The sequence below is a fragment of the Salminus brasiliensis genome, chromosome 14, assembly GCF_030463535.1.
Source record: "Salminus brasiliensis chromosome 14, fSalBra1.hap2, whole genome shotgun sequence".
In the NCBI taxonomy this organism is placed as follows: Eukaryota; Metazoa; Chordata; class Actinopteri; order Characiformes; family Bryconidae; genus Salminus; species Salminus brasiliensis.
The window spans coordinates 27,815,492-27,870,075 of NC_132891.1; the positions used below are offsets into that span (position 1 = coordinate 27,815,492).

The 54,584-nt window shown below is 39.7% G+C and overlaps 1 protein-coding gene across 1 annotated transcript; it reads left to right on the forward strand.

The window, feature by feature from the left end:
- Positions 1-439: 439 nt before the first annotated feature.
- Positions 440-25,242, forward strand: cd34 (CD34 molecule). The gene is made up of 8 exons (XM_072696954.1): positions 440-635; positions 13,050-13,124; positions 13,383-13,639; positions 13,772-13,849; positions 18,698-18,821; positions 18,903-18,949; positions 20,841-20,993; positions 22,801-25,242. Exons 1-8 carry the CDS (start codon positions 560-562, stop codon positions 22,990-22,992), a joined length of 1,002 nt encoding a protein of 333 aa, XP_072553055.1. The 5' UTR covers positions 440-559; the 3' UTR covers positions 22,993-25,242.
- Positions 25,243-54,584: the final 29,342 nt, after the last annotated feature.

A 54,584-nucleotide genomic window follows, 5' to 3' on the forward strand; every position in this document is an offset into this window, starting at 1 on the left:
ACCCATATGACCGTACGCTTTGAAACACCTACATATTCAGCTACTTCCTTTAAAAAAAGTGGATTTCTATCTTTTATTTCTATGTGCATTTGGAACTAAGACCATGAATGGGTATGAATATTGCAACGATGATAAATGTGGACTCCAGCTGAAATTGCCACTACTAACTTTAAGATATGTATATATTTGAGGTCTACAAAGAATGAGGTATAATGAATTGCCTTCAAAATGTAGTACAATACACATCCAACCCTAATACACAACACAGTTTTCAAAAGTAAACACATGTGCCTCCCCTTCTCTCTCTCACTCTGTACTAAAGAGAGGGGAGAGGTTGGACAAGCCAATGAGAGGGGGTGTGGGTAGAGAGAGAGAGAAAGAGAGAGAGAGAGAGGGGTAGTGGTGGGGCCATATAAATCCACCAGAGCACAAACCATGCTTTATCCTGCCAGTGTGTCCCGCGCAGTACACATTCAGTCACAGGAAACCCCTAAACCCTCCCAGCCCTCGCCCAGCACTTTACACAGATACACAGACTGCAGCGCACTCATAAAGGAGGATGGCCACGAAGAGAATGAATGAGATGTGGAGAAGGATGGCTCTGGCTTTGGTGCTGTGTGTTCTGCTCTTCCACAGTAAGTACATACAGTACTTTTTTTTTTGACCAAAAAGACACTCTGCATCCCATGTACTCTGCTTTGGAGTTGCTTTTTGACTCTTTATTTTCTTTATGATTCAAGGAAATTTCTTCAAGCTTCTTATTTGAGCCTTGAGCTTAGTTTGATTAGTGTTGACTGCTGATTAAGGAAGATAAATACAAGAACTGTTTGTTTCAGTGAGATGAAAAAGCTAAATGAACAAGTTAAGATAAAACATGAAAAAGCTGAGTTTTTTCCAAAGATGATTAGATGGTCAGCAGTTTGCCATGTTTGCTCAGAGCAAGCTGGTAGAAACGTTAACGGGAATCTAAAACAAAGAGGCCTGGCATGGAGTGGAAACTTGCCGTTGATCGTAATTATGGAGTATATCCTCCTCTCTGACTGGGTGGAGCAGAGCAGGCATTTGAGTAAGAACGGGGGTGTGTGAGTAGGAGCAATAGAGGGATGGAAAACACTAAACAGTGAAACATATTTTTTTCTTCTTCATTTTTTCCATTTTTTAAAAAAATAATTCTTCAGTTCCATATGTTGTTTTTGGTATCTTTGATTTTAACCCTAACCCACAAAGGATGTGATTCATTGTGTGTTTGCTTCATGCTCATCTAAGGAGAAATGGGTGTTTATATTATGCATTTGATGGGCTAAAAGAGGGTTGTGTGTATGTTTTGTGGCAAAGGGGAGGGGAAATGGCTGCATGTGTGTTGATTCAGCAAGGAGTTTTTTTTTTTATGTTGATGCCCAGGTTTGCTGGTGCAAGTGGGTGATTGCTACCACATCTGTTCAGACTGTCTCTGTTCAGTCCCTTTAAAGGTGAGAGTAGGGCAGCTAGCAGTGCCACTGGTAATTACAGGGTGAGGTCTGCCTTGGACACTGCTCTACATGTGAGGGCCCGGGATAACAATTTCTGCCCAAATTGGTGGCTAGACTGGGTAGTCTTGAAAGTAGACCTGGCACTGTTATGTCCATGGAAACACACCGCCATCTATGCCACTAGTAAGGGGAAAAATCAGCTCCAGTTTATCCAGGGAAAATGGTTTTATTGCTAAGAGACGATCAACGAAAACACACATACACACATACACACACACACACACTTAAGGAGCACACATAGCATGCATTCTGACTACTAATTCAATTTTCAAGGTAAAAAGAAAATTTAATTATGCAGCCGCACACACACACACACCCTATCCCCCCAGCCTCCACCCTGCCCTGCCCCTTGGTAGCCCCTGAAAAACCTGTTCTCAGTATGGCTGAGCTTGTGCATGACATGTAATCTAATGATAATGTGCCCTAGATTCCTGTAGATGCCCTCCAAAACATTTAACAAACAACCACGGGAAAAAAGTGGAGTAATCATATAGTAGTGTACATGTTCTGAAATCTTTAGGCTGGAAAGTCTAACAGCTGATTAACCTTTGGAAATTGTATGGAGGTGCTGCTGAAGGTGCCCCATGCCCCGCCCTGGTTTAAAATGGCAGACATAGGACCATTCTCACTATTCTGTTACATTGTTGACACGCTTTCAATTTGCACCAAAGTGACAGATTTTGCTTGGCGGTGATCAGTATAGAATCACTTTCTAACAAAACAAGGAAAAATCACTTTGTTAAGGGCGACCTCACTTGTAAAAAAGTTCTGCTGCCTGGTTTTTAGCTAATCGAGTTTGGTAGGAAAAAAAACAAACTTGATTCAATGATCTGAATAATTCTTCTGAATAAATCAATGACTCAGTCACTTCAACAATCCGAGATTTGTCCAGAGTATAACAAGAACATATCTTCTTGTTGTATCTTCAGAACATCTGTATTGCATGCGTAAATTATGGCAGATTACATGGCCTCAGCCATGGACAAAAACTAAGCTTTAGGCAGCACAGATAGCAAAAACTGTTCTATATAATGCAGAAGGATTATAGAAGGAATCTTAAACTTGTAACAATAGGTTTTGATGCTAGCACTAGTAATTAGAAGGATCATATACAAGTTCTCCATCACACAGAAGAACCATGTAACCATTGACATAATGTTTTAACTTGCAGTGGATTTACTATATAACATTACCCATACTAAAGAAGCCTCAACCAACCTATTTTTAATTTTGTACATCTGCTAACAACTTTAGATTAATGCATCACATTTGAAGCTGTTTGTAGTTATTTGATTGATGTAATATTACTGTATATGATAAGTTTTTTTTTGTTTCTTAAATAAGTCATGTTCACAGACTTCCAGTCTTAGGGAAAATTTTTATTTTTTTACTCCTCATAGTGGAGTTATGAAATAATCTAACGCCCTATACATTTTATCTCTACCTTGTTCATGTGTCTACGACAAGTATGCACAATCCTCCACCACCCTGTCACCTTCCTTTTAACCCTGTCATCTATCTATCTATATATTTAAATAACCCCCCTCTCTTACAGTCTTCTCTTAAATTATCATAAACTGAAGACATGATCCAGCCTAGCAAACAAAGAAGTGCATTTTGGAACAGAAGGAACAGAAAAAGATGTGCTACTGTCTGGCTGGCTACATAGAATCCAGAAGTGACAGTGACCCACCAATGGAAACATTCCCATTTCAGAGACTATTAGCTTACAACTGTGAGTAAAGCAGGAAGGAGGAGAAATTGATTGAAATCAACATGACAAAGGCTGATGGAAATGTGTACAATTTCAGTTCTCATCAGGAATAGAACCCTTATCCACCTAGATGGCAATGTGGCACTGATGGACAAGATCTGAACAAAATTATGGTGCCACCTAGTACTCATAATTCAAGAAAAAGGCCAGACTGTTGGTTTTGTATCTCTAGAGAGTAGGAAACACTCACACTTTATTAACTCAGTGACACACCTAATGTGACCAGGAGCACAGTCGTTTCTATTGCTAATGCTACTATGCTAGCACTTGTCTCTTAAGGAGAATGTCAGTTAGATACAGAACACTTTACACAACAGTAAGAAGAACCTTGAGCAGCACATTCACCCAGCCTTGAGACAGAAATGTTCATCAAATAGTCAGCACCCAGCTTGGCTGAAAAGAATATTAGCATGCTCAGCATTGTCCCAAAATAGACCAGGAATGATTGACATTTTTATTGGTCTGATTAACACAGCAAAGTCATTCAGTACTGGGCAGATGGTAACTTTGAGAATCATCCTGCCACACAAAGGCACACAGTCTCAACAAAGGGGAGTGGAAGTTTGTCGCAGCAAGTATCCATCGTATATGTGCCATTATTGTGAAGGAGACACTGTGTGATAGAAGCAAGACAGATGGCAAGAGTCATTAGAAGAGACGTGCCATGGGGGAAAGGGGTGATCAGCTGCAGCTCTTCTATCTCTCTGCCTTGGATCTGGAACATTCTTCTTGACAAACAATTATGTCTCCAGCCAACATAAACATAGTCTGAAGATTGCCATTCATTTTCTCATGCCCTTCAGTTATGCATTCCAGCAGTCCAAGGCCATGCTAGCATACTCCTGTTAACGTCATGTCCCCAAGGGTGTGGGACTAAGATGAGGTAACTTTTATCACTCCACTTTGGGTGTACGTTGTCTCAAAGGGCCTGCTCAGGATACAGAGTAATTAGCCATGAGAATGAAGGTTTTTAGGAGGTGCTCATTACATCACATAATGACACACTTGATTGGTTAGATCGAAAGACCTTGATGATATGAGATAATATCTGTAGTGAAGAGTGAAGTTTGCAGCATCAGTTCAGCTTTTGAACGCTTCTCAAATAAGTAAAGGTAGGCAATGCTGATATATGTCTGCAAAACAACACAAATTAAATGCACATGTGAGAGAACTTGTAGTTCCAAAGACTCATAGATGTGATGGCAAGGCCACAAACAGAACAAAGAGTCCATGTCAGCTTTTAGTTTGCTAGAAACATTTAATGAACAACAGAAGGCCATTTGTATTCGCGTCTCCTCTTTCAGTTATTGCTGTTTTCATAAGTCTTTGGTTCCCTGCTTTGCTGGCATACTGATGCAATTTTACCATTGTTAGGCGTTTATCAGAAAGTGGGCTCTTCTCCCACCACTGCACATTTATCTTGAATGAGAAACTTTGACAATGAGCACATCCAACAAACTGAGTCAAAACATTAGAGTGTAATTAGACCATGGGCACACACAACTCTGCTACGAGTGGAAACTTAAGACATCAGATTAGATGAATCTGCTACTGGACCCATCATAACAGTATTATAGCTCCATTGCAATGGCATTTAAGAAGAGTACAAGGTTACATGTGCACCATAGTGCCACTGTGGTACAGTTTTGCAAACTTATGGATTGGGCAATAAGTGTAACACATTTGACAAAGGCACATGCCTTATTAAACAGCAGGAAATAGTAATAGATAGAAATAGTGTTTGCTGATAATTGGTTAAGCTAGTTAGTGAAGACAGCTGGCTGGACAGTTTGTGGCATCAAACATCATTTTTCCCCGGAGATAAACAGCCAAAGGCCTTTTAAGCGCTGTAGTAATTGCCCTGGATAATTAATGTTCAGCAAGTAATACAACACAGGGGTAATTCTGTCTAATTGAAAACATAAGGTTGCATCCTTTTCCTGCCTCTGCGAGCACCAGGACTTTCTCATGGTTGCCTTTCCCTCTAAACCACAGTGTTAAAGAACCCAGGGGATTTGTTACGGTTAGCCAAAAGGACGGAAGGCGCAAACCCCAATCTCAGCTTTCTTTTGTGCAAGTAAGGGGGGGGCTTTTCCCCAACACACACACTTTTCTCTCTTTCCCTGCTTCCTACTGTGGTTTCCCCTAAAAGAGTTTGTGTAGATTAAGCTTGCTTTAGATGAAACATTTAGATATCCAGTTACGCAATGCGTGGATGAATCCTCATGCTTATATCAAGGAACAAGATCTTGGGTCCGTTCCATGGACATCTGCAGTCATACAGTGTCGGGGAGCTGACAGCATGTTGTGGAGTATAGTACGGGGGAAGGGTGGCAGCTGGTATTTTAAGGAGAAGAAATCCCATCCCTGTATTGTGAGTGTGTTGGGGTTTGCTACTTAGGAAACAAGGGTTTGAGTTACAACTTAAAACTATTTCTACAAGGGTACAAGCACACACAGACAAAAATCCCACGTTCATAATCCCACCCATTCATCATAGCATAGCAGAGAACCAGACTCCATATTCTACCTGGGTGCTTGTAGCATGCCAGGCATTTTCTCTGACATGAATCAGAGCTAACGGGGTTTCTACATTTCCCGTGGTTCTCAGTACTGGTCCAGAAGTACCATTTCTCAGCACATTTTCATTTCCGTTGCTCCCAACATACCTGATGCAACAAATGAATATATAACAAGCCTTATCCGAGATAAACAATACACAGTAGAGGGCAGTGCTACTGCATAACTAGGACTGCCCTAAATGTTATATGTCTGATAGCGAAACTGTTCTGTTGGTTTTAGGACACTTTACTGGGTAGATAAATTGTTTTCTGTGCCCAGTGGACTTAGGTCCACTGTTGGGATATTGGGGTAGTGTCCCCATTTCCTGCCAGATGGTTCAGACACATCATGCCACAAGCTAATGGTGTCACGTCCTGTTTGAGGATTTGAGGACATGGATAACATTTCTTAACTGATGGTAACTTCTTCACCCTGTTATTATTTAGATAATTGGGCTGATTGGTGAAGCAATCTATAGCAATCATCTTGGTCTGTAACATAAGCCGTCCCCACACTGTTAAGTGCAAAAAGTGGTCATAGTAGTGTTTAATTTAGTGTTTTGTAGATTTTCACTTTTAATTTTTTGTCAGCTTTAGCAGAAACATCTCTTGTATTCATGCCACATGGGAGGAATATCTGAACACTGTGTGTGTTTGCATACTAGTATGTATGTGTTTATTCACTGCATTGATGGGTTAAAGGCAGAGGCCAAATACAAGGCCAACACAAATAGTGAATATGATTAGAAACTGTTTTTTTTTTTTTGGTAGGCAGTGGAACCATCCAAAAGTGGTCCAAGAAAGAACACCTGTCTCCATGTCTCGAATGGCCAGATATGTTGTGGTGGCACCTAGGGGGACCTACTCAACATTAGACAAGTGGTGCTAATGTGATGCCTGATCAGTGTATATTGCTCTGTGAAACATCCTGACAATACAGAGGACGCAAGATGTTCTTGCATCTAAGTGGTTTACAACATACAAGGCATTCTGTTCCTTAGTTAACTTTTATTTAGGGTTAAGAAGTGTTTAGTGTCTCCACCCTGGAGGCATTTGACCCATCAGGCCATCTAGAACATTCTTCAGCACCGCATACCCATGAGCATGGGTCTACTATGAGACTTAGCGTCCCTCTGCCGGTCCCTTACAGGACGATCCAGGGTAAGAGGAAGCCTCTGGCCTGCTGCAAGAACATCTGGAGCCGGGGTCAGGAGTGGGACTACAGCCAGAATGATGAAAGCTGAGGTACTCTCTTGGGCGGCTTGGGTGGAGCCGTGCAAACCCAGCATTCTGCAGACGTCAGGCTAAGGGGCCCAGCTTTTAACACTGAGCACACAGGCTCCCTGGAGACTTCCACATCTGTGGAACCCCTCCCTTGCCAGACGCCACATCTTTAGCCTTTCTCTGAGTAAAACACAGCTGATTACAAGGCTCAGCTTTCTAACGACTCCCTCAGTGTGAGCCTTTAATTCTTTTCGCTGTTTGGGTTGTTTGTTTGTTTTCGTTTTTGCCAGTGCATTCTACAAGTAAGACCCCCGAGAGCACAGCGGGGTTAAGGGATTTTGATTAGATGATTATCTCTGTGGTAAAGATAACCATCATATAGGACAGTGAGCGAGTTTGGGAAATACATTTTTTAGCAGGGCGGAAAACAAGAAGTGCAGAAGGTGTATCATGCCTGAATGGTTTTAAGAGTGAGGAATTACCATGTGCATGTGGCATGTAAGGATATATGAGATGAGTCAATGTTGTGTGAAGATGTTTATCTTCTGCTGTAAAGCATTCCAGTTTGGATTTAGCTAAGCACATTTCTTAGCTACTTCTCTACAGGATTCAGTATTAACCTATATGTACACATTTACATGAAATACGACATTGTTAACTTTTTATGAGCTTTTGGTTTATCAGTCCCACATGCTCTGGATACTTAAATCCCAGCAAATACCTGACCATTTGCTTAATGTTGAAATGATGTTCACATGATTTTATAGTCAATTTAATGGAGATTATTTACTAGGACATCCATAAACGTGTATGTATGGGGTTTAGTTGGTTTTGTGTATAGGTATAGTTTTAATGTTTGGGAAACCTCCTATGGCAAAACCACCAAGCTCAATATCCAACAGACATGGCTTCCTCTGTGTAGTTTCAAACTTAGAAGGTATTTCAACTTTTAGCGCAGGCTGTACATCTAGCTGGTAGAGCTAGCAGGCACATACAGACATGGTGCCGTGCCATAATGGAACTGCAAGTGCCCTCCAGATTGCAGCTGAATTATTACATTCTTAATATTAACAGATCTACAGATCTACTCAGTAATGAGTCATATTTATTGTATTAATTGTACTGTCTTTCTAGTTTAATGTTGTCATCCACATTCAGTTATTTGTTGCCATTGAACTTGCATCATCATTTTGGGCATTTGAGATTCTTCAGACTTCATCAGAAGGAGCTATAAAGCATTTATTTAGATCTTCTAGCAGAACCTAAGCACACTAAGACTCATCTTAAATGTCTGTCTGTGGACTATAGAAGATACTGTGGACTACCAACTATGTAAGATGCATGCAGGATGTTAAACATAAGAATATGTGGATAAGAAGTACAATATGTGTGTTTACATTTTCATGAAACTTTATGGCATATGGTAATGCTAAATTAAAATAAAATACATTGCGTATCTCATTATTTCTATAGAAGACATTAACAATGACATTCCTCTAGAACTACTGGACGGTCTTCAGAGACGTCGTTTTTGCTGTATACACATTCAAAACAGTCACTGCTCAGCCCACAGTCTATGGAGAGGGGCACTGGCTGAAAGGACACAAAATTTAGATCTGGCTTGCACTCAAGTCAACCCCACATTATAATATCATAACTGAGCCCTTGGCTCTGAGCCCTTATCCCGACCTGCTGCTCTCCTCCTCAGCTCCAGCTTTGGCTCCCTGCCTCAAAACTTTGATAGGTTTACTCCACACCCCTTTGCAAACCCCAGTCTTAGAAGAATCTGCTATGGAAACCTATGCTTGCAATGGAAATGAGAATGAAAATGAAAGGTCTTATTGTGATTTCCATCTTTTAAGTTTATTCAGCACTGTCAAAGAAACTTAACTGAGCAATTCCATATGAGTGAGTTAGCTGGATGCTGAGACCTTTCATAAAGCACATTTGGTGATCTTAACTGCACCTAGCAATTAGGGATTGTTTTAGGCTTTCCTGACACAAGCTGTTAAGGTAAATGTGCAGCAGTGGCTGCTTGCAAAAAACATCTTAAGTGATTACTTAAAAATATAATGGGTTGTTTTGTTTGTTTGTTTTTTTTTTGTTTTTGTCAGAAGTTATTTACATGTATCAGCCCTAATTAAAGTATTAACACAGTCTTATTAACTCTAAGAGATAAAGACAGCACACTAATCCACACAAACGTGGTAAAATCCTAACAAACAAAAAAATTGTACTTAAGTATTACTCTTAACCGTGCACTTAAACACACTTTTTATCTCAAGTAAGTGTATTCATTAAGTATTAAATATTTAAGACATAGCAGTAAAATCAGAATACAGCAACTCAGTAATAATGTTGTTCATTGTACATGAATGAGTGATACAGTTTTTCTGTCAGTCAGTGACTGAGTGAATCACCCACTGCTAGTTTGGTTCGAAGCTACTTGCTATTTGGATCATGTTTATGCTAGAGGTTTGAATAGAGACCAACCCTTGGTTGTGTACAATGATTCCATTTACTACAAAACATGACAATCCCAGATGTCTGGAGGTTTATCTGGCATCCTCAACATAGCTTCAGTAGCCTTTGTTGTTTTTTTTTCATATTGATAAGGACACAGGAAACAGAAGCCTAATATTGCTTTCTGTAAGCACGAGCGAGCATACAGCCTTGTACACGTGAGATAACGGAAGCAGTGGCTTGGTTGCGTGAGGCTCTCATTCTTCCCAAAAGTTATTGCATCAATAAACATGTCAGTTTTTGGCCTATGTGAGTCAGGGTGCTGTTTTATTAACACTGTTAGGAGCTGTAGGATTTATGCCCAGTCCTGACTATTAAAGTATACGGCCTGTTCTGCACATTGTCCAATACAATAGCTGCGCCTGCAAGACATAGAGGGTTTCTGACTTTCAACAGGACCTGAACCTTCAACAGGAGGCCAGACCAATTCTTTCATGATTACATGATTACTAATTAAGACTTTTAAAGGCTACCTACACCTTAAAACAGGTATCACAAAGACTTCTGTGTGCAATGCCATAGAAGAACCACGTCTGGTTCACAAAAACACAATGTTGAAAAAGAAGCCTGTGAGGGTGAAGTACCATTTTAAGATTTATATAACCATCACATAATGCAAATGCAAGAACCTTCAAACATTTTTTTTTTACAGTTTTCTAAACCTTTTGTATACATTCCCAAAAAATTGTTCTCTAAAGAACTATCCACTAAAACTGGTGGTCCTATGGTATGTATACTATGGTAATTTGAACCCTGTAATCCAAGCACCAAGCTTAAGAAAAGCCATGACAATGAAACTGCTTCATTGGAGTCTGAAAAAAAACTAGGACAAGGTCCTAGCTGAATTACATGATTGATTTAGGTAAGCTATTGTGGTGGGATATCATTTATTATTAACACCCCCCTTCAAGTTAGCACTCATAGAGGTATGAGTAGATATGATTTATTTACATATTAGAAGTAGAAGAACATAGAGTTTATATGTTACAGTTAGGAATATAGACTTCATGCTATTCCCAAGTCACACAAATTGTGGACTTACACCTGTTGAGCCAGAACATTCAGCTGAGGTCTTTTAAAATCAGAGTCTGGTGGTGCTCTCTCTGGTGTTAACAAGGGTGTGGCAGGTCACCCAGCATGCATCCCAACCAGCATTCTGAAGCTTGGGTGACAATGAGTTTGATGGCAAGGCACACTGGGCTCTGGAATGCCATTAGGAATGCCTTTGACGAGTTCATTTCTCAATGTGTTAAATTTTCCTGGCTCAGTTCAGATCTGAACACAAAAAATGTAATAAACATATATAGTTAGTTTCAGCATATGTTTTAGCATTAATTAAGCACTTTGCCTATAGACCAGTGCCAAATGTCGAGATACTACAAACTGATTTATACTACAAAGGCTCATATGTGGGACCCTGCTTCACTGACCCATACATGATCCACCCACACATTCATTTTGTAGCTACAATTGCAAGGAGGACAAAATTTGTCTAAGGGGACTTGTATAATTCAGTTTATGCCAAAGTACATTAGGATAGCATTATTTGTCTGAATTTTGCATGCAAGGTCAAATTTTTGGGATAGATTGATGTATATTATGTTGTATCGTATCATCAAGCAAAGGCAATATTGTCTTAACTATGTTGTTGAAAAAGTATAGAAGTGGACCAATTTGACAAAAAACAAACATCTCTCAAGTTTTTTAATAATTAAAAGCACAATACAATGTTTATTTATAGAGGGTAACAAATTTAGTTTTTTTCCAGTGTCACCTAAACCACCTGTACAATAACACATAATCTGATGTTTTTTGGGGGTTTTTTTCTTTATCTAAACCCCTAAATGCCCAGGATCTGTCAGGGGGTCCATGGGAATGTTCCAGTACACTACACTCATGGGACACTGATGTTGCTCATTCTGCAAAGCAATCACATGCAAATCATTAGCAAACAAACTGAACAACCCATTAGCAACACAGAAGAATCATGAGCACCTCCGTTTTACTACTTTCACACTGTGTGATTACTTGAGAGGTTGTGCAGTCAGGGCTGAAAATCACCTTAGTTTAGCAGGAAAATCTCACCCAAGAGAGCACGGAAAGGCGTGGCAAAGCTAAGGGTCAGGACCTTTTCAGAGTGATGTTTATTTGTACAGGCCATGGAGGGAGGTGTTACCCCATACTTAGGCTATTAATTACTCTGCGTGCCTGTGCAAACATGCCACATTGTTTTGGGGGTGGGAGTTAATGGATTGGGTTGGGTGATGGGTCAGACAGGGCTGGCTTTTTTAACCTTGGCCACCTCAAAGTAAACATGCCACCTTCATGCTAGAAGCACTACAAGGGACGTTTCTTAGGAATGCTTTATTTGCAGGTGCTATGCATATAATACAAGTACTCCTACAGCTGCCTCTGATCGAACAAAAAAAACATTTGGCAATTTGGAGCAATGACCTAGAGGAAGCATGTTAGTTCCTTACAAACATTCCCATTGCTGGTTCATTACAGAACTATTTTTAAATGAGTGTGTGGAAACGTTTCAGTCTTTAAAGAAGCTCTACATAATATAAAGCAGTGTCTTTCAACCCTGGTCCTGGAGACATGCTGCATTGCACATTTTAGTGTTTTCACTGCTCCCAACACTAGGCCAATAAAATGGCCAGTATAACTTCTCATTTGGAGTTAAATGAGAAAAGAATGTGAAAAAGGGGGTGGGGTGAGGTGACTTGCTCTTTTTTGGATTAAAAACAAATAAGGAAATTTGAGAAGTTATTATCTTTTGGATAATCAAGGTGGTCACTTGACAGTCGATTAAGATTGTGTAACAAAAAATTGTAACTATTTTTATTGAGTCCCTTAATTTATACTTATATAAGCCACATAAGTATCATGTGTAAAGAGTTTATCCTCTCAATATTAGTGGCTCTTCAACCATCGTAACATTTGAAGAAAAATGTTTGAAAAATATGGGTTGGAGTCAAAGTGAGATGCGGGCAGTCAGAGAATCAGAGGGTCGCCAACCCCCACTATTGAAAGGAGCAAAAGGAGGGAAAACCCTCACTGTTTTATTAGCAGTTGCTGCAGGGTTACAGATGCAGTAGAATGCACTAGCTAGGTTTGGAATAGAAATATTGTAATGTAGCTTGTTTTGCCCAAATGCTATAAGGGGTAAGAATGTGAAATTGATTTTAGATTTAAAAAATGAGTTTACTCACTCTGTAAACTGTGCTACAATGCAGAACAATGTTTACCAAGTTTTTAACAAGAAAGAAAGTCAAGAAAAACGACATAGACAGAGAGAAATTAGAATGGCCTTAGTAGGAGTAGAAGCATTGATTACGTGCTCTATTAAACATCCAGGACTATCATTACAATTTTCTCTGTACATTTTAGTGCTGTATCCATTACTGAACACCATTTTCTATGCTTTATGTGTAGGTTGTCAGGGACAGGCCACCGACGTCCAAGTCCTGACTGACCAAACAAACCCGACGATCATCCCAGATACTAATGGTAAGAACTATACATTAGCTTATATGTAGAATCATTTAAGATAACACTACTACATCAGTCACTACTATATGATTATTTCACTTCAGATGCTGGCTCTGTATCTCTTAGCTTGTAAAATGCATGTGAAAAGCTTATCCCTAGGTTACTAGTGTTGTGTTAGGGCAGCAATAATATGCATATAACTACAAAGTTTAGGATATAGTACATAGGTTACCATCATTCTGTTTTGTTTAAATTGTTCTCTGTCCATAATTGCAGCTGCTAACACTGATGCCACTGGCGCATCCCAGACCAAAGGACCTGAGACGGACATGACCAGTGCTACTCAGCAAGCCAGAAGCAGTCTAGCTACTGAACAAGCCCAGAACAGTCTGGCCCATGGTCCAACAGCAGTATCTCCTGGAGGCAATGGAAATTTCATTGTCGTGAACAGCACTGACGAAATTCTAAAATTCTTAGATTTCTCTAAGGACATCAAAAAATCTGACCCTGTGCAAACCCATCAACTGAAAATGGTGAGTGATTATGAAATTTATTGAGAGCATTATGTCACTACATTGAAAATTCAGCCATGACAACAAACACATGTTTTGAGTGAGTATGATGTTTTTGTAAATTATTTACATTGTTTTTTCTGAATTTCCCAGATTGTACAATGTGTAGAAAAGGAGGCAGTAATGGATAGAAGTGCTGTTAAGCTTGAACTGGTATCTCCCTCCACTTGTGTGAGTATGTCATGACCAAACAAAGATCTATATACTTGACTCTGGAATGCATAGGATCCTTCTGCTTATGCAGAATATACTTTTAATTGTCTGTGATTTTTAGATAATGTTGATCCAATGCACTAAATACTCTAATGCATTAGATTTTACACCATATGTCCAAATATTTATGGACACCCCTTTAAATTAATGAATACATTCAGCTACTTTAAGTTGCACGCATTGCTGACACAGATGTACAAATGCGCATACAGCTTGTCTAGTCCCTCTAGAGAAGTATTGCCAATAGAATATATATATATATTCTATATATATATAACTCTCTGGAGCAATTTGGCAATGCAATGTCTAATAGACTAATGCCATGCATGGGCTAGAGGAGTGAAACAGTGGAACTGTGTTTTCTGGAATGTTTGGCCTTGATGCTCTATCCAATATTTTTGGGATGAGGTGTGGTGATGATTATCCAACATCCTGACCTCACTAGCGCTCTCCCCCATGAACTAGCTAGCGTAAGTGTCTGTCAGTCATTGTAAAACAATTGCCAGTTAGTTTTCTGCTATCAGGAGAAAATAATGTGTTTTGCTGGCTTCTAGTGACTCATACAAAGAACTTAACTAGTGAGTAGAAATTTGAAATTACTACATTGAGAAGCAAAGGTAGGGGGGAAAAAACAACAACAATAGGACAACATAAAGCCATGGAAAGTGAATGAATTGAAGGGGCTGTTGCAGTCCTAATATGAATAGTATAATGTGTTGTTTACAGTGGCAGCAGCCTCAATCTATCCATATGCACATGTCTGAGAAAGGAAGCTTCAGTTAGGAAGGAAGCTTCAGTTAGGAGAAGATAAATTTGCAGGTTATGGCCGCTCTAGTATTTTTAACAGCAGTAAATTATTTTTTCACTCAGCAGTTTATAAGCAGACGCTGAGAAAGCAGACAAGTTTACTTGCATTATAACTACCACAAGAAGTTCAGGCAGGAACGAGAGCTAGGATGGACGCCCTATGGAAGAAGCATTGAAAGTACAATAGCCTAGTAATGATACTGGTCTAGATCATAAACATCATAAACAAGAACAATGCTCGCAAGACGTACAGGCTAACAACATGACATCACAAAGTAAGAGTGTGCTATTTCAGGCAAGGTTTGTTACACAACAGTATGTCATGCATTCTTATTTCCCCTCTGATGTCTTATCCAGTATTTCTGATAATATCAACCCTTTTCTGATATTAATACTCGCCATACAGCTCTGCAAAAAAATAAGATACCCCTTAATTTTTTCTTAAATTTGCATCTCTACGTTTATGGCAGCCGTTTATTTTCCAGGCATTTCATCAAACAAAGCTGAGTTACCTGAATTTGCAGACTATGAATGGCATAAAGTCACCCAACAGCAATGTGAAAGACTAGTGGACAGCCGGCCAAGACATGAAAGCTGTGATTCGCAGTCAAGGTTATTTCACCATAGTGATTTTTGAATGCTCTTGAAGTTTAAGTATTAGTACTGTGTTGTTTAAATGTGAATAATATCTTAATTGCATTATAATTATTATAATCATTTTCTTGTTAGTTGTTTTGAACAGTTGTCAGTTCTGCAATCAAGTGCTCTAAATATCAATATTTTTATTTGGAATTTAGGCAAACGCAAATTTCCCTAAACACATTGCCTATAAATAGTAAAACCAGAGAAACTGATAATATAAGGTGGTCTCTTCATTTTTTCTGGAGCTGTACATATGCCATCGTTAGTTAAAACAGGTAAAGCAAGTAAACATTCTTGTGGAATATCTTGAGCCTTGCATCTTTAACGTACACCTGATCTATTCTAAATCATTTGCCAGCACTTAATTAACCCAGTAACGCAGCAAGCCTTATTCTTCTTATTATTATTCTATCCAAGGTGTATTATTCTGTAACTACAGGGACTTCTGTACTGGTAGAGCTATTCTGTGTTAATAGAAGTTTATAGTATCATACTTTCGGCCCAGAGACGGGTCATATGCTATTAAAGGGGTTAAGCTTGTTGAACCTCTTTATCGTTATTAAGCAAGAATAGGCCAGTTGCTTACCTTAAGATGTCAGATTCCAGACGTTCCAATGTATTACTTACTCTGTGATAATTCAGTTTCAGAAATAGGCCCCTTGTCTGACCATTTGAACGCCATACATTTGTGTCCGGCATGTGCCCTTGCAGATGATGGGCAGAGGCTGTTCAAATGGAATGTATTGCCTGCTTGTTGGATAGGATGGAGGTTCTATTCCTGTGATTACTACCCCAGATAGAGCCCACATTACAAACATTTGGCTTCGGAAACAAGCTGCTATGGGATGAGGCAGCATCTGTTCAAACAATCTAATGGAACCTTCAGCAAAAACGTCTGAGCAGGTGAACGACTCCTTGCAAAGCCTCTTTGGAAATATCTGTAAGCTACGGAAAGTGGCTTTTAAAAGAGGAAATGGACAAAAGTATACTAATAATGGGAACATCTCACTCGGGATAAGTCTTGAGAGTTGTTCTTGTACATAAGTGCCAAAATGAAAATAAAACTCTCAGTAAGAAAAGTGCAGGAATGTGACTGCTAAAAACAATCTAATAGTCCCATGTGAAAAGTCAAAGCTACCATATAAACCCCATGCTAAGTAGAACAGCTTAAACTACAAAAATTGGTCATACTAGTTAACTAGATTACTTTTCTTATGAGAGTTAAAATCACATAAACATTTCCAGACTAAAACAGAACAATAATAAGGCAAGTTTTTAAAGTGATGGAGAGTTTAACTTTAAGTTTCTTAACTTTGAGTGCATTTTTCTCAAACATCATGCAAATAACAGAAGCAAAAGATTTACTCAACTTGGCTTTATGTCTGTTCCATTAAAACATGCTAATGAAATCCAGGCAACAGTCATGGGAACTGGTATAGGAATATGTGTCAGACAAAGGCTAGCAGTGAGACATATGAAATGCAGACATTTTGGTTGCATGTGTGCCCACTAGTCATCCAACCCATATTGCCATGATCATAGACTGATGGAGAGAAAGTGAAATATTACTTCTCCACTAGTGCAATAAGCCCTAGATTCAAACACCAAAAAAAGAAAAAATAAGAAAGTGGCTTATAAAACAAAAGGCTTAAGTGTGCTTGGTTAACTCTAGTGGCCAAATCCTGTTGGTGCTAAAAAGCACATTTCTCTATATACTTTTCAAATACTGGTCATTTGTTGTTGACAGTTCTTGTAATATCATAAAAAGCTTTTAAACTGAATCTCCAGGATTTTACAGTATCTTAGGCTAATCACAAGTGTACTGTAGGTGTTGTTGTCATGACCACAGAGTTGAAGATGATCCCATCAGCTAATCAGCATCATAATTTCCCTGCGGTTCTAACTTGGTCATTACAACTTTTACACAACTTCTGACACATGGATTCCATTATGTTCCAGCAGAGATTAACTTTAAAAAAAAGTTTTTAGACAGTTTTGGATCGTTTGGATCAACTACCAATCAAGTAAATCAGGTGATGTGCAGCTCTGTAATGAGAAGGGGTGTGGTCTAATGACATCAACATCCTATATAAGGTATGTTTAATTATTAGGCAGCTTCCTTTCCTTTGGCAAAATGGGTCAGAAGAGAGATTTGACGGACTCTGGAAAGTCAAAAATTGTGAGATGTCTTGCAGAGGAATGCAGCAGTCTTGAAATTGCCAAACTTTTAAAGCGTGATCACCGAACAATCAAGCGTTTCATGGCAAATAGCCAACAGGGTCGCAAGAAATGTGTTGAAAAAAAAAGGCGCAAGATAACTGCCCATGAATTGAGGAAAATCAAGCGTGAAGCTGCCAAGATGCCATTTGCCACCAGTTTTTCCATATTTCAGAGCTGCAACGTTACTGGAGTATCAAAAAGCACAAGGTGTGCGATACTCAGGGACATGGCCAAGGTAAGGAAGGCTGAAAAACGACCACCTTTGAACAAGAAACATAAGATAAAACGTCAAGACTGGGCCAAGAAATATCTTAAGACTGATTTTTCTAAGGTTTTATGGACTGATGAAATGCGAGTGAATCTTGATGGGCCAGATGGATGGGCCCGAGGCTGGATCAGTAAAGGGCAGAGAGCTCCACTCCGACTCAGATGTGGAGGTGGGGTACTGGTATGGGCTGGTCTCATCAAAGATGAACTTGTGGGACCTTTTTGGGTTGAGAATGGAGTGAAGCTCAACTCCCAGACCTACTGCCAGTTTCTGGAAGACACCTTCTTCAAGCAGCGGTACAGAAAGAAGTCAGTATCGTTCAAGAAAAACATGATTTTCATGCATGACAATGCTCAATCACATGCATCCAAATACTCCACAGCGTGGCTGGCCAGTAAGGGTCTTACTTGTTCACCTGATCTGAACCCCATAGAGAACCTGTGGTCCCTCATAAAATGTGAGATCTACAGGGAGGGAAAACAGTACACCTCTCTGAACAGTGTCTGGGAGGCTGTGGTGTCTGCTGCACGCAATGTTGATCGTAAACAGATCAAGCAACTGACAGAATCTATGGATGGAAGGCTTTTGAGTGTCATCGTAAAGAAAGGTGGCTATATTGGTCACTGATTTGTTTTTGGAATGTCAGAAATGTTTATTTCTAAATTTTGTGTTGTTATATTGGTTTACCTGGTGAAAATAAACAAGTGAGATGGGTATATATTTGTTTTTTATTAAGTTGCCTAATAATTCTGCACACACTATATATATATATATATATATATATATATATATATATATATATATATTTATATCATTCACCACAAATTCTTCTGTCTAATCTCAAAATGACTGGTTCTGTCTCCATACAGATTGAAACGAGTGGGAAACTGATATCTCGGCAAACAGCATTATGTGACAAACAGACCTGCTCCTTTGAAATCTTTCAGGAGGAGAACTCCAACAATGTTATTGTGACAGGAGAAAGCATTGAAGGTATGTTAATTAAATTTTTTTGTTGTTTCTTGTAGGAGATCCTAGTTAAGAATTTGTAATCTTAAAGGTCTCCTCCCACAGGTGACGTCACTGGAATGGCAGGCAAGATTGATAGTATCAAAGCAGATGTGAGTATATTATATTGTGACTCAAATAACTTGCCTTGTTTTAATGGAGTTCTGTATGAACAAAAACAGTTCAACTACTCCATCCATGATAAACAAAAAGGGACGTCTTTGTTCGTATGTCCTTCTGAGATCTTAATCCTTAGGATAAATGCAGACTCCTATAATGATTTTAAAGGGGTGTCCACAAACCATGTAAATAAATAAAAACACTTAATAACCACTAAACTGAAATTAAATGAATCCCAATTCATGATGTTATTAAGAAAGAAACAAAAAAGTTGCATAATTTGATTGATGATAATAGGAACATTAATTGGCAAGTCCTAAACCTTGGTTAAGCATATCAAGCACCAGAGTAAGACTAGCTTGTTGTATTTAGTTACCAAGGTGAGTATTTTCACAGAGAAAAGCCCTGACTGACCCTCCACCACCCCAGGGCCTACAACTGACGTCAGGCCACCTGACATAAGTCTGTTACATGCTCCCCTCCCTACTTTAGCTCTCTCTCCTATTGCCTCCCCTTATAACGTTGTTTCTCACTTTCTCGTCTCGCTCCCCTTCTCTCACACCTGGAAGTCATCTATGGCCTTTGCGGCAGACTAGATTACAAATGCACACACAGATACACTCCCACAACTCCATACACAGGCACACACACACACAGCACATGCACTCACACTCCAATGTTTAGATAACCATGCACTCTTGTTTTTCTCATCACAGACTGGATTCCATTGTTCTAGGCAGGCCTGTACTTGTGCCTAGCATCTGAAGTTACATCTGAAGAAACTATAAAGAGAACATAATGGGGGATAATGGACTCACCATACATTTTAGTGTCTTTAGCCAAAAGCCCACAGCAGTTCTCCTGTCCCTCTGAACTGTAATGTAGGTTAGTAGATTTGTAAGTAATTCTTACAAACCTACTAACATTAAAGCTATATGTGCTCATAGATACATATTATAACCACTGGGCGGAAATGTAATCACTCATGGAATAAAAATTAAAATGTGTTGACTTCTAACAATAGCGCACAATAGTACACTTTGTATATAATTATTTATGCAGGCAAAGAGCCATCTGTCCAAATGTCTGTGGACACCCCTCTAAGAAATGCATTTAGCAAATGCACACACAACCTCCTAGATCTAGATCTAGTTCCTGTAGAGAAATATTTCCAATAGCATAGGCCTCTCTGGAGCACCACGCGTAACACGTTGAGCTGTGGAGCAGTGCTACTCTTCTCTGGTTAATTAATCAGTCAGTGCCGGGGAACTCATGCTATGCACATTTGACTGAGTGAGGATTAGACTAAGTGATGGTCAAGGAGGGTTAGGGTTAGGAGTGAGTAAGGGGTTAGATTGATAATTAGAGTGATTTGGGGTTAGGACAAGTGACAATTATGAAGGTTTAGAGGATTAGGGAGGGCATGGAAGTGTTACGGCAAGTGACGGTTAGGAAGGTTTAGATTGCAGCTAGGGAGGGTAAGAGTGATTAAGGATGAAGGAGGGTTAGAGTAAATAACAGTTAGGGAAGATCAGAGTAAGTGGAGGGTCAGAGTGAAGTTAGTTTAATTAAATATATACCATATTCAGATATTTTTATCAGCTGACAGTAAAGTTAGGTATGAACAGTTGAGCATTAAAATAAAGTTTTACCTTCATTATCTGGGACTCTCCCTGTCCATGAACCCAGCATTACATCATTTGTTCCTAGATCTTTTTAGCCAAATAGGAAATTGCATTCCCAAAGAAAGCACACTGGTAAAGTGCAAGTCTAAATGGCAAAAACCGCACAGCTGTTTATCCGAGCTGTTTATCTGATGTGGTGGAGTTCTCCATATAGATGAAGTCAGATCCATAGCTGAGTCATTTGTCTTTTTGTGCACAGCTGGGAGTGGCATCAGCCTCGCCTGAGCATAGGAAATCATCACCCGCCGTGTTCGTATCCTTGCTGGTTACTGGCTTAGTTGTTGCTGCCGCACTGATAGGAGTATACCTGTGGAGGAACAACTGTCGCACCAATTCCAAGGGCATGAAACTGGTGAGAGCAAATCAGTCAGATGCACACAATCACACACACACAAAATTACAGATATTTCTCCAGACTTGTATGCAAGATTACACTTCAGTTTACAGATAAACACAAAACAAACATAATAGTTTCAGAATAATTGTGCAGTCATTTTTACATTTACTAAATTAACAGTTGAATAATAAGCCTGTCCCTTACCTTGCAGTCTTGTTTGTCCTTAATTCAACTCCAAGAACTCTGTACTAACTGTTAAGTGGTTGTGGTTGCATCATGCTCTGGGGAACTGGTACATTTCACAACATGGATGTATTGTAGAATTACGTGAATAATGAAGAAGAGGAAATACCTCTGAATTCTTTTACATCACCACAAATCATCAGCTAGACAATTGACACTTTTGAACACATGTGGGTTTTAGCAGGACAGTGACCCTCAAACACACATCAAAAGTGGTTGTTGAATGGACAAAGCAGGCCAACATTAAATTTTGAAATGGCCTTCCCAAGGTTCTGACCTCAACCCAGTCGAACATATTTGGACTCTGCCAAGAAACATCAAATATCCAAACAGTTCCAACAGAAGCTTGATGATGGCAACCAAAACATCTGGCAATTTGCCAAAGACATTTCAACAAATATTAAGTTAACTTAAGTACTTTCAGCAACACTAAAGTAATAATATGTGTGGCTGTATGTATATTTATGACTCAATATGTATAATTGTGATCCTGTGTTGATTTTAGAACAGCCTCAAAAAAATTTAAAAGCACAGAATTCTTTTTTATATATTAAAGAGACATATATTAAATATGCTGTCCACTCATTCTGCCCCAGAAGAAGAACAGTTTAAATAAATATTTGAAAGCCCAATATTGCCAAGACTTCCGACTATAAGTGTATGTTGTATATTTGGTACAGACGTGAAGGGCGAAGTGACGATGAGTGTGTAGTATTTTTGCTGGAGAGGTGTTGCCAGGCTTCTGATTAACTCTAGTTCAACTGGCTCCGAATCAGAAGTCTTTGTGCAGTACACACCCTTATCTAACTTTCAGAACTGGAGCATTATGAGAGTGAAACATTCTCTGTTTTATCTTCTTGCCAAGTCAGCACAGCTGCTTTTTTCTGTTTGACGTCAAACGATGAAGCTCTGAAAAAGGGTGTTAAGCCCTTAATGTTGGCTGGCAACAGCAGAGCTCCATCTGTATTGATCAATAGAGCCATATGGTATTATAAACAACCACAGAAAATTAATAGCAGTGTTTCCGTCAGTTAACTATTAGAGGCCCAAAGTTAGTACTCAAAAACTTTGTAGCATATGTAGGATTTTGTGCTGCTACAGTACTGTTGTTCTGCTTTAATATATATTAATTGAATTAACCCTAGTGAACTGAGTATCTTGCTGGTGATATTTAGTTCATTAAAGTTGTGGCCAATGACCTCTATTGGTAAACAGTTGGTAAACAGAGGCATTCCAAACCCAGTGTGTTTTGTCTTTTGTACATTTCTCTCCCAAATGCCACTGTATCTTGGAGATTGCAAGGTCATTAACAAGGCAACATATAAAGTTTGCTCCATGCAATCTAACACTCCTGCATGGCAGAAGACCTTCATAAAATACCTCAAACAAATAAGCAAGCTTTGGTCTTAGTTTATTTGGGAGTAGTAGAATACAGTTTCAGTAGTTGGTCTTGTTAGCTAATAGTGTAAAAATAAAATAGTTGACTTTTTTGCAATGTCGTTTTAATGTACAGGACTGTTAGCATACAATATGCATCATATTTGCACTTATGCAGTGCTTTGTATGTGTGTTCCTGTAGGCTAATGAGTCTGTCATGGCTGATGAAGAGAATCAGGGCAACACTCTGGTATCTGTGGCCCCTCTGAACCCCCCAGAGTCCCAGGAGAAGCCCAGCCAGAATGGAGAGTCCCCAGAAGTTGTGAAGACCCAGAACCCCCCTGCAGCTACCAACGGACACTCTGCCACCAAGACGGCAGACACTGAGCTGTGAGAGTCACTGACTACCACAAGCACTGCATTAAAGGCCACCATCCCAGGTCTCCTAAACCTCAACCATGTTCTGTAGACCTTGGCCTACAAAAAGGACAATAGGGGACTGCCACAGGAAATGCTCCAACTCCCTTATTTTTCCTTTATTCTTGTCAATAAAACAATAGGGGCTACGCTAATTATTAAAAAGCATGGTGGTGATGATTCTGATTATATAGTTTAAAAATGTGTTATAAGACAAGAAGATGATCAACCAAGACATTTGGCAAATTTTCATCTGTAAAATGACAATCTTATACTGTATGGTGTTATGGTCTTCTGGTATGATGATGACAATGATGGTAATTTTGGTATACTGTTAGTTCATAAAACGAAGATGAGCACTGAAATATATTCAGGCAACAAGTCTTCTTCTTAAGTGCCATTTAATTACAATCTCATATGTTTATGGTGTTAAGCTGTACAGGTAATGATGGTGGTGGTGGTGGTAGTGGTCATTTTGGTATATAATATTATAAAAAATGATGGTCCATTAATGTGAAGAGCATAAGAGGTGTGGTCCGCTGAGCTGATGTTAAATAGCGGCCTGGGGTGGAGGACCTTCCCCATGATTCAGAGCTGGCTCCCATGACAGCAGTCAGCGTTGGCCTGAGTTGATCCCTTCTCATGTCTCAACAGCTTCACAGCTTCTCTCCAAAACCTACCCCTCCACATGGCTCCTTGTCCAAGAGCACACTGCTCCTCCGATTAATGTAAATCATTCGATGAAGACATGTTCAAAGAGAAACATGTGGGAGCTCTGTGTTTGCTTGTGTGTGTCTTATGTATGAGTGCATACCTGCATCTGTGTTTATTAAGAGTGTATAAATGCATATTACAGACGCTCTTATTCAGAGTGACTTGCAGTGTAAGGGAATGTAATGTTAGATGTCTTACCCAAGGACTCATTGGTAAAGAATGGTGTATTTTTGGAATCATTCATGGAATCAAACCCCAGTGTGCCACAAAGAGGGCAGTCATGTTAACCTTAATGCTATACCAGCTATGCCATTACACATTACACATCAATATGAAGGTGATGATTCAACTGCATTGATTTTGGAATGTCAGGATCAACTATGATAAGACTCAACAAATTAAGTGCTTATTTTTTGACCAAAATACAATTCTCAGGCTAATTGTACATCCCAAAAAAGCTTGGTGTATTTGCTTTTTTTTATCTGTTCCACTTCTGTGTAAATAATTCCTTTAGTCACAGTTGTGTATTCAGTTAAATCAAATAGAATTGTGTTGGAAATCAGAGATTTAATGCTGCAGTGAATAGTTTACTAAAGAATCGTACAGATTTACAGCCTTAGTGCGTTGTGTTCTCTTGCATCCGTGAGTGTGTTTCAACAGCTGTCATGTGTGCACAGTAGTATACGTGATGTCATATATGAGTATTTTGCTGTAAGTATGCATGTGTGTCCATATGAACATTATGTGCAGACTAGGTCATAGTCCTGTACAAGCTTTTTCTTGACAATGTGATGACTTGTGGAGTCATACATGTGGTCTTACCCCGCTGAAAAACAATGAACTCCTTTTCATCACTGCAAACCACCAATCACAGCAAACACCAAAACTGCCAAATTCTGTACAACAACCAGCACTGAGATGTGACAGTTTAAATGTTACCTTTCCAGTGGCCCGGGACACAATTTGCAAATATGTACTTGCTTTATCTTTTTAAACCAGTATTATGCTCCTTTTGTAATATCTGTGTAATTTGCGTTGTCCTAGATATAGAGGTTATCTCAAAACTCATCCTAGTCTTGTCCCTTTAATGAGTTTCTTCCATTCATCCATATGTACGTTTAACAATTAGCCAAAGCAAAATTGAATGGGGTAGAATCCACACTGAAAAAAGCAATGTGTTGTTTCATTTACATGGTATACACACACACAAATTTAGTGCATTACAGCTACACAACTCTTTGAGGTATTGCCATTATGGTTATGTGGAAATTATGCATCAAGTAAATTCAACATATCCCTTTTTTTAGTGCAGCTGCCACATCAATAGGCACAGTGCAGTGAAGTGTATAGAGTCAGCATTGAATTTCTTTTTTTTATGTTTATTCACACTCCTTTTTTAACATTTCACAGTTTCATCAGGTTTGGGGGCGGATCTGTGTAATAGAATTGTATTAAACTGAAAACTTTGTTGTTGATGCAAGTTTGGGATATGAATAAAGTTTTGGAAAGTAAATGGAATGTTCTCTGTTTTTCTGGTGGAAAAAGCTGTTTATCTTAGGGAACATTGTTTATTTTCTGCAAACAAACTAGGGTCTTTCAATTTCTCTCTCTCTCTCTATTTCTCTCTTTGTTCTGTACAAAGTTGGATGTGCTGACAACAAAATCACACAAAAATCATCAATGGAAATCAAATTTATTAACCAATGGAGGCCTGGATTTGGAGTCACACACAAAATTAAAGTGGAAAAACACACTACAGGCTGATCCAACTTTGATGTAATGTCCTTAAAACAAGTCAAAATGAGGCTCAGTCTTGTGTGTGGCCTCCACGTGCCTGTATGACCTCCCTACAATGCCTGGGCATGCTCCTGATGAGGTGGTGGATGGTCTTCTGAGGGATCCCTCCCAGACCTGGACTAAAGCATCCGCCAACTCCTGGACAGTCTGTGGTGCAACGTGACGTTGGTGGATGGAGCGAGACATGATGTCCCAGATGTACTCAATTGGATTCAGGTCTGGGGAACAGGTGGACCAGTCCATAGCTTCAATGCCTTCATCTTGCAGGAACTGCTGACACACTCCAGCCACATGAGGTCCAGCATTGTCCTGCATTAGGAGAAACCCAGGGCCAACCGCACCAGCATATGGTCTCACAAGGGGTCTGAGGATCTCATCTCGGTACCTAATGGCAGTCAGGCTACCTCTGGCGAGCACATGGAGGGCTGTGCGGCCCTCCAAAGAAATGCCACCCCACACCATTACTGACCCACTGCCAAACTAGTCATGCTGAAGGATGTTGCAGGCAGCAGATCGCTCTCCACGGCATCTCCAGGCTTTGTCACGTCTGTCACATGTGCTCAGTGTGAACCTGCTTTCACACCGGCGAATTTGCCAATCCTGGTGTTCTCTGGCAAATGCCAAGCGACCTGCACGGTGTTGGGCTATGAGCACAACCCCAATCTGTTTACGTCGGGCCCTCATACCATCCTCATGGAGTCGGTTTCTAACCGTTTGTGCAGACACATGCACATTTGTGGCCTGCTGGAGGTCATTTTGCAGGGCTCTGGCAGTGCTCCTCCTGTTCGTCCTTGCACAAAGGCGGAGGTAGTGGTCCTGCTGCTGGGTTGTTGCCCTCCTACGGCCTCCTCCACGTCTCCTGGTGTACTGGCCTGTCACCTGGTAGCGCCTCCAGCCTCTGGACACTACGCTGACAGACACAGCAAACCTTCTTGCCACAGCTTGCATTGATGTGCCATCCTGGAAGAGCTGCACTACCTGAGCCACTTGTGTGGGTTGTGGAGTCCGTCTCTACCACGAGTGTGAAAGCACCACCAACATTCAAAAGTGATCAAAACATCAGCCAGAAAGCATAGGTACTGAGAAGTGGTCTGTTGTCCCCACCTGCAGAACCAGACTCCTTTATTGAGTGTGTCTTGCTAATTGCCAATAATTTCCACCTGTGAAATTTCCGCATGTGAAATTGATTGTCAATCAGTGTTGCTTCCTAAGTGGACAGTGGCCTACGCCTAGGGTCTCTGCTATTGTGGCTGTGCCCAGCTCCCCAGATCACGTCAAGGCGGCGCTCGCGGCCCCGGATCACGTCATGCCGGTGCCCAGCACTCCCTCTCAGGTCATGCCGGCGCCCAGCGTGCCCTCACCGTTCAAGGAGGCGGCCCAGCCCGCCAGTCAAGCCACGGAGGCGGCCCAGCCCGCCAGTCAAGCCACGGAGGCACCCAGTAAACTCAAGGAGGTGCCCAGCACGCCCTCACGGGTCAAGGAGGCGCCCAGCGCACACAACCCCCATCTGTTTACGTCGGGCCCTCATACCATCCTCATGGAGTCGGTTTCTAACTGTTTGTGATTTATTTACAGGCTGCTTCACCCCAAGTGTGTGAAGGAGCGGTATCGCAGGTCCTTCCTTCCTGCTGCCGTCAGACTGCACAACCAGCACTGCTCCCAGCGGATCACATACACACACACTTAACTACACACACATGTTCATGTTCAGGGAATACTATGTGCAATACCCCCCCCCCCTCGCATTGATGTGCCATCCTGGAAGACACATGCACACCTGCCATCCTCTCAGGTCAAGGAGGCGACCAGCGCCCTCACGGGTCAAGGAGGCGACCCCGTCCGGGATTGGGTCCCGGGACATGGTGACCCCGGAGGAAATGCAGCCAGGGCCTGCGGAGGCAAGGGGACCCCCGTTTTAGCGGTGGGGTCCCGAGGGGCGCTCCTGGGTGCCGGCCGATCAGGCACATGGGCGTAGGCCAGTCCCCGGGCCGTGTGGTCGCCCCGGGAGGTTCGCCTCTCCGCTGGTGCTGTGCCCTCGCGTCTTTGGCGGTCATGTCCCAGCAAGCTGGGCTAGCGGAGTTCCTCAGTGGCCGTTCATGCTCTGCAGGTTGCTGGTCGGCGACCGCAGGGGCGGTCTCGGGCCACGGCTCACAGGCGATCAAGAACTCCCCCTTCAAAGTCGTGTCATGTTTTGTTATGCTCTGGACTTTTATGTTGAAAAGGACTCTTGTGTTGACACCCATCGTCGCCATCTTGGTTTTTTAGGTTGTGTTTGTCATGTGTCTGTTCATTGTTTGGTTAATGTGTTACACCTGTGGGCTGGCGTATTTAAGTAGGGCTAGTGTCAGCTGCCGGTTGCTGAGAATTACTCTTAGTGCAACCAATGCACTCAGCTAACCGGTCTAATCTGTGAGTCCGTCTGTATCTAGAGGACTCTTCTGGCCGTAGCTAGTTAAGTATAGCAAGCTAACTAGCTAGGCAGTATTATTATCAGGGTCTGTTTGGGGGCTACTGCAGGTCTGCGGCGATCTCGCCAGGCTTCACGGTTTTAGCGTGCTCAGGTTCAGGAGCTCCGGTAGTGAGCAACTCTCAAGCTTGTTTTGGCAGGTAGCTTCCCCTCCGTCGGACCGGTTCAGTCGTCTAGGTTTGGCGGCTGACTCCCGCCAAGTCGTGTAAGTTCAGCATGCCTGACTAGCGCACCTCTTTTGTCTCAGTTGAGAGTTTTTCCCAGGCTCTGCCTGGTGGTTTATGTTTCCGTATAGCGGTTCAGGCTCAGCCCCGGCAGCTTGCACAGCCCTAGTGCCTTGGCAGCCCCAGGTGTGTTCTTTTGTTTTGCCCCTTATGGTTGTCACGGTTGTTGTTTCTGTTCCTCTTTGCCCCACGTAATTCTTGCTGCGTTTTCTGTTTGTTTTATGGTTTATTGTCCCACAATAAACTTCTCGCTTTGGTCCATTCCCTGCGAGTGACAGACAGTTTGATTTCACAGAAGTCTGATTTACTTGGAGTTATATTGTGTTGTTTAAGTGTTCCCTTTATTTTTTTGCGCAGTGTATATATATATATATATATATATATATATATATATATATATATATATATATATATATATATATATTATTACTATTGTTATTATTACTATTGTTATTATTATTATTATTGTATGCAGATGATACAAATACAGTAGTATCACAAGGGGTAAAACTACACCAAAGCAACCTCCTGACACATTTTGGCAACCACATTTAATTAAATTTATTTGTATAGCGCTTTTTCCAACTGCCGTTGTCACAAAGCAGCTTTACAGAATCAGTATCAACAACAAAGAAGAAATTAAAACCTAAGTTAGCGAGCCAAAGGCAACAGTGACACATGGCAGTCTGCAATAAATATATGTTTCATCTAAGTATTTGGTCTAGTCAAAATAACCGAAAAATTGTATGTGCTCAGGTCAATGGCCTACAGACTATAAATAGCAAACATAAGTTCAGAACATGTCATCTTCACATGAACTTGATTAAAGATTTATCACAACATTAGGTGATGTACATATTTTTTTACATTTTTAATCAGTTATAATGGGCTGGCTATTTTCAAACAGGAACACAAAACTATGTGACTTATATTCTTATATATGTGTTTTTCCTGGTCAAAAGCAAGTGTTTCTGACCCTAATCTAAGAAAGTTCAGCTTTGGTAGATCATGTCTGAGCATCATGTTATTAATAGAGAAAAGCTGATTAAACATTTTGGAAATGAGGACTAAAGTGACTTACTAAACCTCTGTGAACAACCCGCTGCAGCAACCAGCTCTGAACTAGTTCCAAATGTGACTTTCATTCCTGCTATCTGGGACGATGCTCCGCCAAACCCCATGAGAAAACACAAAGTCATCAGGTAGATTGTGACTGAATGGAATAGTGGAATGGAGTGGCTGGCTGAAACAGGGCGATGCTGAATAATAATTTTATAAGCTATGTGATTTATTTACAGTAGTGAAAACATACAAAAGAAAAACTGTTTAAACATAAAAACAAACCATTATTAAAGGGTTAACCTGACTGAATTGGAACAGTGTGACAAAAATAAGACTTCTGCCTCCAGCCTGGATTTATCTCCATCCACACCACAAATGCACTGTACACACATGCATGTGATGATACAGGTTATAAAGAGTATAAAGTATAAAGAGACTCCGCTACCTCTTATAGGGTTAGTCTATGACACCCCTGCATCACCTGAGCTGAACGTTTCCACTCTGCAGGGGTGTTGCTGTCCTATGTTTGGTGGAAATTACCAGAAAATGACCACTGATGAAGAGCTGTAGTCTAAATGTCCACTCACACACTGTACCAAAGTTGGGCATGTCTAACAAAGTGCACAATAAAAGTGTTTCAAACCCCAGTGATGCTGCTGTCCCTGATACATCTGCACCACTGCAACACACATGACATTCCAATGCCAGCAGTAGTGCTGTTCAGGAAATGATAGCAACCCAAAAATATCTCATCATTACTTTTTGTATGGCAAAAAGCTCTCTGAATGAATTAACAATTCACTGAATTAATTTAAATTAATATTAAATTAATTTAATAATAACTAAATTGATCAAATGTGTTGAAGAAAAAGTAAAACAAAGAAGCTGATACAATACCCTCCTTTATCACTGTCCTGATCTTACCCTCTCTGTGGCTACCTAACAGTAGCTTAATTTGTGAGTGGCTGCCGTCTAACCATTACATTGTACACACAGTCCAGCACAGCCTGCCCCAACAATCACAGGACACTCATATGATCTCCATTCCCACTGTCAGAGACATCTGCCAAGGCCATCACACTCTGCTGTCACCACTCCGCTCTGTATTAAAACCCATTTATATTCCGCAACAATAAGCTGATTGTCACCTGATATTATGAACAAAACATCTATCTAGCTCATGAAAACATGCAACTAGTAGTGAGCTCTTAGGTTTAGTGATGCACAGAAAAGTATTAAAATCTCTTCTTGTAGAGAGTCATTCATAAAGGATCTGCAAACTGAGTGATAACTGGAATGCCAATTGGTTGCTGGTTTATTGAGAAAGTTCATTTACCTTTCAAAAAGACATTTAAATCAAACTATTTATTTTAATAAAATTACGTTTAGCTTTGGTGTGTTTGTGCAGATTGTTTTCAAAGACAAAGCCAAGCCAAGCCAAGCCATTGCCAAGATATTTGATGACTGTGATTCCTAACAAACTCTATAATGCAGCTGCTCAGGTAGTTTTCTTACTCTGGTTGGAATGCAATGGAAGACATGTAGGGTGATTAGCCTAATGTGGGACATTTTTGCACTGTGGGTCCTTCCAGTTTGGAGATTGCTGCCCCCCAATTGGGCATTTGAGATGCCATGAGATTTGATTACATGCCATCACAGCTAGTGTTAACTCTTAGATTTATGATCATTCAATTGAAGAAGATCCACTCTATTTAATTTATAACTAAATATTATTCTAAGAACTGCACGATGACCAGAGACAACTAGTAATAGTGCAAAACAGGGTGAAGCAGGTAAAATGACTACAGCAGTTGTGCCTAATTATTTTATATACTAAATGGATTGCAAATGTGTGATGAATGTTTTTTTATTTTAAGAAAATACATTATAGAATATTCAGCATTAAATGTTTTACAAACAGTTATTATTAATTATTATTTACTGGTTAGTATTGATAACGTGTCAAGCTTCCTGTTCCTACCACTGATGTCTGTCTGTTCTTCTGTCACTCACATGAATACCACATGCTTAACCATTTACCATTTAACCATTTACCATTTAACCATTTAATTTTCATGTTCTTCACATCTGCTTCACCCACATTTTTTTTACTGGTTTTAACTGTCTTCTGGTTTTAACCCTCACTTTTTTGCACTTTCCCCCTTTGTCACTAAGCAAATTCCATTTAGTTGCTGTCCAATGAAAAACATAATGGTGACTTTACATGAGATGACAAAAGTGTTCCTAATTTTGAATGGAAGTCAATGTAAAATATGTGTTTTATTATTCCACTTAGAGCATTTCCATTCCGTCCTCATGCTTATATCACTTTTAGTGACAGTTCTTCATCTCAAAGCTTATCCAGAAATGCCTGGGAAAAGGGTATCCTGTAGGGGTGTCTCAAGGGTTATATTTCTTTTCAATTTCTTGACTCAATCCCAATCAGATGCTGCTACAAATAATATAATTGATTTAGATTTCATACAGTCTTTATCACTGACCTTGGCCTGTTGCATGGCCACTGTAAACCGCAACGCAAATTACTTTAGTGCTTAGGCGGTGGAATAAGTGTGAAACAGCAGTATTTATTTCACAGCAGAAGCACCATATCACACATTTTCAAACCCTTCCACATTGCACATGCTTGTTATTTCACACAGAATGTGACATGTGCATGATGCAGTTTTTGTTTATTTATTGCATAAACAAAATTTACAGACCTCACTGCTAGTTATATGTTTTGATTTCATGAGCTTGCTAGATGTTTTATTCACAATATCAAGTGGCAGACAGTGTATTAGTTGTGGAATATAAATAAATACTGTATTTTTGCCCCAATAGTTTTAGGTAAAAATGTTTATGCAAATGCTTATTGGCCTATATCACTGCAAATACTGTATTTTGTACTGTTTCTGCCTTAAAACCATTGGAAACGTGTCAAACGTAGACCCATAGCATATTTTTGCACTGGACATATGAAAGCATATTCACCACATCTGGCATGATAATACAAGACAGGGGCTGGGCTGAATTAAACACATACAGACCACCACCACAACCACCATTACCTCCACATACACACACACACACACTTTTGCACATCAGCAGGCTTTCTCAAAGGGTGGAGGCCTGTGTGTTGTCGCAGCTGTTAGATTTGTCATGTTTTCTTTTGCCCCTTGCAGATCGCATGATAATCTAGAGGAATGGAATAGAAGAAGGAGAGAGAGAACAAAAAAGAGAGGGATGTGACAGGATCAGGACCACGCCAGCTGAAAGGGAGGAGAGGAGACCCCTGGAGAGTCTGTTATCGTCAAAAAAAAAAAAGGAAAGAGGGATGACAGATGCTGAAAGACACAGAGAGAGGGAGAAAGAGAGAGAGAGAGAGAGAGAGAGAGAGAGAGAGGGTGTTGACTGTGTCTGAGAGAAGACAGGCAGTAGTGTTATGACTTTGGATACTTTGGGTAAACACAAATGTTACGCCAGAGATCAGAGGCTAATATAACATCAGCATCTTATTGCCTCCAACAACAGAGTCAGAGTCAGCTGTCATCATAACTCTCAGTGGTGGAATGTACATGAGTGCTTTATCACACCTGACATTAACGCTAGTGCACTGGGCGTGCCAGTTTTTTTGTTTTGTTTTGTTTTTTCTATACAGCAACGGGGCCTACGAAACCACACCTATGGACCCATATTGCATATATCACACTCTCCAATAATAAACTACAGATCTGGGAGCGGCCATAGTGGATGTTTTTCTGGTGAGTGCTAGCTCCCTGCAAGAGTTCCTGAAAATTTGCAGGAACTCAGTGGGGTGAAACATACTATAAACAAAACATAGGGTAGTCACAATAGCAGAATTTTGATGCCTATATTAAGGGCAATGAAACAGTACTTGACCCCAAACTGTGCCATGGCAACCTTCATGTCTAAACACCATCTTGGACTAAAGTGTTGTGTCAGTGGTAATACAGCAGAGGACATTTTTAGCCTAAACAGCAACCAACTGTTTAAAAATGATTTTTAGTATAATACCATTATATGTATTATTTTGAAGTTATAAGGTTTGATGGAAAATAGTATGTAAACATTGATAATGCATCAAAGAATACATTTCACTCCCCAAGTTCACAGGGTCCACATTTATTTACAATGTGATGATGTCAGACGCTTGCACTGGACTCAGGCCTATAACAAATAAGAGAAGCAGTGTTTCATTTGGGCATTGTAGCTAAATCTGGAAATGTGAAATTTAGCTCACTGTTCCTCATTCAGTGAACAAGAAAGAGAGAGAGCAATCATTTGATGCCACAAAAATGGCAACCTACTTGTAGAGGGATTCTGTCTATATTTAACACACAAAAAAAGATGTTTGTCCTGGTTTATACAACCTATAGGACACGTAAACATCACTGGACATGTGCATCATTCTGAGCTTTACATGTCTTAAAATCAAGGATCCTACTTACAAATATGCTATCAAATGAGCTTTATTCATTGCTGGTTTGGAAAATCTGGAATATAATTTGTTTTTAGGAAGAAAAAGAAGAAGAATTAAAAGTGCTATTAAATTAAAACCAAAATGTAAACTTGAAGTCAAATACATTACTTGATTGTCTGGACAACCAAAAAACACATTTGTAATGCGATCAATTTTTATTTTTTTTATATATTTTTTTTCATTTGTGCAGATGTATCCCAGTGTGGATGTAATGGCCACTCAAAGTTTCTTTCAAACTTTCTTTTTCAGAGTTTCTTTTGCGTCACTCCAAACACGAGAGACAAAAACCACACCAAATTCAGAGCACCGGGTTATCACCTGCGTTGTTACCACAGCAACCCATGCAGATCTGATCACTTGCAAATATATATTTTTTTTTATGAAAAGCAAATCTGATTTCCCTGCAGGTTGAACATAGCCTTAGACAAACACTTTTTAAATTTTTAAAAATGTAACATTTACAGCTTAAAGTGTACCTTGGAAAAAAAAAACAATACCTCACACATTATACTAAACAGTTTTGTTGTGATGTCAGCAGTCATCAGCATTTAAACCCAAAGACAAAGACTCATTGCATAATGTTAACAATAGATTGGAGAATTTAAACTGTTAAATGCTTTTTCATGCAAAACCTACTCTACATGCCAAGGAACACTCTTTGATCATGCACATTAAGCTTTTGTGAAATCTACCAAAGTTACATTTAGGTTACCAACACTGTAAAGCATTAAAAAAAAAGACAAAGTATCACCAGACTTTAGACAAGCAGTGTAGTATTTCATGTCTGAAAGATCAAGAATAGCAATTGTACTAGACAGAATAGGTAACATTCTATATGCTTAATAATCTATAGGATTACTTTGATGGATGTCTTCCTACTAACATGCAAGTGCCGGACTCACAGGAGTTTCCTATTAAGATCAAATTGACCTTACAGCGCTTATCAACTTCCTGTGTCCAACTGGCATTCCAGTTTATGTTGACATAATCCTTATCTCTGCCCTGCGGAAAAGGCCAAATATGTGGCCTTAGACAGCCAAGCAGGAAAGCGTCAGGGGGACCAGTTTCCTGTCCTTAAGGCCAAATGCTGCCTTGGGGGACAGTGCCAGTGAATGTGAGTGGCCATCATGCCAGCTGGACAGTATCAGCTGATGACAAAGGCAACAGTCATTCCTAAACTCACAACTCAGTTTGGCACTGTTGGAAAAAAAGATTGTCTAATTTTACTAGGACCGGAAGTACTGCTAAATAATCCAAGTATTAATTATTGCCTGAGGTTCATTTATGTCATCATTTTTTTCAACCTATATTTATCCCTTATCCAATTAATTTATCCAACCATGTCTTTAAAGATGATAGCTCAAATTTAATTCATTGTGATTGTTGGCTAAGATGTTGGGCCTGTCCGGACAGTTTCTGGATCTACTTTGACAAACTTACACTTGCTATTAAAATGCATCCCCAACATGAACAGATGAGATCCGATTTTGCTTTTACATATAACAACATGTCATCGCCTACATCATTTCCATTTTGCTTCCTGTATACAACGGAAATGTCATGCAAAATTCCGGGAGACTTCTTTAGAAGAACAGGGAGGGTTCTACAATAGAGTGGAACAACAAATGACTTTCACATTCCCGAATGCAACGGACAACAAACAACAAACTCTGTAATGCTGCTCTCTTCTATCAGAAAATAAGCAGAAGTGCACACACGTACACACAAAAGAGAGAGAGAGACAAGAGAGATAGAGCAAGAGGGAGACAGAGGCCAAGATCCACAGTAATTATTATTCATATTAATGTTTTTCGACAGGTGTATGTCCACTTGCCTGACAGAATCTGATCACAGAAAACGCATTCTCCTAAAACTTGTATTGAATCAAATCAGTTTCTGACCGCCTGCGAATGTGTTTTCAGTGATCTGATCGTAATCCAATCATAATCCGATCAGGAGTATTAGGGTTAGGATTTGGACTTGGGTTAGGTTTAGACTTAGGTTAGGTTCGGTTACTGAAATTAGAAATGAAGCTATGTGAAGTTGTTCAGATTTCATGATGGCTGTTTTTAATGTGACACTTTTGACCATCTCTATATAGCTCTGAATGGTCTGAATGGAGGCAAGTGTGTGCCAAATTAAGCATGCTGTTAGCACAATCATTTTAGCATCGTTATCGCAATGGGCGCAATACGGCGCATTGTGGCTGGCACATACATAACAGCCATAATCCAATCACAACATGCCTTGGCTTTTCATGCGGACAAGTGTTTTGTTTTGTTGTTTTGTTCAGTTTCATATGTGAACAGTGTGCTTATGTTTACAGACTTCAAACTCTATTATTTCAAAATACATAAAAGTAAGTTCAGGGCATCAAAAATATCAGCCTTTTACATCTCAGTTACCTACTCTGGACTTCAGAACTGGTAATAAAATTAAATAACTGGACACCTTCAGCTACCTACTGTCTCCTATTCGTTTGTCTAATATGTTACAGATGGAGCCCATCTACCTGCAGAGATACTATTCTGGTAACAAACATCTGGGGCTCTCCATGGGGCAACGCACACAATTAATTTCATTGTAATCAGCAAAAGCATTTAATCAATTAGGAACATTCCTCATGACTATAGCAGAGCTGACTAAATGGCTCCAGCAGTAATTACTGTATAAGTGTTGTGTCACGAATTCCTCTCTAAATTACACAGCTATTTGCTAATGTGGGTTATTTCAGGAGACCCTATTATTATTCCAGTAGGTATTCGATCAAGAAACATCAAAAATATTCATCACAATTGCAGCTGCAGCAATTGCAGTTGTAACACAAATGGCAATCTGGCATGGCTAATTTCCTCTGAAGTGATCCAAAAAGAAGATCCATGTTTTGCAGTATACTCCAAAGTGCAACCGGACTATTAGAAAGCTGTAAACTGCTCGCAATTAATTTCTAAACCTAGATAGAAATTAAGTAGTTGTTGACTTGAAATTGATGCAGTGCCTGAGTTAATCTGTAGTGCTCAGTGAAAAAATACCACTTCAATCAAGCCCTCAGTCAATAAGCAAAGCAATCATGTTCAGTCAATACACCAGACCATTAAGAAACTCTTTTTGAGATTACCATTTTGAAGACATTCATAGTCATGTATGTTGAGAAGGTTATTATTTGAAAAGGGTTAACCATTTATGTGGAGCACTTTATAGGCAAATCACTCTTATTTCAAAGTTAAAATGTTTGAGATTTAAGATGTTTGGTATCTAAAATGTTGGACTCACTTTATTTGGATAGTACACTCACTATAGCCCCCTTTAGCCTATTTACAAAGGTTTGTTAACAAACTATATACTAACTGTCAGGAGTATTAGGGTTAGGATTTGGACTTAGGTTAGGATCAGGTTGAGGGTTAGGTTTAGACTTTGGGTTACTGAAATTACAAATGAAGCTATGTGAAGTTGTTCAGACTGGTTTTTAATGTGACATACTTTTGTCCATCTCTATAGAGCTCTGGTTTGGGGCAGGTGTGTGCGAAATTAAGCATGTTGTTAGCACAATGCTAATCATTTTAGCATCGCCATCAAAATGGGCGCATACGTAACAGTCACATTCCAGGGCATGTGCACCAGAAGCAGACTGTATTTGCCCAATAGCATTTGTTTAACTCCGATCTTGATCAGAGATACAAGATCATTATTAATTAAGTGCATTATTAATGTTAGAGATGGGCCGATCAGTGTTTTTGGGAGCGATTCCAAGCGCAGATTGTCTTTCAGTACAATTGGCCGATTGCCGATACCGATCAAGGGTGGTTGAGCACCAGCTGTGAGAGCCTATGAAGTCATGTACTGAACTGTACGGTGAAACTCAAGGTGGAAACGCAGCCGAAAAGACCTGCTTATTTAGCGCTAAAAACTCCATCACTTTGGGTGCTCTTTCTTCAGCTTTTCAACTGTTGCTTCTGTATTTTTGTGTGGTTAACAGTGTTTGCTAGCTCTGCTTATACTCACTGTATTGGGTCACATACTCTCTAGTGATGTTACAAATATTCTACAATTGAGTCCGATGTGAGAAAAAAAAACAATAATAATAAAATTTAAAAACAACCCCTACTGTCTACATGCCTATAGCAAACAGAGTGGAGTACTACTCTAGCTCTAATGGACTCCTGCAGTCGTGTGCGGGCTGCAACTTCCTGTAACTGAGGAGCCTTAGCCTCTCTCGAAAACATGATCTGACCAGTTCTCAGGGTCGGCCAAGTTGACTGTTCGCATATTTTGGCTGAAAACTGGTGTTGATACCAATACATAGCTGATTGATTAATTAATATTATAACATGTTGGATCATCTGGTGCCTTTTGGTAAAATCTGTGTATCATATATCAGGAAAAATAAATGTTTAGATTTCCAATATTGTGCTGTTCTAATTGCACGGGTGTAAGCTTCTATTACCTGTTAGCTACATTAGCTTCATAGCTCCAGTGCCAAACCGAAAGACAGTTTTCATAACAAAGATATTATTAAATATAAAGTGCAATATTTGGCTACAGTATCAGTCGTAATAATAACAGGATTATATTAAAATGCATGTTGTAAAATATATCTTGGCTGAGACAATATTTGGGATAAGGGAAAATAAATGTATGTTAAACTGTTCATATGGTGGATGTGGCTGATAAAAAGGTCAGTGAATGTGTGTATCTAATGTTTGAACAAGTGTACTTAATAAACCGGCAGCTCAGTTTATACAGCCACACAATGAGCAGTCAGTTAGTGCTGTAGTGTGGAGATGCTGTAACAAGGACCGTCATTTGTAGGGGCAATGGGGAGGGGTGGGACATACTCTAGGGTGTGATATCACAAAATCTGGAAGTCTCCAGAAGTATGTTTTGCACAAACCAAAAACACAAAAATCACGTATTCAGGCATGTGTACTCACATGCGCATACACAAAAACACAGGCAAGTTGCTTCTGACATCCCTATTGATGCATTTCAGAGAGGCGTGGACACAGTTCTGTCCCTCTTTGCATTGAGACTTTCACCAAATTATGTCCTTCTCCATGGATGACCTCATCGTGCAAGGGTGTGTCGATAACAAGCCTTGGCTGCACACACACATGTGCACCCATTCAAGCCAAGCCACTCCGTCAGCACACATGCACACGCTTCAAGGCTTCCTGTGACACCTGCTGGCCCTGCATGGGACTTTCAGATTCACAGTGTATAAAATATGGGTTAATAAATAATAAAATCTGGTTTTAAAGCATTAAAAGATGGGACTAGTTTTTAATAAATAAAAATAAAGGGTTCTTTGGAGCAACACTTTTAGTTTTTCCAACAAAAAAAAAACTTTTGGTTTCTTAAAGAACCATTTGATGGATCTCATTTTTTAGGTTTAAAGTGAGTGTATAAAGATCCTAGTGAAAATCTTGTTTTTTACTATAATGCAAAAAATGCATATTGTAAAGTGAAAACATCTTAAATATTGGTGATATATCTATTTGAAATTATTATATATTTTAGATTTGAAATATTTTGGGGCAAATTTACCTTGTGATATTGTCTTCTCCATTGGCTGATCATTTCACTTGTTTCCAGACCTAATGCAGCTAATCGAACAAGATCACAAGATAAAATTAAAACACAGATAGTTTGAGACAATACATTTATTACAAATCAATATGCTCTTAGTCAAAAGAAAAAAAAAGCCACAGTCACACGGTTTGGTTGTTGTAGCAACTTATATTCCCAAAACTAGCAGAGTCTGAAGGTGAGGAGCTACACTCCAGTACCAACAAACTAGACAACTGGAACGTTCCTTTTGGTTGTTGAACCATTACTGTGCTGTATTGACCTTGTATTTGGAATCACTGTTCTGTCGAAAGGTGTATTTTCTGGGTGTTTTTAGCAAACTACTGACATTCTTAATGGTATGACACTGAGGTAACGCATACCTACAACATGATGCTTCCACCCCCACAATGCACTTTTGGGATGGTGTATGTTGAACGTGCACTGCTAGATTTGTACAACACATAATTAAAACACATAAACACATAACACTTAATTTCTGTCTCATCATGACAATGACGCCTCGCCCTACATTGTAGCTGAACCATTTGGTAGCTGTCCATTATAAATTAAAAAAAAGAAAAAAAAAGAATTTAAGAATTTGAATTGGATAAATGAGCATTTATTTTCAAGCTAGCTGTTTAGCCAGGTCCACACGTATTTTAGACAGTGGCACATTTTCTTGGTTAATTTTGTATCTCTGTACACCAAAGGTGCACGTATTTGTCACTGTAGAGTGTACACTGTACAGCGAAATGTGTCCTCCGCATTTAACCCATCTGGTAGTGAACACACACTCACACACACACACACACACACACGTGTTAGGGGCAGTGAGTACACACACACACCCAGAGCGGTGGGCAGCCAACTCCAGCGCCCGGGGAGCAGAGAGGGTAAAGGGCCTTGCTCAAGGGCCCAACAGTGGCAGCTTGCCGAGCCCGGGCGCTAACCGCTGAGCCACCACTGCCCCTAAAGCAAGCGTAGACTTGCATCTTAAATTTAAAGTTTTTAAAGAAAAGATAATATTGCATTAGCTGTTTAGGAATTACAGCCATTTCTTACACAATCCCTGGTTTTTGCAGGCTCAAAAGTAATTGGTAGTTTTTAGGTTTAAAGTGAGTGTATAAAGATCCTAGTGAAAATCTTGTTTTTTACTATAATGCAAAAAATGCATATTGTAAAGTGAAAACATCTTAAATATTGGTGATATATCTATTTGAAATTATTATATATTTTAGATTTGAAATATTTTGGGGCAAATTTACCTTGTGATATTGTCTTCTCCATTGGCTGATCATTTCACTTGTTTCCAGACCTAATGCAGCTAATCGAACAAGATCACAAGATAAAATTAAAACACAGATAGTTTGAGACAATACATTTATTACAAATCAATATGCTCTTAGTCAAAAGAAAAAAAAAGCCACAGTCACACGGTTTGGTTGTTGTAGCAACTTATATTCCCAAAACTAGCAGAGTCTGAAGGTGAGGAGCTACACTCCAGTACCAACAAACTAGACAACTGGAACGTTCCTTTTGGTTGTTGAACCATTACTGTGCTGTATTGACCTTGTATTTGGAATCACTGTTCTGTCGAAAGGTGTATTTTCTGGGTGTTTTTAGCAAACTACTGACATTCTTAATGGTATGACACTGAGGTAACGCATACCTACAACATGATGCTTCCACCCCCACAATGCACTTTTGGGATGGTGTATGTTGAACGTGCACTGCTAGATTTGTACAACACATAATTAAAACACATAAACACATAACACTTAATTTCTGTCTCATCATGACAATGACGCCTCGCCCTACATTGTAGCTGAACCATTTGGTAGCTGTCCATTATAAATTAAAAAAAAGAAAAAAAAAGAATTTAAGAATTTGAATTGGATAAATGAGCATTTATTTTCAAGCTAGCTGTTTAGCCAGGTCCACACGTATTTTAGACAGTGGCACATTTTCTTGGTTAATTTTGTATCTCTGTACACCAAAGGTGCACGTATTTGTCACTGTAGAGTGTACACTGTACAGCGAAATGTGTCCTCCGCATTTAACCCATCTGGTAGTGAACACACACTCACACACACACACACACACACACGTGTTAGGGGCAGTGAGTACACACACACACCCAGAGCGGTGGGCAGCCAACTCCAGCGCCCGGGGAGCAGAGAGGGTAAAGGGCCTTGCTCAAGGGCCCAACAGTGGCAGCTTGCCGAGCCCGGGCGCTAACCGCTGAGCCACCACTGCCCCTAAAGCAAGCGTAGACTTGCATCTTAAATTTAAAGTTTTTAAAGAAAAGATAATATTGCATTAGCTGTTTAGGAATTACAGCCATTTCTTACACAATCCCTGGTTTTTGCAGGCTCAAAAGTAATTGGACAAACCAGCAAAATTAGATAAACACCCTGTGTCCTCCTAAGCTAATCTTGTTTTCCAGTTGCAGAACTAGCCTGGCTTTTTTCTTCTTTTTTCCACCCTTTTTTTAAGATGTTTTCTAACAAATTCTAAACTAGTGTGACCAATGGTTTGTATCTTGGGGGGACAGGCCATATTTGGCCATGAAAATGCTTAGCAGTCAATTACGCTATTATTCTTGAGCCAGTAAAAATGGAGCGTCTATGTAAAACATATCTGTAATTCCTCAATGGCTAATGCAATATTTTTGTTCAAATTGAATGGGATATCTCTCATGAAATGATATTACTTTAGGTAATAGATTTCATTTATTCACCTGAATGTGAAAGCTCCCTTATCCTTCTTGTGAATGAAAGGTGCTTCTCAACTCTTTGAATATTCTTTGCAGGTTTGGGTGTGGTCAGTCCCATTCCACTGACCCTATAACAATGTAATACCTTATTTGTGGATTGTAATACTTTATAGGACGCAAAGGTCATATTTGCCTTAAGCTTTCCTGCAAAGCTAGCACCTGTTTTATACACACAAAATTGTTTACACAAGTGGAGCGGAACGTGTACACTCACTAAGCACTTTAAAAGAGAGTGCTGTCTTAAAACTGGGTAGGGGCCATCCTTGCTCTCAAAACAATTTCAATTCTGAATGGAATGGACTCCTCTTTAGATTCTTCAGACTTCATATTCTGGTCCAGGTTGGCATTATTGGACTATGCCATTATTGGATTATTATCTGCAGATTTCTCTGGAGCACTTTTCTATTCCCCCATTCTACCTCATCCCAAAGGTGTTTTATAGGATCTAGATCTGGTGACTGAGAAGGCCACTGCAGAACATTCACTGCCATGTTCATGAAACCAATTTGAGATAACTTTAGATTTACTAAATGGTGCATTATCAAGTTGGAAGTAGCCGTTAGAAGATGCACATGATCAGCAACAATACTCAAATAAGCTGTGAAATTCAAATGATGATTGTTAGTAACTGGCCCAGTGTCAAGAAAACATTCCCCACACCATTCCACCACCAGACCAGACTTTTTCCAGTCTTCAAATGTCCTGTTTCAGTGTGCCTGTGCCAACCTACCTCTCTCTTCAACATGTGAGAATGTTGAGTGTAAAAACCCCAGAAGATCAGTATTTACAAGATTGTCAAAGCAGCTCATCTGGTGCCAACAATCATGCTACACTCCGAAACACTGAGGTCACATTTTCCCCTATTCTGGCATTAATCTGAACATTACCTGTAGCTGCTGGCCTGAATCTGCGTAAATTTCTGCTTGATTTTAGGCACTGCTGCCACACGATTGGCTGATTAGATAACTGCATGAATAAGTAGGCACACAAGTTCTTAGTAAATCACTTGGTGAATGTATATAGGCATGATATACATATGTCCTTGACGAGAGCATTTTTGTCATGCTTAATTGTTGTTTAAGTGCATTAAACAACTATGACAACTAAAAGAAAATACAAAGGTTGCTGATAAGCCTTGCAAGCCCAATTAGCCAACAGAATGTTCATTTTTAAGTAATAAAAATTATACTGAAATAGTACCTTTAAAAAAACAAGGAATGCCTAAAAAGTAAAATGACATAATTAGAAAACTTAAAGGAATGTAAATACACTGTCTCACCGCAGTGAGCATAAGGATGGTGTGAGATTCACCATTTCTTGTTGCCTTAAGCCTTTAAGAACTGCTGCCCAAAAGGCTAGTTTAAGACGCTCCTTTGCTAGGGAGGCTCTATTCAGATTCCCCCTTTTCAAAGCCAGAACGCCTGATGTCATTAAACTAACAGTGGGAAGGGCCAGCAGTGTGCGCATCAGCCATGAGAGCCAGAGGAATCTGGAAAACATTGTCTCTCCCACTTTTCCACCATGATGCAATGCACTTTCATTTCCTGTTCGCTGCAACACCCTCAAGTCAGACGTCACCTTGGCTGAGCTTGGAACACTTTTCTTCATTCTGTTCATGTATTTCAAATCATTTATGTCTTCCAGACGCTATCATCCTTTCTATCAGGTGTACTTCATCAGTTACAAGTAAGGCTTAATGTTCATAGATCAGCATGAACTAAAGCTGTCAAGTACACTAACATGCCTAGTAGAACAAAATGAGGGTGTATATGACACCAGACAGAATAAATAAAGCTCTACAATATTGTAACAGACAGAACTATTCATACTCTACATCTGAGTGACACTGGTCCATATGAGTCACAAGGAAATAATACTTAAGTGGAGTAAATGGTGTGACGTGGTTCCTTTGGTAAATGTCGCCCCCTGCTGGGGCAAGACCGTTGAAACATTTTAGTGATTAGGAGGCTTTTGGTGAGTATTTCACAAATTATAATTTTCAGTAAACTAGCTCAATTCAAACCAAAGTGAAGACTGTTCCATATGAGTGTACCTGACTAATTCTATTGGCCAGACTTGCCCTTGGTCTTAAATGATTTTTGAGGCACAGTGGAACTGAATGAGCAGCATGCTTGTCTTGTCTCTGTGCAGAAAATAGTGCTTTGCAGGTCCTTCCTGTAACCATCAGAAAGGACATGCTAGTTATCTCATCCACCCAAATACGTACTGTTCACATTCACAAATGACGTTTGCTGGTAACTGGATTCAAATTGTCTATGCAGATCTTCAATGAAGAAGATGATTGACAAGCTGGTCATGGGCGAAAACATACCCCATATATGAAAGACAGATGGTTAAGCTGGTTTACCATCTTAGGTTTTTTTTTTGTGGTTGATAGACTGATGCTGATCTATCAGCATGATCAACAGGTCATATTGGAGGACAAACGTGATCATGCTGGTCGACCAGAGTGGTCAAGGGTGTCCAGCCTTTATTGATCCCAAAAGGGAAATGGAATAACAGTTAACAGCTGCACGAGCAAATAAAACACACACACACATATATATTATATATATATATATATATATATATATATATATATTTTTTTTTTTTTTTTTTTTTTTTTTTTTTTTTTTTTTTTCTATTTTTTTTTTTTCTTCTATAGACATTTGAGCTTGGGTTTGTGCTCACTCTGAGCTCTACAGTGTTTATTTGCACGTGCAGCTGTTAACGCCTAACTTTCCCTTTTGGGATCAATAATGTTATATCTTATCTTACCTGCTTCGTACAAAACCCCACGAGGGATCTAGCTACTTCCCCTTTAGAAAAAACAGAAACGAAAGAATGTTAAATGAATGAATGAATGAATTGCTATTTCCACATGATATATATCCACATGTAATAATATTTTAATATTAATACGAAACTGCCTTCGAACTGCTTTGATTTATGCTTCTGATTTATTTCTGAGTCTGAAAGCACGATACAGCGCAACAGCCTACATGGTAACGCCCGATTAGTCAAGGATGTTTGGTCTAATTTCGGTCACACTGCCGGATATGGGCACCGTAAATGAAAGTAAGCCGTTGTGGTTAAAAAGTGTAGCATAGCTCAGTGTAATAATAAGAGTTGGATTCATGACGCCTATTACGACTAAGTTACCACGTAGCGTCCTGCTCTGTCAAAACGAGTCAAAATGGCTCCGCGACACGTGATTGGGCAGAGTGTTTGTAAACACGCGTCGAAAGCATGTGATCGAAATGACGACACGTGGCGACGGCCAATCAGAAAACGGGGGTGTGTAAAGGGGCGGGGTTCAAATGTGGCGCTGTGGAAATTTCTATGCGTTGGGGCAAGGTGGCTTTTTTGGCGTTTCCAATTGATAAATGAAGAGCAAAGCGAGAGCATCCCAGACCTTGACCTCGATCCAGAATGAAAAGAGCACAAGAAAAGACTCCAGGTATGGCTGATCAGGTCAGTGAAGTGCTCTTTTGCATGATGAAGTGAAGCCCTTGACAGGGTGTGTATGTATGTGTGTGTATGTGTATGTGTATGTGTATGTGTGTGTGTATGTGTGTGTGTGTGTGTGTGTTTTCCCATATTGTTTAGGACGAAAGGCGTCCACTCGTAATGTCACAGGTTGACACAGTTTCGTCACGTAGTATATCGTATGTGTTTTCGTGCTACCCTACATATGGGTTATATTTGGGTTGAGATAGTTGAAGGTCTCTCTGCGGTGTTTGTTATTAGTAGGTCTGCCCTCGAGTACATTTGCCGCATTAAAACCAACAAACGGCGCTAAATCTTTAAAAGTGATCTTAGCATTTAACATTAAACTCCCATGAACGATATGAGTTCTGACGATGTAAGGTACATTTCAGATGCGTGGATTTTCTTGTTGTTGCGAAAAACAAACCAAAGGTGGATACTGAGGGGAGGGGGCTTTGCTGCTGCGACATAGGTAGGTGTGTGTGTGTGTATCTGTGTGTGCGTGTGCGCGCGCGCCTAGCCTTGATGGGATGTTACGCAGTTCATATTTACCACCCGCACCCTCCCCTGAACTATTTACTACTTTTAGTGCTTCATGTTTTCATCAAAATAAATAAATGTTTCTACCGTCACTAAAATGATATATCCACAGCAGTTACTATTAAGATATTATTCTTAAAACGAATTAACTCATTCAGTAAATACTGGTCGCCTCGCTGTCTTACGTTTCCTGTCTTTTCTGTATATTACAGTTTATGGTATCTATTCGTGAGCTTGTGCCATCCCCCTCTCCCCCTTTATAATGTACAGATTGCTGTGTAATGGTTTTATTAAAGCACACCGCCTCCAGTGGCGCGATAAATCCTCATCTTAGGATCGTATTAGCAAAGTGCGCACCTCTTATTCCCCATGTAAACAAAACACTCGATAATTCTGCTGCGGCGCTTGGTGGCGCTGTTATGCACCTTGTAACCTCTGACACACATTCAGTGACGTCAGCTCTCATCTAATACACTTGAAAAGTGCGGACTCGAGCTTATGGAGCTGAATTTGGAGGGTGTTGCTGGTGAAGAGACGTGAGTTGCAAATGGTCGAACTCTATCGGCATTGTAAGCTGTTCAGGCATGCATAATGACCACACAGGCTCGTCTAATCAGTGTTCGAACAGATGCCAATGAGAGCCTGAAGTCTCATGTTTCAAAGGACTGGAACATCCATTAGTTGTGTTTAGGAAAGTATCCATAGAGAAGAACTGAAGACTGGAACCAAGCGATGCGCTAAAAGAATGCTCGAGTTCAGAAAGATAAAATACAAAACACTAGAAAAAGGAAACTGATCCAATGAAGGAAAAAGACAAGTTTGGTCAGTGCTGTAACTAGTATGCTGGTGAGAGGTTAAAGGGGAATTCCACTGGAAAAAAATCAGCATAACTGATTCAATGGTTCAATGGTTTCTTATTACAAACAATAAAAACTGAACCCAAAGCATTTAATACCTCTTAAAGGTACAATATGCAAAGTTGGTTTACAAAATAAATATGAATTGCTTGATGTAATAGACATGGTTTTATGATAGATTTTTGAAACAGTATTTTACCATTATTGGCATTACACAGGCCTGGAAAACTATATATATATATATATATATATATATATATATATATATATATATATATATATATAAATAATATTATATTATATTATATATAAAAATACGTAGATAGTAAAACAAATAATATATATATATATATATATATATATATATATATATATATATATGTATATGTATAGTCTTCCCAACCCCTTGTTTCTGTCATCACCAGTCAAATCCGAAGTAGTATGTTTCTGAAAAGTAAGTGGTAAGGAATTGCTCTTGGAATATCTAAAGAGAGACATTATTCATTTTAAAAACAATGAGGAACAAGGAATGAAGAAACAGGGCAGGATGTCACTTATAAAACCTTCCGTGTGTCTGGTTTGAAAGATTGCTTCTTAGTTGTTACTTAATTGCAATTCTGTGCTTCTTGTTTTACAGTAATTCAAGAGTGGACAGCCCTCAGAGACACATCAGGTAAGTCGAAGAAAAAAAATGAGAGAAATGAAACATATTATTGGTTAATATAATTTTTATTTGTTTCCTGGTTCCTGTTCAAAAATACAAGGTGAGCCAGAATCTGAATTTTTCTCTAAATTATATGATGAATTGTGATTGATATGACTTGAAATATGAACCAACAATCTCAATTTTTTAGTTTTTAAACCTGATCTTAGTCTGCCATATCTGTAGCACATGATCACATTTACCCTAGACAATTGTTTTAATGCTGTAATAAAAACCTGCCCATTAGCTTCCATTAAAGGTTTTTTTTAAGGTTTTGCATTTATCATCTATGGGGAAATTAGTGTCTAGGGTACAACAGATAGAAATCAAGTTGGAAAATGCTGTAGTGTTGCTTTAAGGTTATTAAGCTACGCTGCCTGTCACATTGTGCTTCCTTGGCAAAAAAAACGTCATTTCGAAGAACTTAATGTTCTATGGCTTTTCTGAATGGCCAAGTCATGGGCAGTTAAAGTGCGTCATTCGGGCCTGGTCCACACAGTCAAAGCTTTGCGAGGCAGCTGAGGCCCGCCTGTCTGCGTGGTCAGGCCGCCAGGCTCCTCTGCTGCTGGTGAATTAAGCCCGCAGGAAGTGGAGCTCACAGGAGAGATGACACAGCTAAAATTAACCAGCCCGTCGCCTGCTGCTGAATGACAGGGCATATAAATAGCAGACAGGAAGGACCTGTGTTAGCATGCATCATTAGCTACTGCGGGTCGCTCTAAAAATGGTACAGGGTGGAAAATAGCCCTGTTAGCAAACAGTGGCGATGGGGAAAATACTCCAATGAACTGGTAATGAACATTTTGTTAGCAGACACTTTTAAATGCTAATAACGTTCAGTGGAATCCATTCAGACCCTCGATCTCGGTGCTATAGACGTTTGTCATTTCAAAAGATAGGTAAAGTTCCTGCTTCTGTACAGCTTTGTTGGATTCAGTTGTTTGAAATAAACAAGTTTGAATCTACAAGGGCCATGTTTGGAAGTGAAGACGGGCCTGCCTCTATATGGGCTTCAAAGTACTTTTCTGTTTTAGAGTACATTTAGTGTGTTTCTTCAGACTTCACCAGATGGTCATTTCAGACCAACCATGCAGCACGGTCAATACTCCATATATGGATCCTGCCTTTTGAGTTTTGTGTGGTCTCTGCTGGGCATTTTGAAAATTGAAAAATACAGTGCTTTCAAGTAGTATTCAACCCCCTGCAGATTTTGCAAATATAACAAGTTGCAAATAAGTTAGAGCCTTCAAACTTTGAACAAGAGCAGCCTTTATTAACAGATGTATAAATATTACAAACAAAAAATATAAGTTGCTTAAATTATAATACATTTTAAACATAAAAATGTGGGTCAATTATTATTCAACCCCTAAGTTTAATATTTTGTGGGAAAACCCTTGTTTGCAATTACAGCTATTAATTGTTTTTTATAAGACCTGATCAGGCCGGCACAGGTCTCTGGAGTAATCTTGGCCCACTCCTCCATGCAGATCTTATCCAAGTTATCTAGGTTCTTTGGGTGTCTCATGTGGACTTTAATCTTGAGCTCCTTCCACAAGTTTTCAATTGGGTTAAGGTCAGGAGACTGACTAGGCCACTGCAACACCTTGATGTTTTCCCTCTTGAACCAGGCCTTGGTTTTCTTGGCTGTGTGCTTGGGGTCGTTGTCTTATTCGAAGATGAAATGACGACCCATCTTAAGATCCTTGATGGAGGGGCGGAGGTTCTTGGCCAAAATCTCCAGGTAGGCTGTGCTATTCATCTTCCCGTGGATGCGGACCAGATGGCCAGGCCCCTTTTCTGAGAAGCAGCCCCACAGCATGATGCTGCCACCACCATGCTTGACTGTAGGGATGGTATTCTTGGGGTCGTATGCAGTGCCATCCTGTCGCCAAACGTCACGGGTGTGGTTGGCACCAAAGACCTCGATCTTGGTCTCATCAGACCAGAGAACCTTGAACCAGTCTGCCTCAGAGTCCTCCAAGTGATCATGATCAAACTGTAGACGAGCCTTGACATGGCGCTTTGAAAGTAAAGGTACCTTACAGGCTCGCCTGGAATGGAGACCATTGCGTTGGAGTATGTTACTTATGGTATTGACTAAAACCAATGTCCCCACCGCCATGAGACCTTCTCGGAGCTCCCTTCTTGTTGTCCTTGGGTCAGCTGACTGTTCGGACAAGCCTGGCCTTGGCATGGGAGGAAACTTTGAAAGGCTGTCCAGGCCGTGGAAGGTTAATAGTAATTCCATAAGTCTTCCACTTCCAACGGTGCTCCCAACGGTGGAGACAGGTAGGCCCCACTCCTTGGAAAGGGTTTTGTACCCCTTGCCAGCCTTGTGACCCTCCACGATTTTGTCTCTGATGGCCTTGGAATGCTCCTTAGTCTTTCCCATGTTGACCATGTATGAGTGCTGTTCACAAGTTTGGGGAGGGGCTTAAATAGTCAGAAAAGGCGGGAAAAAACAGATAGTTAATCCAAACATGTGAAGCTCATTGTTCTTTATGCCTCAACTACTTCTTAATACTTGAGGGAAACAAACAGAATTCTGGTGGTTTGAGGGGTTGAATAATAATTGACCCTCTGAATAAACTTTTCACAATTTTAAAAAACAATAAACAAAGAAATAACATTATTTTTTGCATTTCACACGTCCAGGCTGATCTACAGTCCAAATGTCACTATGCCAAGTTAAATCCAAATGTTTAAACCTGCAAAATCTGCAGGGGGTTGAATACTACTTGGAGGCATATCGATTAGCTTTCTCTAGCTTCTTCTGGAATTAGGCACACAAATGACCTCATCTGCTAGTTATAAAGTATTTTAACAGTTAATTACATTTCAACTTTCATCCAGCGCAAGACTTCTCAGTAACATAATGCAATATCTGGAATGTCTCAGAGTACACCTCCGCATCCGTTCTCTGCATTAACAGAATGCCGCTTGGACTCACTTTGGAAATTAATCCCATAGCCTACCACTGTGTTATGCTTGTTCAAGCTTGCACCATGGCATGCAGTTTGTACCAAAACGATTCTTTTGTGCTCGTTTGGATCCTGCTGGAATTTCAGCCATGCCACAGAAGGAAGTGCTGCATGCAGATGCTGTATTTTCCTACCTGCAGGAAACATCTAGTCTTTTTGATTCTGTAGTGGTAAATGTTAATAGCCGAGTATACTGCTTCTTCACTCTTGCATGCATCAAGAATGTTAAAATAAACTACTACTTAGATGGGGTTAGTTTTACATGGGAAGATGGGGTGATGTAATTTTAACACATGGTGATCACCTGTATGTCTATGGCAAATTTTCATAGGATAACAAAATATTGGTATAAAGTACAGAGATGGGACTTGCTACTCCACTTAAGAAGCTCTATTTGCTGCTAACAATAGAAAGCATGTCCTAATATCTAACTTAATCGTAATTTATTTTACCCTAACCACCTACCTGGCAGTCTAAAGTGAATCCAATTGTCAATAGGCAATTTGACAAAGGCCAATCAGCTTGATTTGAGTCAGAGAATACACATAAATGCTCCTTCAAGTGATTCCATGGTTCCCTACTCCTTCATTAGTACTCCTTCATTTAGTTTACTAAATAGTCATAGAAACACAAGTGAACTCGGACACTTATTCATCATCAACCAGTGTGTAGCACTGGTTGCATAAACAAACGTGAGTGGCTGAGTCACGTTTAAAGCTTTGTCCACACACTTATATTGAACTACAGTGAGTAAAAGCATTGTGCTGTTAATGGAATAATATTTGACTGTTATATTGCAACATAAACCCATTAACATTACATGGAGAAATATTTCTGACATAAACATTCATGGCTATCACTCTCACTTGCTTAAATGGGCAGATGTCATGAGCTCCATTTTGTGCGACTGTCTGTTGCTTAGTTGCTTCAGCTGATGAAGTGAGCTACAGTGTTTTCTGTAAATTTCGATAGATTTTATTGCCCTCAAAATCAGACAAGGACAAACTGAATCAAACAAAGCATTTAAAATTTTTCAGCAAAGTAGAATTAGAAATGACAATGAAGCAAATAGCCAACATGAAAAAAATCCTCTCTGGAAAATATGAGAACTGTGGCATGGAATTAGAAAGCCATGATTTAGCTTTACGTAGACACTAACAGTACGTTAAGAACAGTCTCCACTTTTAATCTTGTTCAGTCAGACATTAATTAAAGTAATTCAGCTGTTAAAACTGAACCTTTTGTATGTATCTCTTTCAGTCTGCAAGGCTGCTATAAAAATGTTTTGGTTGTGTGTGTGTGTTTTTTTTTTTTTTTAGAAAACCAATAGAAAAGACAAATAAGTGAAATTTTTGAAAAATAATTTTATCTTATTTTATCTTTAACTTTTTTCTTATGTATGAAGTAAACAAAAAAAAAACATTTAAGAAGTTTTTTTTTCTTAAGACACTTTTGTGAATCCAGCGTCTAGGGTTATCAGTACATTGGAGTTATATATAAATTGGAGCTACACCATCAGTTGATTCAGTCACCCAGCACCCCATGCTTTAGCAGATTTTAAGCATATTATGTTTTTGTGTACATACGTGGGATGTAAAGCTATTTCCAGCGACATAGGGAATGGTGTTCTAGTCCAACAGATGTCCCTGTAACACACATGCTAAAATTATTGTACCACAAAAAGGGTTTAGAGCCCTTGAGCAGGTCACAGAATTTCTTTTAATACTCAGCACTAGGCAAAGATGCAGCAGGCCTATGCAAAATGTTGCAAAGTATTTCTGCTTTCGTCACGCACCATCAGAGTCCAGCCTCCCAAAAGTGTTGTAGCAGAGAGATTAAATTAAGGGTGAGTGTTATAAATAGAGATTTGAGCTCATGCAATCAGCTATGCTTTTGTGCAAGGAGGATCTAATTGGTAAGTTACTAGTGGTTTTACATTCTTAAAGGCTTTTAGGAAGCTCATGGCTTAGACATAGGGTTCTAGAAAAAAGCTTTTTAGAAAATCTCTAATATGTAGAAGTTTTACCTAATTTGTTAAACAAAAGTTCATGCTTTATTACTAAGCGTGCAACGTCCCAGTTTAGAAAAGCTTTTCCACACCCACCAGCAAGTGGACATACTTTAAATAGTGGGCAATTTTCTGCAGTTTTAGAGAAATATGTACTAGGTATTATTTAAATAGTGGCTTTTCTGTCCCATTACTTTTACATACATCATCAGAAATGTTTATATTGTGGCCGAGGCAGAATTCTTTCGGTATTGTATTGTACAGACGTCCAGAGTAGCTGTTTGAACAGTCAGCAGATGAAATGTGACTGTTTCTGCAACTTTGCCACATTACTGGAAGCTATTTCTCACTCATACATTGTGCTAATGAGTCCTTGGTGTGCTGCTTGTGGCCCTGTAGTTAAATTGGAGCACTAAGAGGCTTATCCTCCTCTGCTGGTGTGTCATCTGCCTGCTGGCTGCCATGCTCGCTGCCAACTGACCTGCTCCAACTAGCCCCGCCCACTTGTGTGCGCAAATGAAGACATGAAGGAAGACCGCATGCTGGGAAATGTAGTCTTGTTAAAAGTGTGTCAGCACCACGGTAGGGAGGGGTTTGTTTTCCTCAGGCTCATGCTTCATACCTTTCACGAGGTGTCTTGCATCAGTCAGCGAGAAGCACAAATTCTCGCTCCTTCGTCCAGTCAAGTTATATTTGAACCTGGACTTTTTTATTTTTATTTCTTTGAATTTAATCCCTAGGTGGGTAATTCAGTGAGCAATTGTTTCCCTTAAAACTTGCAGATTAGTCCTGCTGGGTTTAAGTATAAATGGTTATGTTAAGGTTTCATTCACCCCAATATGATTTCTTCCATATTGCATCATTTGGCTTGTTTGTTAGCAGCTTCTTTTGTTGCTAGCCTGTTAGCACTCATTTATGTACTTATTCTCAAACAACTGTGAAATAACTAAAAAGTAGTGTGTAATTCACTCAACTAATAGCACCATCTGTGTATCATGACTTGAATTCAGTTACTAACGTAGGAAGGGAAGACAATAATATGCAACAGAACTAATCTGCATCTATGTATTAAAGCGCAGTTACCTTGTAGATATCTTAATATCTGCTTAATGTTACCATGGTTACAAACATGAAAAGGTGATTAATATGATGTATAGTATCCATTTGACACAACGTGGTCACAAATTTGTGCTTGATGCTCATCTATCATGCTGAAAACGAGTACATGCCCATGTTGTTCAAGTCTAAGGGTGCGGTTATATTTGATTCCCCTGGCTCAGTGGCAGGAAGTGGTGATGCGTTTACTTCTAGTTTGCTTACAATTCACAGTGACATTATTGATATTAGTTTTAATTATGTATTTACCTGCCAGTTGAAAATGAGCTACTTCACTCACTCTGGTGGTCTTTTCTCTTGAGATGAAAAGACAAAACAGCACCAAAGCATGATGTTTCCACCCCCATGCTTCACAGTAGGTATGGTGTACTTGGGATGCAACTCAGCATCCTTGTTCCTCCAAATACGTTGAGTTGAGTTTTTACCAAAAAGTTTTATTTTGGTTTCATCTGACCACATGATATTTTCCCAATCCTCTTCTGGATCATCCATATGCTCTCTGGCAAACTTCAGACGAGCCTGAACATGTAGTGTCTTAAGCAGGGGGACACGCCTGTCACTGCAGGATTTGAGTCCCTCTCGGCGTACTGGGTTACTGATGGTAGCCTTTGTAACTTTGGTCCCAGCTCTCTGCAGGTCATTCATCAGGTCCCTCCGTGTAGTTCTGGGATTTATGTTCACCGTTCTCATGATCATTTTGATCCCACGGGATGAGATCTTACGTGGGGCCCCAGGTTGAGGGAGATTATCAATGGTCTTGTAT

Excerpts from the sequence above, each read along its gene's own strand:
- cd34 (XM_072696954.1), top strand. The coding sequence starts at position 560 with ATGGCCACGAAGAGAATGAATGAGATGTGGAGAAGGATGGCTCTGGCT. Across the intron at positions 636-13,049 it reads GTGTGTTCTGCTCTTCCACA|GTTGTCAGGGACAGGCCACC; the intron begins GTAAGTACATAC and ends CTTTATGTGTAG. Across the intron at positions 13,850-18,697 it reads TGGTATCTCCCTCCACTTGT|ATTGAAACGAGTGGGAAACT; the intron begins GTGAGTATGTCA and ends GTCTCCATACAG.